This window comes from Hyalella azteca, unplaced genomic scaffold (genome assembly GCF_000764305.2).
Source record: "Hyalella azteca isolate HAZT.00-mixed unplaced genomic scaffold, Hazt_2.0.2 contig4447, whole genome shotgun sequence".
Taxonomy (NCBI): Eukaryota; Metazoa; Arthropoda; class Malacostraca; order Amphipoda; family Hyalellidae; genus Hyalella; species Hyalella azteca.
Window position 1 is genome coordinate 247,014 of NW_025934661.1, and position 72,089 is coordinate 319,102.

The window sequence follows — 72,089 nt, forward strand, 5'->3', positions numbered from 1 at the left end:
TGAAATAAATCCGTCCACAAATTACTGATATTATCTACTTATTTTACAAATTCTAATGATATCCGTTCATTATTAATGGATTTATGGCTGGTTGAGCTGAAAGTGAAGTTAGGTTTTGTAATCGAGTGCGCAGGCCAGTTTGCATGCAAGCTCGCTAAAGTGTCGATTCGGTGGATACCAACACGGCAGCACCCAATGGTCCATTCTCCGACACAGAGCAGGTTATTGAGGTACTGACCCATTTATTCAGTTTAAGTTAAGAAATAAATTAATTAGAAGTAGAGAATGTAACATCATATCTAAAGCCAAATAATTGCTAAAATAGAAAGAGAGCATTTACATGCTAAAGAGAGCATTTACACAGTTTATGCGAGTAAATAGCAAAGTCAATCCTCAAATAAAATTTTCTCTATCTTGATAAAGAAAATTCCGATTGATCGATGGGTATCTAAAATTGTAATATAAAAATTTTAATCTTGTCTAGAAAGTTTGCAAGGTTCAGTACTCGGTAGTCAAATTTATTGCCGTTGCTCATAAAATTTACATAAGCAATCTACGGTTAGGGCAATATTATCTGAATTTCCATGAGGCTAACCGGAAATACCGACAAGTTTGCGCTTCAACAAAATTTTCACTTTGCCCCGCGCTAAGCAACTCAACTTGACATATGAAAGATATATACTGCAATTTTGTTGGTAAGTGGCACGGGTACTTGAATATCGAGAAACAAATAGCAATGACTGTACATTATATTCTTCCAAAATATTATGCCGCTAGTTACATACCATAAATTAATATTATTGATCAAAGTTATTTGTAAATGAGTTACAACAATTGCTGATTAATAGGCAGAGCTGGGCAGCGCTACTTGGAAATGTAGCGGCGCTACCGCTACCGCTACATGCTCTAAATGTAGCGGGCGCTACCGCTACCGCTACACCCACTAGATTGTAACGGGCGCTACCGCTACCGCTACAGTAAANGCTACTTAAATATGTAGCGGGCGCTACCGCTACCGCTACATTGCCTTAAATGTAGAGCCGCTACCGCTACTGAAAATGTAGCGGCCGCTAGTAGCGGCCGCTACATGTAGCGCGCTACTGCCCACCTCTGTTAATAGGCCAACTTTATTGTGTCATAAGGTTCTGATGTTATTAGTAAATTTTGGTAGACTGTTCTATGGGTGAAGACTAACAAAAATTAGAATATACAATGCAGATCAGGGACCTAAGATTTCCAAACCAAAGCAAAAGGGCAAGAAAGTTTATTTCTTGTCAAAGTTCTAGAACTTGAAAAATACAATAAACTGCTTTCGTAAACTATAGATGAGAATAATATTCTAAAACCAATTGTTGGAGAAAATAGATCAGCCTGAATTTATTACCCATGGTCCATGGAGAATTTTTCCAACAAAAATAAGTGAATTATTTATCGAGTGCTGTCAGAATATATTATTTTGGACATAAAATTCGTACACGCCTAGAATTCCATAAAATATGAAGAAAGATGATTCAAAGAAGCATTCCTGATTTAAAATAAAACTAAACGTATAACATTGATTACGCTCGGCGGAAAGGAATAGATATTGAATTGTGGGCAAGAGATGTGTTGGCCTCTAGCATGCATCCCGTAAGTCGTTAGAGCGATGGCGATGACCGATTTCGTACGCATACCTCAGCACCAGCAAGACTGACCGCACAAACTTCAATCGAGCCAAAAATTGAGTGGGGTAAATTTCACAATTTTGCTTGTATTTTAAGATTAGGATGCAAAATTATGATGCTTAGAAAAGTAAGAATGAACTGTGAGAATGACACCCACCGATTCATGCTCGAAGTAGGTAACTGAAAGCGAAAGGTTAGGTTATGAAATAAAAAAAGTATATTCTACATAAAACGAGGTATTGTTACTTTACCTGAATTTTATCATTACATATAAAATCTAGCATAAATCATAAATATCACAAACACCAACGTGTGACCTAACTTAACGAAGGGGACACCAGCAAAGACGCAAAAGTTCGAGATGAACAGATTTGAAAATAACTAGTTAGATTCAAATGGTCTCTGTGAATAAGATTTTTCTTTTGCGAAAAATGCTAGTAAGACCAGAAAGATTAACCTTATACATGAAATTGTATGTAGATTGGAGAAGTAACTGCTTAATGACTACCAAAAATAACTAGGAAACTACGGTACAAATTAAAGAGGCTGCTTAAATTTTACTTATCAACAGATAACGAGCGTTGATATCGCAGTGGGAATTAAATTATCTAGTGACAATACCATAGCCTTAAAGATATACATACAGAAATATGACCACCATCTTTCAGAAGGCTACCGTTGTGACTTGAAAAATAATATGCGTTTAAAAATTACTTTTTACAGACAACACTTCTGAAGTATACAGGATCTCCGATATTACACATCTACAATGAATTTCTAATTTCATTTCCATACATTAAAAAAATATAACTCAGTACTCACTGCAGTGAGTGACAGAGAGCGCATTTTCTCGTCGACGAAAACTTGAGGTCACGGACACACGGACGGACGGACAGACAGACGGACATGGCGAGCACAATAGTGCATTTTTTCCATAAATGAGAAAATGCGCTATAAATGAATTTTAAAATTTTTATTAAATGTAAAAATTTATATTTTCAAAATTATTTATTGTGACAATTGATACATGCATTGTCTCCAATTTTACGCAAGTGTGCAAAATTTTAGAGCGATTGGAGCGGTAGAAGTGTGTTGAATATCGTTTATAATATTTGCAGCAGACAATATTATTTTTTCAAAATTTTTTAATTCATTTTTTTAATGATATATTCTGTCAATTGATTCATGCATTATCTCCAACTTTATGCAAGTGTGCACAATTTCAGATCGATTGGATAGGTAGAAGTTGTTAAAATCGATTATGAGATTTGTATCAGACAGACAAACAAATAAACATGAAGTGAAGTTAAAGAGAAGTGTTGTAATTACTTACTACGCGTGGTCGTATCTATTAAAACATTATATCAGTTCAACGTAATGAAGGATGAACCTTCAACAACCTTTTATCATAACCTAATTTGTGGAGAAATATAATTTCTCCAAAATAAGGGAAATATCAAAATGGTTGCATTAATTATGCAACCCTTTTCTCAGTCACATATGCAAATTAATAAAGCAATTAATCACCGGACTTGATGGGAATGCATGAACTGTAGTGCGGCTGTGGCAGGTCTGTAAGGAGTGTCTCCAAGGCTTCATTACACTAAGTGATAAAGAAGATGTTAACTCAATTAGAAGCCAGGCAGAACCCTCGTCTGGGAGCAAAAGATCGCGTATTGTAGGGGCGGTGCAGCGATCCGGTGTAGGTCATTCAGTGGTGCTCGTAAAAATATCGTCTTTATATGTTCATTGTTCAGCTTGGTGATCCATTGTGCGATTTTCTCGTCCATGCGTTGACACCCTTTTTCCGTAAAATATAATGATGTTTCATGGACGATTCTTGATGATTTTGACGTTAACTGTGCATATTTAAGATTAAAAACAAAATAAGTAGAAAGTTTATTCCTCAAATTATACACAGAATCAAAATCGGATTTAAAAAGATAAAAATTATTGTCAGTCCTGAAAAGATCCGGTTAAATGACATGATTTTAGATCTCCTGTGAACAAGTCACGAAAAGTAAAAGAATCGGCGACAGGCCACATCAGGCCTAATCTTTAGCGCCGACATCACTATGTTATGTTATGTTATGAACATTTGCTATAGGATACGAAAATGTTCTTTCCGACGTGTTTACTTGGGGATCCGAATTCTAATCCTGGCTTGACCTCAACAAAGTTTCAGATTGAAAGTATTAAAATTAAAATTTGATTAGATCGTTTATTGAAGTTACCTCTAAGAAGCTTCCAGCCCTGATACTGCTTTCCTACTATCGTTACTCGTTTATTTAGAAGAAAAATAGGTTGGAAAAAACGCGTGAAAATGTGTATCGGGACTGTATTCATAAGTCTCACTATGATGATCATTCATAAATAACCGACTATTATTAGCTTCTTAGCAAGACCTTTAAATTGATTTCAAATGAATTAAATTTAAGGTCTTGCTCAAAGACTGACAAAGTTGCTAATTTTTCATCTCATTGCCACACAAATGAGATGAAACTCGCGGGCGGATGAGCTGTTAACAGAGATGAAGTTAGTTGGAATTAGCGATGCATAATTAATGCATATGCAAATGTGGACACACTTGAACAAAATTGGAACACAAAGGTAAATACAATAGTTAAATGCAGTTAATTTATTTTGGAGCGTAAACGGTAAAATTGATTTTCTTGCGATTAAACGTCAATTGTTGAGTGGCATAAAATTAGAGTAGACTTGAATGTTGAGTTAATCGGTGCTTCGAAGCCTGAATACAGCCTTCATGAATGAACATAAATGAAAAAGTATATGTATTGCCTACAGTTTTTTTTTTGTTCAAATAAATCATGACCGAAAGTTGATAGTCACGAAAAATTGTAGCAGGCCCAATAAAATGCAGCTACACTTTTGATCAAAAAACAAGGGACAAAACATCAACAGTTTACTTGCGGCAAAAATCACTGAAACGGTTTTTTATTACGTAATTTATGTAGAGAAGATCCGAGCGTGTGGAAGTGAGAAAATTATTCCAACTTCATGATAAAAATAATTGTTCTATTTTAATTTCATTCAAAGTTCTTCATGAAATTGTTTTAGTTAAAATGCTTCAAAAATGATAATGAGGCGCTTACAATTTCTGACCTATTTTTACAAAAGTCAGACTCTTAAAATGTCAGGGCTTTCTTTCCTTATCTTCAATCAAAATACATGTCAGTATTTAATTGCGCCGAAAAAAACTTTCTTATTAAAGAATTGATGTCACTTGTTAACTTAAATGGCAAATTAACTATAAATTCAAAAGTAAAGAATAGTCCACAAAAATTCATTTCTGTCTGTCCAACGTCTGTCCAACGTTTTCCATAAAGATATAAATTTTTGTGGACTGTTCATTTCTTTTTAAATTTTTAGTAAAACTTTCTTATACACAGTTTTCAAACGAGTTCTCCAAGAATGAGGCTGTCTAGAAACGCTGAACGTTCCTCTTGAACGAAGAATAACGATGTTCTCAAAACTAATTTTATACTCATTCGAGTTGATGCGGTCTGTATGATCTTTCAAAGGGCCCTAATCTCCTAGACTATCATTATAAGTTCCAGGCAAAAATTGGTGCCTAATTTAGGGGGAGGACTGCTGTTCATCTTCTAATTTTTGGTTCTTCTAATTTTTGGTTCATCTTCTAATTTTTGGTTTGGGGAGTCGCGCAGCAGCTCTAAAAACCTGAACTGAATTTTTTTATCTGTTTTGGCTTCAGCCGTTTTTCTTTCACGTGCAGACCACTGACATTTTCGCACATGATTGAACCAGATTATCGTTTCGGACGGATTTGGTGCATACTTTCCGAAAGATTGCGTAGGTTTCACAGGATTTAAAAATTTTCTTGTAAAACACGCATCTTTTTTTCTCAAAATTTATTTCCATAGAATTCTAATGACTCTACATAATACGAATTCATTATTCGACCCCATTATCTATGCAGAGCAAAGCCATTATTCTTGCTCCCCTCAAGTCCAGCTAATGGTATAACTGCTGTGAACTCTTTCGGAAGTTCAGCTTTTGATCAGAGGCTGAAAGTTAGGCGGCCACACCTGGTTTGATTTCCGAAGAGAAAGCATTAAAGAAAACCGTTTGATCGATCAATCCTGGTTATGCCAATTAAGCAAACGATACATCAAGTAATTTATAATAGAATATTTTCAGAATAAATGTTCACGAATTGCTATGATAGCGGTTATAACGTTGTTCAATATATTTAGGTTCTGTCCCAATTTCCAGAAGCTGATAACCGGGATCTTGAGCTATAATGATACCTACCATCAATGCCAGAAATTTTGTATATTGCAATCACAATATTGACATTCGACAATGATCAAAATTCGGTCTTGCTTCCCTGGGGAGTCGGTGAAGTCGTTCCAGCTCATGTGACCATGACTGCGTTATAATACAGCCTCGGTGATCATGACTGCGGTATAATATGAGTATATGACTAGGATCGCCGTGGGGGGTTAAGGTCTAATTTCCTGGCCCCTCAATGCCCAAAACTCCGCTTTCTGTCCACACTGAATGTCCCAAACCCTCGGCTCAATCCATCCTTTGCACCGCCGCTTTTTCATCACGAGAATTCTCTTGAGAAACCGTTCCTCAGACTAGCCGAATGAGGTATTCCTACAGAGAACGAAATTTACCCAGAACAAAAAATAAATAATATTTAAATATCGTGTTTAAAGAAAGTTCACAACCGAGACGTTGTGCTCTTGCAAGACCTCCCGATAAAATCAAGAATATTTTTTTAATGTTCGAAACAAGTGGCAAATTTGATTCCGCTAACGCAAATTATTGTCATTCCATGCTAGACAATTTGTGATCGAAAACGAGTTCTTACGAGCCAGTTGATTCACTAAATGAATATTGAATGCTTTATCGCGAAACAGGTTGTGTGTTCTAAAACATATCAGTTTCTAAACAGCTGCGCGACCAAGAGCGAAATCTTCATTTGCTTTTAACTGTAATTATCGATGTTACACCAAGTTAACTTTGCTAGTTGAGACTCAATAAAAACATAATGGCTTTGAATATCAAGCATCAGAGAGATTCTAATAATCTTATAGCATTTGAATTTTCCGCAACAAATGAGGAGTCTTTGCAAGACAAAAAAAAAATTCTAGAATCTTTGAGCCTATCACTGCCCTTGCTCTCGGCATCGAGGTCTGGTCCAGTCAGCAAATCTACGGAAGTTAAGTTGCAATTATCGGCCAGACTCCGAGCAAAATATTAACAAAGAGACTGATCAACTTAGATGCCCTGCAGACACAAGGCCGGCATCACAGGATACGAAGCAATTATGGAACTGGCAAATGAGTTGCACGCTGCTATCATTTCGTTAAAACAGATTTCTATTTTCTTGTTGGAATGAGGAAGGTGGACATGCGTGGTATAATAATAAAAGCTGATATCTTTTGTTTGAGAGAAGTTTCTTGTCGGATTTCATAGTTATCAAATCTGCATTTAAATCTATGGAAATGTTTAATTGCTTAAAGTTTTAATATATGTTTAACGGATGTTCAAATAAGCGAAACATTTTAAAATGTCGGCTCCAAAAATTTTGTATTTCCTAGCTGTAAATTTAGGTAACTTTTGTGAATTGATACGTGAAAAAATGGGAAAATTTTGTATATTGTAAAACACCAATTGTGTTTTTTAAAGTTTTCACTATTTATAAATTAGTCAGAAATTCAATAAAGTAATATAGTCAATGTTATTGTCACGATAGGTCATCATTCTGGAGACCATTTAATTGTCCCATTTGCCTACACCTGACATGTATAAGCTTAAAATTATTACTGCTCTATTTAATAACTCTCACCGCAGCTTTATCTGACGTTATTCTTATTATATTCGAAAATATCGTTTAACGGTTAACACAACTAAAGCCAAATTTTAGACATAACTTTCAACCGCTTCAACATTTTGCGAAACCAAAACACATTCTGCCTATATCCATCAGTGATATCATTGCTGTTTCATCACCATGTCTACCTGTTTCATCACCATGTCTACTCCACTCGCGTTTCCAATTACTCCTATTTAAATTCATACCTACATTAAACCAACTAATTTAAAAAATGATTTTAAAATACTTTTTCTAGAAACTCACCAGTATTTTCTTCGTATTTTCCGGTCAAACTCCATCCTGCCTTTCACCCACCCCTGCACATTCCCCTCCCTCTTCCCTAACGCGCCGCTGAGCCTCCTAACAAAAGCCGCTTCCGATGGCCTTCTGATGAGAGCAAGAAACTCCTGACCTGTTCCTTTACAACGAATGTATTTATAAATGTTTCAAACATGCGAACATGCGACATTTTTTGCTTCTAGCAAAATATTTATTTAAATGTTTTAAACACTTATATGTTCTATAATATAAATTATAACACTTTTATATTATATATTATAAATTATAACTCTTTTATTTTATATTTATTGTAAATGCCTCACTTTTTGCTTCTAGCAAAATATTTATTTTAATGTTTCAAACACTTTTATATTATATATTATAAATTATAACACTTTTATTTTATATTTATTGTAAATGCCTCACTTTTTGCTTCTATCAAAATATTTATTTATATGTTTTAAACACTTTTACAATATATATTATAAATTATAACACATTTATAATATATTTATTTTAAATGCTTCACTTTTTGCTTCTAGCCCAACATGAAATTTTTCTACTTCATTTCGGCACTCACGATTATTACCTATACGTTAAGCTTGTGTGAAATGATACAAATATCTTAATGATGCTCAATTAGTTTACATCATGGTATCGAATTTTATTTTATTTATTAAAAACACTTTACTTCGTGATTGTTTTCGTCGTGGGATGCATCAACTTCAAATATTTTCTTCGCTCTCTACTTGAACATTTTTTCTTTTTGTTTTTAGAGCTTGAATTTGGATTTCATAGATAAAATCATTGGTATAAATCAAAGAAAAAACCTATAATGTTTCTGCACGAACTGCTAGTTCATGTTAAATTATTATCAAAAAACTAAATTTAGTAAATCGAATAACTAATCTCTGCACGTAAAGTAAAAATTTGTCTCGATCATATAATGAATACGGCTCATCATCAAGAAATCCTGGCGGATAATTAATCCATTACTGGCAAGTAATGTTCACTCAAGCAGACACTTAGTTTTCGGATGAATTATTGTTCTTTTATGTAAATAAAGTAAGACAAATGGACCCTATGAGTGAGCCTAATTGAGAACGTTTACAAACACCAAATAAGGAATTTTATTGTTGGAACGCGTACGAGGAATGACCAGAGAATGCATTAAATTATACCATTAAATGTACATCCTTGCTGAGACCCGCCTTTTGATCTCTTAACGTCATCTGAAGAATTTTGATTCCTTGCAAATTGGAATATAATGCATTCTCTGGTCATTTTTTGTGCGCGTTCCAACAAATACCAAATAAAGTGACTTTTAGTGACCCGTCTGTACATGCCAAGGTGTTTATGACAATCTTTTTTAAGTTTTTGGGGTCGTCATCAAACGGACTAACTAAATGCCCAACTTTTAATTTTTTTTTTCACTCCTATTCAAATTCAGGGTGAAGCAATAAATTCTTTTTAATTCAGGGTGAAGCAAAACTTGACACACCTCTAACGAAAGGTATAAAAATGACTAAAGTTCGGCCGCCATAAAAATATATTTAAAGCCTTGTGAAATAAGAGGTATTCAGCCCTATAGACAGACACATTCATTCGTTATGGCACAATTAAAAACAAGCAAATTAAAACACTGTCGTAAAGTCAAAAAGAATGCCACTTCATTTCAACCTATATAAATGAATCTACCGTAACAATGAGGCTGATTTTTAAATTTTTGCTGCACTTATCCAATTCTTATACTCATACCTCACCTATAGTAAAAAGTTATATATGAATGATTTCAACCACAATCGGTTGATACTACATACGACAATACAAGCAACTAATGCATTATAGGCAGTAAATAGTGCCTGTAGGAATTTCCATCATAATAATCATGCGTAACCGTGATAGTTCTTTAAAATCCCACTCAAAGAATTGTATTCAAAGATTTAAATACGCCAAGACAGCCTCTGGGTCAGACTTTCTGGGACTGCTACAGAGATGACGGTAAAGTTAATATCTCGTAATAGTTCTTTAAAAATCTCAATGAAAGAATTGTATTCAAAGATTTAAATACGCCAAGACAGTCTCTGGGTCAGACTTTCTGGGACTGCTACAGAGATGACGGTAAAGTTAATATCTCGTAATAGTTGTTAAAAAATCTCAATGAAAGAATTGTATTCAAAGATTTAAATACACCAAGACAGTCTCTGGGTCAGACTTTCTGGGACTGCTACAGAGATGACGGTAAAGTTAATATCTCTAATGGATGAACATGCGTCATGTGATGCATGGCGATCAAGCGAGAATTACCGGCCGTGAACAAACACAAAGCAGAGCGAGGGGAGACTCCGCTAGACAATGCGTGACTCGACCACCACAGTCACGCAGTCCCTGTGTGTGTGTGTGGGTTATTGTGTCTATACCTGTGTGCGCATGTGAATAATTGTGGGTATTCCTGTGTGTACGTGAAGATTGTGTCCATACCTGTGTGTGTGGGGGGGGGGTTTGTGACTATACCTGTAAGCGCATGTGAATAATTGTGGGTATTCCTGTGTGTACGTAAAGATTGTGTCCATACCTGTGTATGTGTTTGTGGGGGGAGGGTTATTGTGTCCATACCTGTGTGTGCGTGTGGATAATTGTGTTAATTTTTTTGTTTACGTTTGGGTTGTTATGGCGATTCCTGTATGTGCGTTTGGATAATTGTGTAAATACGCGTGTGTGCGTGTGGATAATTGTGTAAATACGCGTGTGTGCGTGTGGATAATTGTGTAAATACGCATGTGTGCGTGTGGATAATTGTGTAAATACGCGTGTGTGCGTGAATACCAGGAAACCGTCACTGTCCAGTTCGTTCTTACGCTTCACTTTTGTTACGTACATTTTGTGCATGTTTGTAAGCAAAAAAATAAATGAATGTCACCCCATGAAACATGTATTCGCGGTCATGACCAGATCATCGTACCAAAAATTTAGACCTGCGACGCACGATGACACGAATATTTTGTTGAGAAAGTTTATTATTTTTGTTTATTTTTGTAGGCAAATTAAATGGGAATTTCTTCATTCGAAGGCTCGAAATGATGGATAACTGTGATGCTAACGCTCGAAGAACAACTAAAAATATTTCTTCTACTTCTTTGCTGGGACTATGTGGATATTGACTAAATATATACATATATATTTTGTCAATATATAGCCACCATGTTTTATGAATAAAAAGTGGTGGAAAGAAGCATCTGTTCTGCTCCTGTAAACTTTGATTTATGTCATATAATTTAGAGAGAGACGTTCAGTGCAAATGCTCGGAAAAATTATTTTAACACTCTCAGCTTATTTAAACTAATGGAATCAGTTTCAGAATAAATTTAAATAATTTTTCGCATGTTTTATGCAAATTAATAGTCATCCAGAAATTTATATTTAGACGAGGCCAGTTATTATAACTCTTTTCATAACGACGAAACAAAACAAATTCTTCGCAACGTATAGAAAGTTTTAAATTTAAATATTCTCATTTCTGCTGGACGCTTTTCTTGGAATATGAAAATTCCCCAGAATAGTATATAACATATTAACTAGCTCCTCCCTCCTGTGAGTTAGATCATGTGATTGAATTAATTAAACAAATATTTATAGTTCCTTTCAAATTAAAAGCAAGTCGTTCTGAAAACTAGTCATTCAAATAATTAGTTATTCTACCAAAAATCACAAGAAACGATAGAAAGTTATTATTCTAGTTCTTCATTTCAATTGACTAAAAAATCACTGATTAATTTCGAGAGGTAATCGAAAATTCGCAAGAGCAGCGAGCTTCTCGTAATTGCATTTGATTTCACATGCTAGCGCGATATGTCGGCTCCGCATTGCCATGTCCACGCGAGGTGTCCACTGCGTGACGCTATCACCGACAGCCCCTGAAATTGGCGTGTCCGTCGTTCAATTTTCTTTTGTCCTCTCGTAATTGCAACAAGTCCTCGTCCAGCGATCTTTGAATGTCGCATCATCACCCGACTAGACATCGCAGTCGCTGTTGATTTGCCTTCGTTCCAGATTGTGTCGTCGAGATGCATCGAATTATTGATAATGGTCGGTCATTGGTTCGTTATTATCATTGAAGATATCGCCCTATCCATCACTTGAGTCTTCGGTAATTGTAATCGTAATAAATTCATCGAATCATAATGAATTAGAAAATTTTTATGTTGAGGCTCTATAATTTTTCCTTTTGTCAAAATTACACCGCAGACTAACTGAATGTAATAATTTTCTGCAGTATTTTCGAGCTTGCAACGTTTAGCGAGCATTTATTCATTTATTTGATTTTGTAATGACTTAGAGATTTAGCTAGACATTAACGGAGACATTGTCGGAATTTGGGACAGTGAAGCAGAACTTTTATTAAATGAAATTGATTTTAGTTACTGTGCTCAATACCATTCGAAAATTCGTAATGAATTGTGCCTGAAATTTGTTATTATGCAATTTAAATTGAATACCGTCACTGTGGGCACAAATGAATTTTGATGAATTATATATGTACAATGTGAGGGCAAAAATAACCGTGTTTATTTTCCTTGTGTTTTTGTCGAAATTTACTTCTAAACTGTAAAAATATTTTTTTTTTACAATTTGGAAGTCGATTCGTTTCTAAAATCGTACCTCTTGAAGATGTTCAATACATTAATATGCTCATTGGAATAAAATTTTATCAGGTTTTTCGACTTATCCATAATACCTACTGACATTGACTGAGAGGACTCGAATGTGAATGAAAAATTCGATTAGAGTTTTGACCGGCCACTATGATTTCGTTACCCCGCGTAGTGATGCCGGAGGCAAGATTCAAGTAGTTTGATAATGGATTCTCACAATATATTGCATTTATTATCGCGGAAATCATAGCCTTGATTGCAAACGCTCTTCAGCGGCAGAGAGCTCACAGGCCAGGCATCGTTGAGAAGAGGTCTTGTGTCCAATAGCCAGCAGAGGTAGAAGACGGATATTGGATAACAACATGCCTGATATCACGTCCAGCGTCTTGAGTTACCAATTACTGGGTGAAGCCGAGGCTTCAGCCTCTGATGAATTTGGCTTGAGAATCTTGTTCGATGAGCACGAGGCTCGAATCGCGTCATCCACTTCTTCGCGGACGTCACGAAAGAAGGCCTCATTTTAGAAGCTTCCTAAGAATTCAATGGACCCAATCATGAAAGACGTTGAAATTTCAAGAGAAAATATACGTTTTGAATGTGATTTTAAATAAATAAACATTTCTCAAATTTCCAAAATTGGAAGTTTCTGCTAATGTTGTTTCGAACGTTCGTTTACAACCATGTTGCAAAATCCTTTGTTATATATCCCAAGAAATCTTTGATGTCTTCAATAAAAAATCCGTTTGATGTGTAATGTTTTTAAAACGAAATTTTTACTGTTTAACTTTCTAAATAATGCTAGGCTGAGAGGAGCATGTATTTTGTTCTCTATATATAATTCCACGAGTGCGAGTTGATCTCTTTTCATTTTTTTACATTAGCTCTGAACGAACATTGTTGTGCGAGAGCTACAAACACATTCGGCCCGTCAACGTCGACTGTTGACGCGATAGTGAGATATGAACTTAATGGTAAACCTGGGTATAAAGTTTTATTCATGCAGAGCTAGAACCTAGCTATTCTCAAGAATCGTTGATCCCTATGGAAAATATATGTTAAAATGTGTCATATGCACAAATCTCCCCATGGTCAAACAAGACTTAGTCATAATTAATACTCGTACAACGCTTGAATAACTATTTGCGATAAATACTTATTTTTGTCGTTGAAACTTCAAAAGGTGTTTTCTGCAGTCTTCCCTCTTAGAAATGTTTTTTTTTTTTTTTTGCTTATACTCTAATTAGAATCGAAAGGCGTATTCTCGCAAAGTGAGACTTCTTAATTGGTGTCAACTATATTTTGGTTCCTTCTCATATGAAGTTATTCTTCCTGAAACCTTCCGCATCAGTGTTAACTTCAAATAATCTTATTCGAAGTGCAATAAACTACGAGAGAGAAGTTAAAGCTGGTGAACACGTCCGCCCGGTGTAATCACTAAATATACAAAAAGCTTAATTAAAACCTGACCCTAAACAAACTAAAGTTGCAAAGCAAATATGAATCGGGCAGTTTACGAGCATTTATCCCAACTTTATCACGAAGAATGTGTTACAAATTGACCGAAATCAAGTCTTACCTATTGATAATGGGCACTTCATTCCTAATTCCATCGGTGACCTGAGGTTAACAAATCATGGATACTTCAACCACTCGAATCAAAGTCAATCACGGAAGCTATAAGCTAGAATTACCGGCTCACTCGTCACCTAAAAAGTGGAACTAGCTGAACCCAACAAATGACTGCTGAGCAGCGCAGCCACAAAATGAGTGTGAAAATGTTAAATTTATTTTCATTAGCGTAAAACATGATTTGAAGCTTCCAAAAATGGCTATAATCTCATGCGTAATAGTGTAGTTTGGTATGTGTTCATTATTGGCGTCTCAAAAAGTGTTGATTTGTTTGGTCATCAAACTGCATTGTAGGAAATATTGCAAAAACTCTTTTTTAGCTTGCCTCACGCGAATGAAAAATTTTGTCCCCTACAATTAAGTGTTTTTTCCGTGATCATTCATTTTCAAATTCAAAAATTCATTTTCAAATTCACTATATACTAAAAATATTCTACAAATTTTAGGCTATAATCCCACAAGACTCATTTTGATCATGCTGCGGATCTGAGATCCTGTCATGCATAGTATACATGATACCTTTGCATAGCGTGTCACTGATCCGTCAGTATAAAAATCTGAAACGCTCGTGGCCCCTGGCCGTGTTGACCAGGCTGGAGATAATCGCTGAACACGATCGCTCTGTATTTATAGGATGATTGCACCATCTGCTAATTTATGGTATGGTCCTCGACACGCTATTAGGCAGATCAGATAGCGTGGTGGTCTCCGCTGCTCGTGATTAGTATTAAGAAGCGGGTATCATGCATGTATCATGCAGCCAAGGAACTGTGAGGAACATGGTCATCTGAGGATATTAAACAATGATGGGGATTAATTAGGAGCTAATTTTGGATTAATAAGAGCAAGCACAGGAATGATGGAGCGAGAGCAGGCATAAAAGTTATACAGAATGGAAAAGTTGGAATTAAATTATATGAAGCAACAAAATATTGTATGGAGGCAGACGATCCACTGATAAATGTTTAATGAAGCTTATGTGTATTTAACAAGCTAAGGAAAAGATCGCAAAGAAATCAAGTGTTGTCGTATAAGTCGGTAGAATGTGACAAGGTTGAAAACGGTTGGAAAATGACGAGGGAAATGAATTATTAGATTGAGACTGATAAGAGATTGTGATGCGAAAAAATTTAATAATTCATATTCGCTCTGGATCAAACAATGTTAATCACGTGCAACAACACTCCCAAATAATAGAAGTTGGAGGACAAAATATTCATAAGATTTTAAGATATTGTATATGTATTTCGAAGTAGAATATATCAAGGCTTTAAATTATCTTATTTAATTGCATGGGACATGTTTATGCACCGTAGATGCATAGATTTATAGCCACAACATGTCTTCAAATTTATACCATAGTTTACGACCAATCGCGTGTCATTTGCGACCAAACCACCCGAGGGGTTTCTTCTCAGCAACTAAAACTTGACCGAGCGTTATTTTTTCCAAGCTAATAAAACGCAAGCGAGCGTCATTTGTTTGGTCAGTACGGGACGATGTCACGCAAGCGACGAGTTTCAACGCCACAACGCAGCATGAAAGCAAAGGTAATCTGTCCAATTAGAATTATTGCCTCCGCACTGCGGTCGTATGCACGATGCAGGTTAAATAAAACCGCGATGAGCGACAGATGGAAGGAAAAGTTGAGGTATTTTCCTGCAGTTCCAGTGAGGGTGATCGACTGTGAGGATCGGGGATATTTTGACAAGGACGATTAATGGAAGAGCTTTGAATGTCTGGTAAAATACTTCTTACGATGTAGGCTATGAGCAAGCTACAAAATATTTGTGAATATAGTGGTCATATCCTAGTGTTTCATGTCTATCCGCAATGTGCATGCCAAATAAATAATATACATTTAATATTCGAAACTTTTTTACACAGATTTACATCCAAAAGTAGATTTTACTATCATGACCAACTGCAGGAAAATAGCAAATTAGATAAAGCATCTTTATCATCGTTTGGTACGGAATACAAATTTAAAAACTATCGTTAACATAAACAACTTTCATTCTTTAATGTAATAAAGTTGATGTTACTGTGGTGTATGTTCAAGGGACTTCGCGTATAATGAAATTCTTTTGAATTTTTAGCTTGAAAACTTTTTCAAACCTTAACACTTTCGACTAGATCTCGCTCTCAAATAAAACTTGAAATTCTGAAGTTACATTACGATTAACACTACTAATCATTGCATGTAACGTTGAATGACTCAAAGCCAATGTGTTTTACCCACCAGACTGAGCTAGATTAAGGGACACAAAAAAGCTCATGGTTTTATCCTAGTTATCCTATAGATTATTGTTCACCAAAATATTACATGGTTTTTTTAACATACACGGGACGCATGCAAGGCGTTCTTCACAAAAATTGTTAGCTAGATATAATTACCTACAGGAAGAGTAAAATCAATTAATCATTAACAATTAAATTTGATCTAATTGTTTAATTCATATTTTATTATTTGCTTGTTAAGAGAGAAATTGAAGCGAGAATAAGTTCACGCACGAATCTATCATAGGAATTTTGTAATTGAAACATTAACTGAAGTTAACTCGCGATATCATGTTCCAAAAAATCTTCAATCGCATCTTATTACGTACTCTAACTTTGATAATGTTATCAACAATGTTATCAATAGTAATTAGCACTAATAATATTTTCATGATTTATAGAACTGTGCCCTAATGCTACATTAATCGCGGTCTCATCTTATATTTTGATCTTTTTTCCTACCTTTGTGCTTAAACGCTCATGGCTGCTGCAGGCGGTGAAGGCAAAAATGTTTGAATTGTCAAATCTTAAAACGACGGCTGCTGTTCAAAACTTTTTCTTGGTATGTAGTCCAGAATTCTTTATTCGTTTAGTTTTAGAGAGGTTATTATATAAGCTGGTCTTTGCCCTTCCCTCTCCCTTGCCGCGGGTTCCCTTCAAAGTGGCGTAATGGAAAGGTCTGCTCGGTCCCACCCCTTCACAATGGACGGTAATACAATGGAAATAATACCCTCACCTGCACACCCTTTGTCTCCTCCGTCACAAGCGGCTGGAGAAATAATCTTCGAGGTCATGCATGCAACCTCACCAAGAAATACGCGAATAAAAATGTACAAGAACTTTTCAGCTGCTTGTATGACCGAATCTTACGCAGTATGTCTAGAAATTGATAATATTTAATTCACGAATCACAAATTCCGTTGCTCTCTAAACGTATAAGGAAACCAATTGGACAAATTCAGGAAATATCTCTATAGCATTTTTTATATCTCTAATAAAAAACTATTAATTAAATTAATTTTAAGTAAAAATTTAAACGCATTTGTCTAAACTCATTACTGTTTCCGAAAACATTATGAGCTCTTGTTTTGGTTGATGAATTCAAGAGATGTGCAGATAAATAAACAAATTAAAGAATATGAGATAGAGAAGTACGAGCATGGACTTAGATTGAAGTTTTGTATGTTGCCATCGCCGAAGAGCTATTATGTTAAGAAACGCCATTAGAACAAGTTTTTGAGACACTGGTGGAATTTCAAGCTATCGAGACCATGACTGTCCGACAGTCGCCGGACCATGGAAAATCCTGGTAAAATTTAATGTCAATTTTGAATGTCATTCATTAAAATTCATTGTTATTCAAGTATATCATGAATTCTCCCCTTGTTGGTTTGCTGGTACAGGAGGTCATGTATAGTATCTGAAAGTTATAATATTTCGCTTTCTTTTAAAGCATTACTTTCATCAGATGAGCTTTAATAAAGCTATACGATACTTCAGATGACAATTTTTTTTAATTTACTTCCTTATGGTAGAAAAAAAACTAGAGTGATATGTGGTCACAATGCAATATAGATTAAATGAAGCGGAGTTTTGAAACTGGAATAATATTAACAACATTAATTAGCGTTAATTAATGTTGTTAACATTATTAACATTAATACTTAGCTACACGACACCAAACCAAGTCGACATTTATATTAACATACAAATATAACTCTTCCGCTCGGAAACTAAGATATTTCTTTGACTCGTGAATTTTTGTCGCTAGAATTTTTTGTAAGGAAGTGCGTTACTTTTTAACAACTAATGCTAATAATCACCGCACTTAATTATCTGAAAGCCCATCTTCACGTAATCTTTAGTCAGTTTTTTAAAATATTTAATTGAAAATGAAATTTATTATGGAACTACAAAGTTTCTCTCGATAATCTTAATCAATATTATTTGTCATATTAATTCGTCAATTGTAAAGGTCAAACCATAAAAAAACTTTATGTAACGTAATAGTTGCTTCTAAACATTGAGAATACTTTTATTTTAGATCGAATTTCTCGCAGATATCCAAGTAATTCATTTGTTTCGTGAAATAAAGGTTTAAATTTTGTGGATCATAGCATTTTAATCTCATTGTAAATTAGGGCTTCTGAAAGATTAAGTCTACGGAGACGAGTAATAAGATTTAACTATCTCAGAATTGTCACTTTTTCATATGTGATTAGCAATAGCCAACAAATAATGACGATAATTGCTCATTTAAACAAGGAATAACACTGAAATTAAATGTCAGTTTACTCAGTAGTAAATTAAATTTGGAAGTTATTAAATCTTATTGTTACTTTAATAAAAATCTGTTCGTAGATTCTTCATTTCCCCTAAGGACAGTAATCGGAAACTCGATTTCCGATTACCGTCCTTAGAAAAATGTTAAAATTGACAGGTTTTTGGAAATATATGTTTTTAAATAAAAAATTTACAGGCTTCTATAAATATAATAAACATATATTGAGAAAAATCGTGAATTTTTTTTCAATGCTTCCATACATAAATGTAAAATAAGTATCTTTGAAAAAGATTGCGTACATTCAATACTCACCATATTACAGAGGTAATACTATCTTAGCTGTCAAATATTCACGAAATCGCTTGCACAAATGAACTCTGACGCTCTAGAACGTCTTTTTGGAAGTGATGTTGAAAGTTCGTTTAACGGCTATTATTAATTAAGTTTCCGCCCACTTAAGTAACTGGCAAAACAATAGCGATCAAACAAAACTAACAATATTTTATGAAAATATGAGGATAGAAGAATATTACTGGCTGTCAGCTTTGCATTAAGTCCTGATCGTCGATTCGCAAACAATCTTCAACAATCATGTCCAGTATTCGGAAGAACGTAAGTTGGACAAGTTTTCACCTTCATCCCAAGTATTATTTCTTATGCTGGCTTAATATTACGGGAGTAAACTTTATAAAATGATATGTAAACTTTATCAATGTTCCAAACTAGTAAGATCGGCAAGAATAATTCTAATCTTCAAAGGGAAGTCTCCGCCGTACAATGTCTTGTTTGTCAAATAACAGCTTTCCCGACACATTCTCGATAGGCCGATCCCCCTCAGTACGACATTATTGTAGCTCACATTCATTCCATCAGTCAAGCATAGGCATCCCCAAATTTGATTTATTAGGACCCCAATTTTTGGCGAAATGTTCAGAATAAATCTTTAGTTCACAAGTCAAGCTTCTGAATTCTTGACACGTTTTCGACGAGCGGATGATCGAGGTCTTGCTACGTCGCTCAGTCCGGCCGGCAACTTGTCTTCGGACTTGTTCACTCTGTAAACAATGGCCGAGAGTAAGACTTAGCGAGTCGCGACGACGTGGCTCACATTCATAATAAGTTCTCCGACATCGTTTTCTTGTTTCTACTGGAAGTTTATTCCATTCATTTTTAGACCAAATACTGAGATCTAATATAGTAATTTTTAAGAAAAAACTGTAGTTATTAGAACATTTATGCTGGAGTTATAGACAACGATTCAAGTCTCGACTAAGTGGAATCCGGAATTTAATTCAAAAGAAATGTTATGGAAATGCATACAGTTTTATAGCCACAGCTCCTAATTTCTATGTATTCTATGAAAATTTTAATTCTAAAATTATATTTTATAACTTCATAGAGTTTTATTTTCATCTTATGACCCGCTTCTTCATACATTTTTTTTCGGAAAATGCTGTTTTCGGAAAATCTACGGTAGACTCAAGCCCAGCCAAAGTTTTTCGTGGGGTCCGGAGCGTTACTGATCCAACGGTTACTCCAACAAACTTGAGGCAATGAGCCAGCTCCGTTCTTTACATACTGATGCCAGCAGAAGCTCGTTCTTTTCTCTGTCGAGGTGATCTGAAAGTGAGGATGAATGCTTGGCTTTGCGGGATGATGATGTTAATCTGAAGGAATGGGTACATCGGATATTTGGGAAGAATTTGTTGATGGAGATAACCAGCCAAACTTGACATGAGATAATCATCTTGGTGATGATGGAGTTTTCCATAGAATTAGATTTATTTTCCCAGTATTTTCCTTCATAGTCGCACATATATGGTGGTAAATTTTGTATCTAAGAATTTAATTTTTATTTCTATATTACGTTCATCCCACAGCAAATTATATTCTTTCCTTTCTCATCCTGTACGGAAAATTGTAATGTACCCATTTCACACGAATAAACATATGACAGCGGAGAAGGTGAAATAACAGATTATGTATTAGATGAACTTCACTCCGCAATTCTCGGTATCGGCAGCATACATCACTTTAATAGTCCGGATTGGTCCTCTTGTCACGCCCACCCAAAAAGTTCAGAGGCTAGTAGTATGAAGTTCCTTTTGACAATTTAAGGAACACTTGATAATAGCCGAGATGTTAAGTATTAATAAACGACTAAAGGCCGATATATTTATAACATGAACACTTTAAAAATACGAAAATTTGAATGATAACTTAATTAATAACAATGCACTAACACTGGAATGAGAGAGAAGGAGAAAGAGAGAGAGAGAGAGAGCTACAACCAAGAATTAGAACAAGATCTGAATCCTAAAACTTAAAACACCAATAAATGGCCAAGCAAGACACTTATTGTTCAAACCAGCTCTGTGGACATGAAATATTAAAAATCAATGTACGCTCCTATTATTGAAATAAGATACAACACAACCTGGCACCAATACTCAAATCAGGTCTCCAGTTTGCCAGTCGGGATAAATGAACTTTTAGTGGCGCCTAGTAAGATGTTACCCGATATCAGAGCTTGTAAAGCTTTATTTTATGTGCCGGAATGCAACTAGAAAATTCACACTCATTTAATACGTCATGGATCTGAAGAAAAAAAAATTAAAAACAATCCGTGATCAGGATGATAGTCTCCTGGGCTTTAAGTTACAGTATCGTTTCAGTTAACGATTTTTATGACGGCTCTATGATAAAAAAAAATAAATAATTAACTATTTATTCGACAAATTGTGCATACATGCTTAGAGGATTTTCCTGTTGTAAACCTTGTAGTTTACCTTCAGTTGAAAGCGTCTTCATTTTGCCGAGCTGTTAATTCATGTGCAATGAAGAGACCATTAAGAAAGTCTTAACGTAAAAATCCTCTTTATGTTCCTTAAAGTGAGCTCAGTGGGGCGCAGTGAGAAGTCTGATAGGATTAACGCGTGGGATCATATCCATCTCTGGGATCTCCTGAATTTGGAAGCGATCTCGCTGCTTAGGCGTGAACTACATCGATTCAATATTTATCGATATGAGCCTGAAGTTTTTGAAAGGAAAATGTTATATCTCAATTGTATATACCTAATATCATCTTGATAGAGTGAATGTTTTACAAAATTTAAATTTACTTCCATCCAGAGAATTACTGAATTAAATTTTTAAAATGTATGTAACTGTATGTATGCAACTGTCACATGCATGCAACTGTCACATTTGCAGCAGCATTATCAGCTCGAATTCACTCTTAGTCTATTTATATCGTTTATTCACTTGTTGCTTGCCCCTTCACTAAATTATATTGCATCTTCACAATCCTATTTAACATCCCGCTTTAACACTTCTCACGAATTTCTCTTATTTTGCCCTCACCTTTCCCGTATCCCAACCCCTGTACAACCCCTTGCCCCGCACGCGTCATGTGTCGGAATTAGCGTCAGTGCGGAGTGAGCGGCCACGGTCTTATCACTGCTACACAGGCCATCATAACATCACCGCATCATTGGCTAACATGACATCTGCTTCTCTCATATCATGAACACCGGCGTAATGAGCAGGCTTCCTGCTAACTTTGTTTGACAAACTCGATGAAAGTAACCTCTGAGATGGAGGATCTTTATCGTAGCAATGAAAGTCGAATTCCGGCTAATTGTATTATAGTAAAATAATTTCCATAATGAAAAAGGCTTCGGATGACAAACAATTTAAACATTTTTTCCACATTTGGAGATTCCCAGTTTTCCAATCGTTGCAGAGAAGACCTGCAAAGAAGAGTCACACGGTAATCACTCGTATTGAAAATATTACGAATGTATAAACTATTTTTTTTCATTTTCGATTGTACAATAAATTTTCGTTCACCGTTTTTAAAGGTTCTTCTAGTTTCAGCCGGTATAATAATTCCTTGTGGAATTCTTAATAAAGTAAGATATTAAAGAAAAATATTCAAAATATCTTAAAGTATGTCTAAAACGATGCAACCCATGTGCATGTGACGTGACCATAAGCAGCGGCGTAAGCCGACTTCTGTCGGTCGCGCCTTAGTCTTCACTTGTGTTGTTGAAGTCGACCTAGCCGGTCACGGTTCCGGTCGCCGCCTTAGATTTAGAGAATTAGTTTAAGTGAATATATTTGAAATTTAGTGTGGAATTTAATGTGAAATTAAAGTGGAATATTAGTAAAATTGAAACTAAGTTAATTTGCATATAAATAGTTCTTTGATAGGATCAGCACGTTACGATTTGATCATGGGTCTGGTCGTGACAGTTCATGTGGTCTCCTTTCATTTACAGCCAAACAGATAGCAACCTATTCACGTATGTTAGATAATTCATGAATAGCCCTGTTGAAGTTTAACTATACGCCTTCGAGCATTGGACTTGGCAGCACTTTGTCCGACGTCTGTCATCCGACGTTGTGTCCTCCGACGTGTGCCGTCCGACCATCCGAAATAACTATAACGATAACTGATAACTATAACGATAACTGTATCTAACTTATAACTGAAATTGAATTCCTCTTGTGCACCCACAGCTTCACGATCGTCAGTGACTGGGAGCGTACGTTGTGAGGAGTTCCTACCAACCGGAGCCTGTGCTATAGGTTTCGCCTACTTTGTGCCAGTTACCTATTTCAATAAATATATTGAACTTGTGACATAGTCACTATATTTGTTTCCATACCTTCGTTTTTGTTAAAGTAAAATAATTTAGTAAAATATCTGAAAGTTGAATATTTTTCGCTCGCTGTGAAAGCGTTGTCTTTAATGATTGAATTTAAAATTTTTGGCCACAGATGTTTCGCCCAACGCGTTTGCGTTTGACCCAACTTTAGTTGCCTTTGGTGCGTATTTCCTCCGGCTGGGGCTAGAGCACTTGTCAGGAGAATCCCCACGGTCATGCCATAGATTTCATTCGGGCGCGATTGACTCGTCGCGCCTAAAAGTCGTAGCAAAGAAATGAAGCCATCAGGTGTCGCGACGTGGTGAAGCCCCAGCCGTCCGTCCCAATACCTCTCACCGTCCCAGACCTTGTGTCGCGGTCACAATTGTCACCCACAAGCTTGCGAGTCGGAAAGTAGAGAGTAAGTTTTATACTTTTCTTAATTTTTTTCTGAATTCGCAACTTGTATAGCAAAAATGTTGGCTTTATAGAGTGTTTTCTATAGTCAGTAATAGAACAAATGTCACATCTAAATTGTAGGTTATTCTGAATTCTATTAAATTTTTATATTTAAATTTATAAATGTGAATATTTCATAAAGATTAGATGATTCCATGTCGAAGTGTCAATTTGTTAGTTACAAGTCGGAATTGGATATAAATAGATGATCTATTTTTGGAATAACACACCTGGGTGATCAAAATTTAAATTTGTCATTAGTACATTTCCCACTTTCTTTTTTCCAAGTTTTTTCTTGCAAATTTGGAATTATTGAACCGGAGTAATCTTTCTTGCCCCAAAATGGGTAAATATAAGTAAAGTGCAGACTACAATTTAAATGTGAATATGTGAGTTGCACATACAGTTTTCAATGCCAATTTCGGTTCCAATGTTTTCAAAGATTGTATTGCATTCTATGTTGGCTCGGAGCTAGATTATTGCTTAATTTCCATTTTAAATTTCAAAAGAATGCTTCGTAGTTTTCACTGTCAGAGGAACGGACGCCCACAAAGCACCTCATTTCGAGCTCTATCAAGTAGGCGTCGCAGTGCCTGTCTCTCGTGCAGTGAATGCCATTCCTGAGCAAAAATTTGCATCTTTAAAACTTCATCGGTATAAATAACGACCAAATGCATTAATTACAATAGATATTAAAGCCTTCATTAAAATAATGGAAGTACGAAAATAATTTCAGGTATACAATAAAAAATCGAAGCGATCAATATCGCCTTGATGCGATCTCACATGTCGTCTGAATCAGATCTCGGAAGATATCTATGAATTCAGAATGGAGTTCAGTTGATAGAAGCTAAGATATCATTTAACATCATGTTAAACATCGTCTTATCCGGGCTCGTACGTTGGATTGTATTATAATGTTTTCAATCTAACCGACACAACTAAAAGATATCACTTGAAAAAATTTGCAAAATAGTTGCAATAGAAACATTGTTTTGTAATTCAATGTCTCAAGTTGTATTAATAAATACAAAAATAGAGGCATACTGCTTTTTGGAGCAAATTTTGAAGAAAAATGATTGCGCTGAACAATGTTAATATTTGTAATTTAATGAAATATTTATTTATTTAAACACTCATTTATGGTTTAGAAACGTGACAGAAGTTCTAGAAGTGTCAGCAATGCCTCAATGAATAGCTTTCATAGCAGAACTTCGCACCCAGCTTCGGCGCAGGTCGAACAAAAGCTCTTAAGTCCCACCAAGTGACTGAAAGCTTGGCGCGTCTGGCGCAAGTTTCTTCGGCAACGAAAGAAGCTGTAGGCTGAGATCAAGGCTGGGTCATAGATGCTTTTCGCTCACTTAACTTCTTCAGGAGGTTATTGGAAGCTATGCATGTAATTGTAGAAAATCATAATGATTATATGATGTAGTAACTACAAGAAGTTTTAGGCTTGGCAGATTTTGAGATAATATATTTTTAAAAACGATTGATGTTGCAAAGTACATATTAGCTTACAGGAAAATAATTACAGTTCAATATATTTCGGGACAAAGAACTATCAGGAACGGTTGCACAAAGTCAGTCGAGGTTATTCTTTGTTTGACTCGAAATTCTCATAAATTAGATTTCATCTTCCACAATATTTTCTGCACTGGCTGAATCTTGCATTTCCTTAAGCCCATTGTATAGCTTCGTGTCTAAAATAAGAAGTGAGACATCACAACCACAGAAACCTTGCCACTCAAAACAATGTTTCCCCTGCTGACCTGAAGAGCTTTTAGCAGCCTCCCTGACTCTGATTTATATACGCCATTGGATTTATACGCCAATAGAACTCCGAAGCCCTCGATCGTGCCCTGGAGGCTCTCACTATATGATACAGTAATGGAGAATAAATTGCTCAGCTCTACCTCATCACAAGTGACGTACGCAACGGTAGCGCCATGCAAAGTGCGGCGGAGCTCCAGGGAACTATCAAGGAACCAAGAATGGCTTGTAAGACGACGATGTTTTTATGGGTGAAGATTTGCAAACTGGCATATACAGTGCATATCGTTTCAGGGTATCCTCGATGAATTAAAAGTTTCCTGCTTGGCAGGAAAAGTTATTTTAAAAAGATTGCTTGCTTTTAATTCTACAGATATTTTAATATTTCTACGGTCGGCTTCAAAATCCCACTTCTAGCATCCGTGTTTTCCCATTATTATTTAACATTCATTCTTCGAATTCACTAGTTGATTGCTTTTCATATGGAAACCATCCCATGAGTAGTTGAACTCAATTGACTATGTTTATGATATTGTATATGAGGCACTGATTTTTCACTAAGAACAATTATTACCTCTCAAAAGAAGTGAAGAAGAAGTCCAACAAGTAGTGACGCAGTTCCCAATAGACGTATATAATCTGACGCATAGTTCGAAATCGAAGACCATAAATATTTGTTCTTCGATACACATCGCTTGAAAAAAATTGTTCCTAATAATTTTGAATAATGCATTTCAGGCTTGTTTCTGCTTTAAACTAAAAAATAAATCAGTACTCAATGCAGTGAGTGACAGAGAGGGTATACTTACGCATTTGCGTGAAGTCACGGACGGACGGACGGACATGACGAGGACAATAGCGCCTTTTTTTCCATAAACGAGAAAATGTGCTAAAAATTAATATCTTGCATCAGATAATTAATGCGCCAACCTATACTGAAGCAGCTCTGCAGTTTACTTAAGGATAATTCTGTAACTTGAGCTCTGTGTGCAACAATAGGTCTAACATTAATGATGCGGACTTACAGAAAGAATATGTCTTGTCCTAGATTTTTCGAAGGCTGCAATGAAAATCCGACTGTTTACAAAAAACGGTTTTCCGGAACCAAATCTTTCAACTAATCCTCGTTTGGCTCCGTATGCCCAGTTTCCCTGATTGTGAAGTAATTTTGACACTAAATAAATATTGTTATTTGTCGGCAACGATTTTATAATGTAAATAATGAAATTCAAGCTTGTGCTTGATAAAAGAGTAAATTTGAAATTTATCGCCAAGTTATTTTCTTGAAAATATTTACAGATTATTCGTTCATTTCCAAAGAGAAATTACAAAATACGATCTAAGCTCATGTCCTTTTCCATAAGTGTTTCGATAATATAATAAACTTATGATTATTGAAAATATGAATAGTTGTGCAGTTCATGAATCCCTCATCAGTGTATGAAATTTATTTGAACAAATAAATATTTCTAGAATCTCTTCGTTACTTGAACGATTTAAGTCAACTTACGATGGCAAACAGGTTCACTTGTCAGGTTGAACGTAAATCACTTCAGCGTAATTTACGCAAAGACCCAATGCATGGAATATAATGCATTACTTATTTAGAAGTTCTTGAAAGACCTTTGAAGAAAAGTTAACATGTCAAGATTTTGCCCAAACGTATCGGCCTTTCATCGAACAGCAGTGACTTCTTTGTGTGAACAAATGTTCGAATCCGTGCTCCAGTCAGCAGGTTGCGGCAGCCACACTGCAGAGCAGGATACGTGTCAAGCAGTAATCCTGGGAACAGCAAAGCAGGAAGCTCCGGATTTGCAGCTAGTCGGATTAAAGGCCGGACTTTACCGAGAGCTTGCAGCATTCACTTACAGCGGTGCCACTGTCGCACACTGCCCTGGTTACATTTCTTTGGAATAAAAAAGTATTTGCAGTTCGATTGTAGTATAGTTTTGCAGGTGTCTAAACAACCATAATTATCAACTTGTAGCAACGTATTATCAGAATTTTATTGTCTTCCACAAATTACGGTGGCAAAGGTTTAAAACCATCCACTCTCAAATATATTTTAATTTAGTTTAGTTGAGGGCCTTCATGAATACTCCAGCATTTAAGAGGTAGATACCAAGATTAAGGATCGAGAAACTTTCATCTTGAGACTCAATGAGTTTTCTTTTAATGGTCGAGGCTATGGAAAAATAAATACAGGCGAGAAAACTAAACCTGCGCTTGACATAATTTCGTCTATTTGTGAAGGTTGATGATTGAATTTTTTGAGGATAAAGAAATCGCTAAGACAACCACTATTTGCTGTCATTTATATTTTAAGGCTTTTATAATTCTTACAATTATATATCAAATGATAAACAAATGAAACAACTATCAACTTGCTAAAAAAAAGTTAATTAGATTTATATATATGTACTGTAGAAATTTTCCACACTCCTATTTCTTTATTAAAATTTTCTCAGGTCAACTGTCATACTTATGTTTTTATAACTTATACTGTTGTAAAACGTAACTGTTATATACTTTCACAGTTTGAACTTATGTTTTTATAATCTTAGTTTTGAATTTAGCCGTAGGACCGCAGCATGAAAGATTTTTTGACAGAAAAACTAAACATAAACAGAAATTCCTGGACGTCGTTAATCATAGTCCATTTATTCACTTTAGTTCATCGTTTCTACCTATGTAGCACCATAAGTATTCCTACAATTCTTTTTCGAGACTTGATATTTGCATTATTACTATCGTTGTTTCGGCAAGCGTTCTGCTGCTGCAAAATACAGCGCTGAGCTTTTGGCATCGACTGAAGCAAATGTCGCGTAAATATCACACAGTTCATAAAACATCAAAAGATACAAATTTAAGGGAAAGCTACAATTTATTAAATGAACAGCGAGGCAATTAGATTTTAATTCAACTGTATTAGCTTTTACCTGTTATCAAATTTTTCCTTTAGCGGACAATATTAAACTGATTGCAAGTAATAATTATTCGTAAACATATTTAGAAAGTGTTTACAGGATCAAAAAGCTGTAACCGTATTCCGGGTCTCGGCCACAATTCATGACGAAAGTTCTGATTATAAACTGTGACAAATTAATAAAATATTATTTTATCACAGAAGAAACACTGTTTGAAGATTAATCCGTTCATAAGCAACAGTGGTAACCAAAATTGAACAAATAAGTAGCAAGTTTAATGTTACGCAAAAAATTATTGAAATACTCAACGTGAAACTTCCTACGATTACAAATGGGCTCAGAGTAAAGAATCCAATAAAAAAATCATCTCTGACAATGAATTATTCTACTCTAAAAGCGAGGCATACAGTGTATGGAACGGAAGACAAGCAAAAGCTAAAGATCAGAACAATTTGAAGTATAAATTTGTTCTTTCACTCGTGATTTTTCATTGATTGCTTCTGAAAGTAATTCAATCAAATGCGAAGTATCATCTTTAAGTAAATTTCATGACTTGGCAATGAAATTCTTTGATGGTGAAATTAAAAAAAAGGTTTTTCTTTAATTGCGTCTATTTTACTTCCATACTTTGTCTGCCCATGAACAAGTATTCTGCCATTTGGAGCACATTCCATGTTTAGTGTTAATTGAAATTTCTGGCATGCAATCTCAATGACATTCGCAAATCGGGGAAAGTAACCAACTGCCGAAAATAAAAATGTATTTGGGTATTTTTAGTTCACGTTTCTGATGCCGTGAGTCCTACTGACGGTTGTCGACGATGCAAATGCTTAAGATGTACAATTAGTTGAAAATAAGATTTACGAACATTGTATTGTACGTATTCAAGATCAATTTACTGATACAGTGAGATGAATAAACTATTAGCTTATAATTTCACTAAACTATATTTCAATTTCACTTTACAATTAGCGTGATTTAAACTTTAATTCCATTTTATTGTTGGCGAGTTGGCGTCCGCATTGCAAAGCAATCAAGGCTGTTCGGATAGAGGCGTGGTTCAAGGGGATGCTGAGAATTAATGGACCCGTCCAACCCCAGTCAATTAAATGGGGAAGAACAGAGGCGCCTGCACCCCGTGATTGTTGCCCGCCATCGCTTAGCGAGTTGGTCTTTGTGCTAATTTTATCATGAATTTCCTCATTTTATCATGAATTTCCTCATTTTATCATGAATTTCCTTATTTTTTCATGAATTTCCTCATGCATGAATCCTCGAAATTCAATGGAAATTGCCTCGTCCGATATTCACTCGCTTGATAAGTATTCCTACCTACGCATTTCTGTTGGCCACTGCGTGAAATTTTCCAAAAAATGTCATTTGTGCAAAATTTCGCGTGAATTTTCAACTGAAGTTATTTCGTGAGCATGGACTTTGGTTGATAATTTATTATGAATTATATCCTCTAAACTCGTTCAATTAAATCTTTCATGTGCCGTGCAGCCCGACATTCATTAATTCTTCTTTCCATTTTGCAAATGAATTCAATACTAATAACAGTTGAGACATTATTTATGGGTTGATAATGACATAAAATGCTTTGCAAGCCCAAGTATTGGAAAAAATAGGCATTCGAGCAATTGTTCTACGGCAAATTTTGAACAAGAAGACTTAGAGAATTTTTATTTTCAGTTCTTAAATATAAGGGCCGTTAATTCGCTGATTTAATTAAATAATATCATCTGAAGCAACAAACTATACTTACTCTATCAAAATTTGGTAATTTTTCTCATTTATATCAATGAATCGGAAAAACAGAATTACCTATATCTGGGCGCCTGTCAGCTGAGCATATTCTTAACCACAAACTTTCAGTTACTTTACTGAAAACCTCGCAAATAAAATAGATAAATTTCTATTGTATTGCTCAATATGGTATCTGATAGCAGAAATGGTAAGATCTATTCATTGTATTCTATCTGATGCAATAGACAAGAATTCAAGCACTCAATTGGAGAACATAAAGCAAATGAACCCAGAGATTATTGCTCTCCTAATCCGTTTTTAAAAATTCCTGCCGCAATCTGATTGAACTCATCTACCGCATAAATGTTCAGATGCTTGCTTCATTTGAAGACCTCCAGCCACGGATCAATTACACTTGACTTATAAAAAACAGTGGAGGTCCATTTGTCGTCATGCAATCCCGAGGCTCCATCTGGATCATCCTCAGGGTTTTTAATGCAATTTTCTTCGGCGTGGAGATGGAAAGAAGACTTTTCTACACTATTACATTAGCGCCTGCTTCTACCTCGGCGTTCTAATTTGTTGAAGGGAAGAACAATAAACGATGTTTTTCCACTAGTCAGTTTGCAATTACAAATATAATAAATTAGTTAAAGAAACTTTGCTTCCTGATATTACGATATATATATAATTTTCATTTATTTTACAGTCTCACTTAAAACTTAATTTGTGATTACATCAACTCTCGTTTTTATGCATGAATATTTTCTCTTGACCCTTTTATGCATGGAATTATACTTTTTATAGGGTTTCATAAACATTTTATGACCATATTTGATGAAAATTTTTCACCATTCTATTAATCTGGAGGCAATATTTATAATGGATATTATTTCGTAGTTCAAACATCACAATTTTTTGTTCGTCTTCTTGATATTTTAAGTCATTTAAATTTCATTCTCTACTCCGGGACCAAACCACTCTTAGTTCAAAGCTCGAGACCATTGGCTCCCATGAGAGACTCTTAAGCAAGGTATTTCCTTCTAGCTTTCTTTTATCTTCTGGATAAAAGGATGCCTGCAAGTACGAAAAACGTAACGCATCAACTAAAAATATCTTGAAGAACCAAATTGCTACTTGTCTATCCTAGTTGTCCCCATTTATCTCCTTATAATTTTATATTTGGTTAACACAAAATAGCTTTGAATACTTACAATAGTTCCATGTGGTAGTCATATTGATGCACTATATCTGGCTGCCGTCGGGATAGTCTTAAAGAATTGTTTTAATTGTTGACGATTCATACAGAAACACTTTTATCATTTAACGTTCTATAATTCGTTCATTTACGCCTTGAATCCAATTCTAGCGTTAAGTATATTCCTTTAGAGAAACAGCAACCAAATCGTTATTATTTATTTCTCGTGTTCGTAGAACTTATAACACTGCTAAACACATATATACTGACGATTGTACTATATTATAACATAAAACCCAATGGTTAATTTGCTCAGCGTAATTTTAAATCAATAATGCATGTTGATCAAGTTTTAAATGTTCATAGAACTTTGATCTCGATTATTCGTCTCGGCTGGATGGCGCTGCGTGTCTCGTCTACGCTTCGCACCGTCGGTTTCGGTGTCAGAAGCTAATAGCTTTCAGGCGGTGTCATCAATCGGCGCGCGCGGGACAGGCAGATGCCGACCCAGTCTTGGAGCTCTGAAGGATGCACACGGGACAGTTGTTGCAATTTTTATTTAATGACAGATATTTATATTTCTAATTGATACATAAGGCATTAATAGTGTTACCCAGTTTGTTAATGAGTTTATTGTTTACTGGTAGGTAATGTTAATATTGCTTCCATAAGTTTGCATCTCTGTATATGAGGAATATTGTCGACAGGACTGTGTGATGACAGCGTTGCATGATGAGGTGATACCGTTTGTGATGACATAGTTGCAGGTGAATTGTGGCTCATTTAAATTAAAGCCTTTATTTGTTATTATCGCGTGAAATTTCAACTTTAATATTGCTTATTGTGTCACATTATCATCTCATCCTCGCTTGCGCGAGATACTATTTTGCACTTTCAAAAATACATTAATAAGACTGATTACAAGTAAAACTGTCGATTGACAAAAATTTACGTGTACAAAAATTTCCACCTCTAACATTTTTAATTCCATCAAACACAAAATTTTGTGGGCATAGAATAATTTTCAATCAACGTACTTTTGTGTTAATTATCAAAATCAATTGAAAATTTTTTTTACCAATGATATACCAAAAAAGTATTTTATCAATCTGATCTCAAGTCTATAGGTAATTAGTTATACCGTAATGATAAGAAATATGGTATAGTTTATTTCATAAAGATTCCTGTCGCTCAAATTACAAGCAATCATTAACCCTCAAAATATATATATAGCTGAAATATGAATGATTTATGCCATAACGCTTGTTGATTGACAGCGATCACCGTGCTGCTGCCTCTGACTTTCCCCTCACGTCCTCGACGAAGATGAGAAGGATTCCACAAACGCTGCCCTCCATACACCACACAACCATAATCACTTCCACACCTCCATGGCACGTAGTATTGTGAGAGAAACTGGCGTCTGTGAACACTGGCAACTATTCAAAAATTATTAATATAGTTAGTTATCACAAATTATTAGTTATCACAAACTTTTTCATAATTGTATCAAAAATTATCATTATATTATTACAAATTTTGTTATGATTGAATTAAAATTATTATTATTGCAGATTTCATTATGATTGTATTGAAGAATAGATTTTAATGTTCTTTTGGAATACCTCTGTAGGAATAAAGAAATTAATTAATTATGCAACCGTAACAGCTTGTCGAGAAAGTTATCCTTGTGACGCTATAATGGGAATCTCATAAATGTAACATACATTCGATCAGAAAAACAATTAATGAACAAAAATAAACAAATTAAATTATATCAATATTAATTAATATGCTGTATAGAAACTCGCCTTTTACTGTTTCATTTTTACATCCTTTCCTTTTGTTCTTTACTGCGTTGGACAGTGAAGCAGTCAGTAGCCTATCAATGTACGAAACAAAACAGGAAATCAGAAGAATTTTCTCCAGATACATTTTCCAACGAAACAAACAGCGCTGTCCACAATGATGAATAAAAAATTGCGAAACGGAGGCGCAACTCTACCTTAAGTACGATTAATCATTTATAGATGCTCCTCAGAAACACGTGGTTCAAAATAGAAATTAATATAATATTTCCCAATTTAAATTGAGTTCGTTGCCATTACAACGTATTTTAATAATAATAATTATTTTTAAGTATAGTATATTTTTGTATATTCTAAAATTAAACAAAGTTTAAAAGCTAAATTAAGTAAATAGAATGAGCAACCTTTTAACTAGTAAGTTGACAAAAAGAATAGCGTTGTGATTACAATGCTAAAACCGATAATATGGAAAAATGCCGAAGAGAGCATGGGATCAACTGAAGTTAATTCTCTCCCATTAACTCCTTTGACTCAATTGAGGACATAGAAAGCTCTAGAAACCTAGACTTGACCTGAAGACACCGACCTGATCTTGTTCCCCGTGTGCGTATTAATTTTATGTCAAAAAACAAGAACTGGATCCTGATTAGAATCTGATACATATTTTTATTTACGAAAGTTTAATATGAAAATAAAATATGGTATGAGACTCAAATGAACATCATTAACAGTGGATAGCGAAAAACGAAGCTGTTTGATGCAATTTTAATATATTTCCGAAAATATTCCTGCCTATAAAGCGGTCGCTTATGAAGCCATGTGATTCTATACACAACCTGTCTTGAGCCGAGTTTGGGTCGCGCTAGGCGAGGGGCTTTTAAAAAGGAACTTTTTTCATTAATGCGTTTTAGTGTCTATGAAGATGGGACATCATAGGCGTCACCCGAGAGCGTGACTGACATGGGAAAAAGACTCCTGAGTCTAGGGATTTTACCCGCCCCACGTGAAACTGGAGGCCGTGAAATGTGCAACGATGCTGGCACGACACCATTTGAGGCTGGAAAGGCAAGTTCCCCTCTTATATCTTATAAAAATCATTAGAAAATCAGGGAAGGCCAGCCATCAGCATAAAATGGCCTCCCAAAAACGTTGTTGATGTTAAGTATAATATGGTTATGGGCCACATTTTAGCTGGATCGGAGAATATATATGAAGTATAGAAGTGTTATCGAAAATCTTTGATCAGAATCTGCGTTTATTTAGTAGTATGAAAGTTAAGACACGCGTCTAGTTTAGTATCCCCTTCTAATTTGAAAATTGTATTACCTGCTACACGCCTGAAAATTCTGATCGATTGTTACAGAATGCGACTCATTAACCATTATGAGCATGAGACATTAGTCATAATGAGTCACATATTCCATTGTATTAATGGCATCTTTGTCCTTTCGACCTTTAAAACATCAAATAAATATTTGTCAAAGAGTTTAGTCCTCCGACACGGAACAAATGCAAGCGCCTTAAAAAAAATCCTACAACAGTAAAATTAACAATTTAACAGTATTGAAGAGAATGATTTAAGCTCAGAATTTTTTGGTTGGCTAAAAACGCTTTAGCTTCTCTGGAATTTTCTATGCAATCCTAATAGTATAATTTTCACGCAATGGAGTTGAAGTTATATTTAATAAGTTTCATTAGGTAGCAATTTTTCAAAATTAAGTGGAAAAAATCGGCACGAAAAGCTGCACGGTGTCTTGATAAATTGCAAAAACGAAAGCGACAAAGTTATTTTATCTTCAACGATTTTCCGCTGCATTCCAAGTTCTAAACTAAACCTTCGATCGCAAAAATTAAAATTTAAGTCAAAATCATTACAATCAGAGCTGAAAGTATAGAAATTGCACCCCTTATAGTCTCCGCAAAGTAGGGCCCATAATTCACTTGAGATGAAGTCCTAATTAGGCATCCGACGTGCGCCTATGGTCCGGGATCCGCGGCTGCGGTTGCCGGAACAAAACTTGCGTCTGATACATCATAAGTTGGACGCGGCCCAACTTATCGCTTTGATTAACATGCCCTCTCGGACCCAGACAACTGCGCCTATTATTGTAGCCTTGGGCTTTGCCTCGTGAACTGTAAACCTTAATTAAGGCATCCGCCGCTTGCTCTGATCAAAGTCCAGGTAGAAATGGCATTGTGTGTTGCAAGTATTGAAAAGCACGAATGGCTCGTTGATGGATGATTATTTATGGCTGATAAATGATTAAAAAAATCAGTAAAAATTTTCAATTTGTTGGCATGCTCATTGAATATCTAGCTAAATGATCGTATATATATATATGCTTTCGGCATTAAAAAATCTTGTTACAAATCAACGATTGCTCCATATGAAAGTTAATTTTGTTGTCTCTGTTAATTTTGTTGTCCTTCCCTTGTTGTCTTATGAACGATCCAAGCAATAATAAAACATTAATCGGAGTGTAGAAGTTGAATCACCGAAAAATAATTTTCAGCTAGGGACATGTTAGGGTTACCAACTTGTGAGATGTCTGGCTATAAAAATATTGTCATGTCGCCTGTAGAGGTCCAAGGTTTTGAATTATTTTCGAGTATCAGATTCGAACTTAATTTCTTTTGACAAATGAATTCGATTGAATTAATATAATACAATACTTTATTAAGTCGCACGTAAGTTTGATGCGTGAAAGTTTCTGATATAATCGAATATTAATCACATGAGAGGATAAATATATACCTATAACTCAGAAATACGAGTTATATATATTTAGGCTGGAATCATTTTGTGCGTATTTCATGCTTGTAGCAGAAAAAATTCGCAATTTAATGCATATCTCGAAACTTTTATCTCAAGTTTCTAGGTACGTGTTCTAGTGACAATAATTTTCTCTGTCGAAATTGGTCGTGTTTTATTCATTTGTGTTTTAGTGTTTGCTATTATTCTCATCGCTGCTCACAATTTCGTGTTATTTTTTATGCGATTAATTCATGTTCATAGAATATATCTCAATATTTTGCTGATTATTCCATGTCCGTATTCGCTTATAATGTCATATCCACGTATGCTTGTAAAACCAATACCATATTTGCCTGTCATACAATGTCAACGTCTTCTGTTTTATCATATCCATGTTTACTAATAATATCCTTCATGTTTGCCACATTGAGCCCTTTTTTCCAAGACATGCTATATTTTCACATGCTGGTCGTGTTTGCTTGTCGTGTTTGGTCCCTCATTACCATGTGTTGGGATTTTCGTCTTGTCGTGACGCAGGCAAACGTCGGTCATAAACTTAGGGCTGAGCCCCTTACTACTCTGCATTGAAGGCGACCCAAAGGTCCCGATCCTTTCACGATTTATGCGACAACCAAACGCGATTTAGGCTTGAAAATCTTGAATGCCAATTATTTCTGAACAAACTTTAAATAATAAGAACATTTTTGTCTAATACTGGTTAAAATAGTATTGTTGCTTGGACGTTTCGGATAAAGATGACGTGTTCAGTTAACGGTAAATACAGGGTGTTTCAGAATTAAGTAACCCTTTTAATTTGTTAATAAATAAAAAACTAAGAACGTTATGAAGTTGAAACTTGTTTTATTTAAAAGAAGAACATTTTCATGGTAATATTGTATCATAGTTACGTCATTATCCTGTATGGCTTGCTAAATTTGTGTTTAATTATCAAGCCTTAAATTTTCATCATGATTCGCTACAGCAAAGAAGAAAGAACAAAAATTATCGCTACAGTCAATAACGATGTCAATAACAGAAGTTCAACGTGATTACAGGATCCATTTCAAAACAAGGATCCTTCAAAAAACACATTTAAATATCTTTATCGAAAATTTGCGGATATCAAAAATTTGCACTCTCGTCAGAAACACTAATGAAGGTTATGAAAACAACAAAGAGAAGAGCCCTATTTTGTCAAACAATTGTGGTGGGCATTTAAAAGATATTATATTTAAAAACTAGGATACAATATTACCATAAAAATGTTCTTCTTTTAAATAAAACAAGTTTCAACTTCATAAAGTTCTTAGTTTTTTTTATTAACAAATTAAAAGGGTTACTTAATTCTGAAACACCCTGTATTTGATTCTAACAAAGTTGTATTTCTCAGTAAAGCTAAAAATTCTTTATCCTTTGGGTTGTCATCCACATGATTACTTTAGAAAATGTTCCTGGTGCACCAAATACCATGTCTGTTAGTTTCAAATTTATGATGATTCCATGAACTACTCGTGATTATATTTTCTCGGAAATAAAAAATAGGATTAGTATTGGATCTGCTTTCAGTGCTCTGCTGAAAAACTCCTAGCAATTATTTATGTCATGCATTAATTTTTGAACAAACGAAAAACTTCAAAACAATCAAAACAAAAATGGAAATTTGAAAGAAAACCCTAATCTCGGTTTAGGAAAATAATCTATAAAGCTATTTGCCTGACGCAATAAAATAGATTGGTGAGTTATACTTAAACTAAGACAACAGTATTTACAGAATTTAGATATTCAAATATTTTTAATGGGATTGACGTTTACTGGCTTTGAATAGGAAAATTTGGAGTACAATTTAATCCTCGACAAAAGGCGAATTCATATTTCATTCAGAAGATGACTATTTGCCTACCACAATTATGATCGAAAAATTAAATCTGTTTTTGTAATAGATTTTTACATTTGAATTCAACGGATCTCTCAAAATTGAACATCGGAACTCAGAATAAAAAATATTGTGCATTTTACAACTAACACCAAATCAATGCCATGTTTTAATTGACCTATTCCTCTTGTGTGCCGATTTTTATCTGTTATCATATGCTATCTGTTATGGTATGATAGTATGGTTGATTTGATTTCAAAACCCCTTCCAGTTAAAAAAAAATGCTTCTCATTATAAAAGTATAACTTTTTGAGATTATTCTGTTATCATATATTCACACTTTCCCGTGAATATGTACTGCAATTACTAGTGTGTGAATATTCTTGATACAAGAGCCCTCACTGTTTTAGCCAATCATTTTTTCAGGTAGTTAATATTTTAATTTCGTTTGGATATAATTTATCAAAAAGGCAGGTGACCAAATAGCTTGAAATATTCTGATCCAATGATTTGTATCTTCCACAGTTGAACCCTGTGCTATATTCCTATAAACTAAGATAACGTAATTGACATAATATCTTGACTCAAAATAAAATAACTCCTATGTACCAGGTTATTAAATTACCTTGCAGGATTTCCACAATATCCACGTGAATAAAATTACAGTTCTCTGCTCGTGAAGATTCTCGGTACAAGCTCCATCGTCACTCCGCATCAAAGAAAGTCTCGCGTAGCGCAAAGAAAGCTACAAATTACAGCTTCAGTAACTCAGAAAGTGAAGCTTGGCCTCCGTTCCTCGGGCTATTTGCTGATTGGAACAACCAAAGTCCTGTCCAACGCGGTCAGAAATTTTCGCTGAAAAATACCTTAAAAATCCGGTCCCTAAGAAACGTAACTTGGGGAACATTTTTCAACTTAGAATTTTGCTAGTGCCAGAAAATTTATCCACCATTCTGAAATGAGGTGAATTTTTAATCTGCTTTCTTCAAGGCCATTCAAAAAATTCTCGTTCTAATTCAGTCGTTTTGTCTCGGAATATATTCTATTGGAGCTTTTGACGACATGAGCATTAATACCAATAAATAATATATTTATTTTTAGCCACAAATATTTTTCATTTGCCATCTAGTACTAGTACCGGCTTCACATTGACACAGTCTCTGTTCTTGTATTTTCCTCATGTAAGTCATACACTGTTTTGTACGGGCATCCCGACCGCCTTATTGTTTCTGATGGATGACTGAAGGCAGTAATATTATCATTAGATGCATGACGAGGAGCTGTAATATTCTTATTAGATGTCATGAAATGATAAGGGGTCTGCGTACAGCACATCAGCCACCGTGACAAATTGCCGCTCCCTCACAAAAGGAAAATTGGGTTCACGGACTGGATAGTTGCGCTCTGTTCACAGGAAGACTTGCTGTGTGAAATTGCACTACCGAAACCTTCAGCAGAAATCCCAATTTCAATGCTGACTCTGCTTTTTTTCAATTGTATAGCAGATATGGGGATTTGGAAATAACTAACCGACATTAAAATAAGTATTTTTAATGGATTTTTGGTTTTCCTCTTGTTTAAGGCTAAGGTCCAGTTCCAATCTTGGTATGGAAAAAATATTCGTTATCACTAAGAAAATGTTTACTACTTAGTTGCCACCAAACAAAAATGTATGCAATTTCTTGAAACTTAATGATGGAGTTGGTGTATCGTTTTAACATCGATAAACATCAATTTAATTAAGTGAGTGATGGAAGGGCAAAGTTTTACCCTTGAAATCCAGCAACCGCTTGTAGAGCAAAACATTTATACAGTAGCATATTACCAAAATTTCACTATTATTCTTCCCTGCAAAAACTGTGGGTAAAGTAAGAGATCCTAGGCAATGGTGAGTCATATTTCTTACTGCGTATCGGTGCTGTCGCGACGCTGTACAATTGCAGGAGTAGCGGCTGGGCGCTCGTGATAGGCTATTATACGGCGCTATGAGATCATGCATCATCGCAGCTCCCGTTCTCGTCGCCGCTTACTAAAATGAACTTGGTGCAATGTTATAAGAATATATAATGTATAAAGTGTATGAATGCGTTGCTGGACTTCGAAATTAACTTTAAATTGGCAAATTAAAGACGGTCAGATGCTATGAAGTATCGTTTGGTTCGTCCTCAACTGAAGAGTGTGAACACTCGAAGAAAATCATTGAAGGGTATGAAATAGTCATATATGTTTGTCAAGTCGTATTTATCGATCTTTTGAATTTTTATCAATAGTATAATTAAGCAACTGTCAAACTGGCTGTTGAATGAGACAATTACCCTTCACTGTAGAGCATAAAATACATGCGAGCACCAAGTTTTAAATAGAGTTCATCACAGTATCTTAACGAGGCTCGAGAACTGTCTCAAGTTTAACCCTCAATTCATATATTTTCAAACTCCTTGTGATGGACGGCAAAGTTGAATTTTTGCACACAAAAGTGTAATTCGTTCTCTAATATCCTGGATAAAACAGGGAAACGTGAGATGCAAACTAATTCAATTTTTTTCTAGACCCAACAATTTTTATGTTCCGCAATTCTTGAAGGACGTTCTACTTTTTGAGTCATTTTTGGGCAAGTGTTTCAGAATTGAGTGAGCGCAGCTAATTGTAGGTGTTCCCAAGTTGAGCCGAAGTGGAGAAGAAGATCAGCGTTGTAAGTTTGCAAGCCTAATTACACTTCCAGTTTGGAAATTTTTTATGCCATTGTAATTGGGTGGGAACACGAAAGTCTGTCCGACCGTACCTCAAAAGAGGCGTTGTAAGAATGCCGACACCGGCAGGCTTCCGTAGCGCCAATTATTGTGGATTACCTTCTGGTGCGATCAAGCAGAAGGAGATAAAAAAGAGCTCTTTGCAAAGTAATTTTCATATTCATAGGATAGAGGGTTCATCATATGACGTTATTCCGACTTTGGGCGACTGTGATCGATCTTAACCATTATTGGCAACTATTAACATAGTATAAGTAAATTTTACTTTTGTAGTTCTGAATTTAATGAGTACGCCTATCTTAACGGTATGGTTTTACTTGATAAATGTCGGTTCGAAACCACTATTTAACTCATTATTTCTTAGATAAAAAATAAAATTGGCGGCTTATTTCTACTTAGAAGTGTTAGTTTTAGTTCATATAGCTAGCAAACTATTTAACTCTTGCAGGCTTTTTAATTTGTGCCACTTTGACGAACAAAGCGGGAGCAAACTTTATGGCTAAATTCGCAAAATTTATACCCAGATATAAATTTGTTTATATTATACTTGAAAATTAGGGATATAACAGAATATCTCTCAAACTTTTTCTAATTTCATGTGACATTAAAGCTTCAACTTCAAATCAATTAGAATTGTGATGCCAAAGGAGGAGAAATGAAATAATTACGTGTGTGCTCCATTTTGAGTCGTCATTTATTATAAACAACCGTTCATTTTGTACACTTCACTTACTTAACATTTACAACTACACAACACACTGTATAAATTCGCTGCCGGGTTATGATGTTTTTTTTTAATTTGACAACCCTTGTGCAGACCATGATTTATGTAATGGCTCAAGCAGTCTAAAATTATTAAGCAATATTTATATAACCTATATGCATATTATTTTGAAGTTGAATAACAGAAATGATATTCGCTTCGGAAATTCTAACTGAAAATATTTTCCGTTACGGAAATTTAAAAACACCATTTAAATTAATTTTTGAGATTTGTGAGTATATTAATTACATACTTTTCGACATATACAGTGACACAGCCGCTTAAGTCTGTTCAAATTTCAAATGTTGTCAGTCTTAATCGCATGATTAAAAATATTAACAAGCAAATGCCGAACCCAAATTGAAAGTTATCAAAATATATTATTGTAAAAAATGCTGTTAATATTTTCCCACTGGCATTCAGTAGGCAAGCCTCAATAACGCTCTTGTACGTAAGATGTACGCCTTTTGTAGAACTGGGCCTATACTTTCAAAAAAAGTTAAGAGATCGAAAGTTCATCAGCCAATCATTGACGGCCTTTCAAGCAAAATCCACCAATCATAGACAAGTAAATAGAGCGTAAGTACTTACGTTCACTTAGTGAGTTTTGAAAGTAGGGGCGTAAGTTCATATTACCCAGAACCTCCTGCAAAAACATATTTGCATAGAAAAAGTATCAAAAGCATAGTAAAGCTATGAAGAACATTTTATATTTGTTAACTAGTATATTTATGTGAGCTCATGAATGGAGAAGTTTCATGACAAGCATTTAACTTCTTTACTGCGAATATATTTATAAAAATGGGACGATTTCGTTATCTAGAGACTGTGGTCGATTTTTTTTAGTTAGGAGCAAGTCTGTATATGACATGGTGGCCTCTTCATTGACCGCTGAATATTAATTGTTCAGCACTTTCAAGGGCATTCTTACCTTGATAGTTTCTTGGCAATGAAGAAAAATATGTACTTGGGCCAATTTGGTACAAGGAAACGGAACGGAAAAAGCTAATGTGACATAATATTTTAATAGATGATGTACAATTTTTGGCTGTTAAACCCAAAATTAATTTAATGAAAAGGTGTTTCTTGAAATACCTTTTCCACCTTATCTATTCAATTTTGTCTAGAACGTTAGAGAAGTCATAATTGTTCAATATGAAATCTTACTATTTTAGTAATTATTAAGGAAAAAATTAATATATCAGACACGTGGAAGATATTATTTTACTTAAAGTATTTTTTCTTGCAGATTTACATGTTGAAGCAAATGCCTGTTATCTTCTCAATAGTCAGAACTGTTCAATTTGATTCGTCATATTTCTCATCTGAAACCAACAAGAAGAAAAATTTCATTTTTTCACATAAAAAATTATTCACATTCAAAGGAGAAAGTTTTAAAGCTACGAATCGAGAGTTATTCTGGTTTCCAATACTTTTCTTTGATCATTTCTACCAATAATTAATATTATTCAAATCTCTTTGCCATATGTTTCTAAAATATTCTTTCGCTGCGCCTTCATTTGTACATAAAAAACATAATTATTGAAAAGATTTTTTTAGATATTTATAAATGGCTTTGGAATATTTACTACATTCCATTTTAGTGCCTATTTGCACATAAAACAATCTATTTAACAATATATATCCTAAATTGTATCTAACATGTATTAATTAGAGACCTAGAAACTCGGTCATTTACAAAAATTGTGGTCCGCTGCACAAACGCCCCCTGGAGAGGCGAGAAAAATTCGACCTCCGCTGCATACGCAAACCTGTACGAAAAAAAATATTTCGTGATTCCGCTGCTAAAAACATAGCATTAATTTATTTATTTATTCAAAAAATTCACAAGCAAAATTTCTTACACCAAGGAAAAAGTTTGGCGAGTATTTTCACATGTTCGGACGAACTGTCGGCCGTTTTTCCATTCGCAAAAATAATGTTGATAAAAAAATTTGCGGAATTGCTATGAACAACGCATAAAATATCGAAAAAAATTTCTGCGAAATTATTTAATTCAGAATTTTAATCAATAAAGTTTATTGATACCACTAAGTAAAGCGACATTGCGACTGGAGATTTCTAGACATGGAATAAATCCCACATCGGAGTATTGTAGATGTTCAGGCTTAAACTGTATTTATTCTTCGAATGAATGGGCTTTCTCTGAATATATGTGTCGTGAATGCATTATCAATTAGAATTTGAATTGTAAAAATGTTTTGAGAGTTTTAGAATCGAGATTAGAGACTGCGAATAGGAAAGGGGGATTACGAACGTAGACTTGAATGCGACATTACGTATCTCATGAAGCGTATTCTAGTAGGCAAAAGATAAATTGTTGTCCGTTTGCCAAGTTCAACTGAAGTTATTTGCCTTAATCCCGTTTTCAAGTTTAAAAAGCGTCAATGTGATTTTTGGGCAACGAAGGTTTTAAAGTGTCTCTTGATTTTCTAAATCACATAATTTTAACCTGTACGTGGGCTGCCTCCGTACTCTAGACAGTATAAATTAACATAGCCAATACGAAAATAAATAACTTGACCATTTGTTATTGTAAGCCAACGGATTATAGCCAGAAATAATGAACAAAGTAAGTACTATACTAAAAAGCTCGCAGATATGAACTCTGGAGATGTGTTTTTTTAGACGAAACTGAATTAAATTAAGGAGTATTTAAAGATTTGTCGGTTTTGGGCTTAATAAATATATTCTGTTTAGTTTTGATGGCACATTCAAATCCAAAGTCTGATTATTGCCATTGGCAGGAATAGGTTTCTTGAAATGAGATAGCAACCCAACTCTCCGCAACTAACGTGAACCTCTTGCCTGGGTGTTGGGTTTTCTTTCAATCTGTCAGATATGAATACATACATGTGTTCAATACCTATTGTGAGTGATCGGCACACTCACTTGGTACACATCTGGTCCCACCAGATCTGGGTCGAAATTTTGAACAGTACTTGTCGGTAGGCCGCGTACCACCACTTTGCTGGTTGCAAGTTTGATCTGAAGACAAGGAAGTAAAACATCTTTAACTTTTTAGCGCATTTTTTCGTTTATGGAAAAAATGCCCTATTATACTCGTCATGTCCGTCTGTCCGTCCGCCTGTCCGTGACTTCACGTTTTCGTCGATTTTGAGAAAATGCGCTCGCTGTCACTCACTGCAGTGAGTACTGAGTTATATTTTTTATTTTTTCTAGTCAACTAATTATAGTTCAACCCTCGGCTAGCAGCATTTTCACAAGTCGACTCCAATTTTCCTGTCAGGTCATCCGACTACTCCTGTTCAACCCATTCTACTTATACTATTCCGGTCATATCACTTCCACAGGTCACCTCATATCGAGTGCCAACAGCGAACGCTAGATGCAAGTCTAAAAATATATAGTACTTATGAAACCTCACGTACCTATTTATCTAGAATGCAGGCAGCTACAATATGTTTGATCCGATATCAGGCATAGACCTCAATTAAGGAAAATCTTGACCAACCAACCTGTGAGATTTATCATAATTAAATATAGAAATTACGAATAATTGTCTGACTTTAAAAGTTTCTTGCACGCACATATGATAAGACTCGTTTTCGACTCACCATGCACACACATGATATGATAGGACTCGTTTTCGACTTACCATGCACACACATGATGTGATAGGACTCGTTTTCAACTTACCATGCACTCACATGATGTGATAGGACTCGTTTTCGACTTACCATGCACACACATGATATGATAGGACTCTTTTTCGACTTACCACCCCACCAGTAGACTGCAGGGTAAGGTCCCCCAAGCAGTGGGCGGAGATGCCCCCAGCGCGACTCTCGACCGTGACGCCCTGAGGAGCCGCCACCTCCAGCGCCCGCGTCGTGGACTCCAGCAGCAGCGACTTGCCCACCGGCGCCGACACGTGGCTGGTCTGCACCGAGCCGCTGAACGCTGCGCCGCCTTCGCCTTGTGCCATGAAAAATATGAAGAATGATGGATTTTTAGCGCATTTTCTCATTTATAGAAAAAATGCCATATTGTGCTCGTCATGTCCGTCCGTCCGTCCGTCCGTCTGTCTGTCCGTCTGTCTGTCCGTCTGTCCATGACTTCACGTTTTCGTCGACGAGAAATTGCGCTCTCTGTCACTCACTGCAGTGAGTACTGAGTTATATTTTCTATTTATTTAATGATTCAGCAGTAAAGCATAGAATTCATAAATATTCCGTAATAGCTCAGATGTGAGGTGTCGATACTTCAGTCAATTGATCTGAACCTGACCGCTGAATTCTGCGTTGCTTTCTTCTTATGACATGGAACATATGGAAATTTTTATATTTTATAAATGATTCAGCAGTAAAACATATAATTCAGGAAAATTCTGCATAAGCTTTAAGAGAAGCTCACCGATACATGACCCAATTGATCTATACTGTTGAACGAGGCAACACTTCCACCTTATTGCATGGAAAATATGGAGAATTTTACCTTTTACGAATGATTCAGCAACAAAAAATGAAATTGCCGGGAAATTTGCAAAAACTACGAGATAAATTCGCCTATTCATGATGCAATTGCTCTTACGCAGAACGCAGAACTTCGCGTCACCCTAGCCTCATGCTAGAACATTTAAAGAATTTATAAGAATTCTGGGATAATAATTGCATGGCGATCCGTTGAAGTCATTAATTTTCAGCAAAAGGTCTTGATGGATCGGAAGTGCTGTGCGCCGCCTAAATTTTGTGGAACGGAAAAATTATCATTATTTTTTTCATAAAGATGATATCTGTTTTACCAGGAAATACAAATTTGTCAATTTGTGCAAAAAATCATAAGAAAGTGAATTTCAATATAAGCATACGAAAACGTGACTTTCCATGAAAACACATACACAAGCCAACCGTGATAATATCAATATCAATAAAATCTCTACACCGGATAATATCAATAAATTAATATACTTAAAATTATTATAAATATATACTATATACATACATTTGAATATCTATACTATAAACATAAATATATATACAAATTTATACTATATAGTTATTTTTCGGCACTAACGCTCACAAATATGTAAATATGACTAGATTCAGGGCTAATAATGTCAATTAATAAGAAGCCAGAACACTTCAATACTGAATTTGAACGATCTAACATAAAAAATTGACGCTCGACCCCTTCTTTAAAAAAACATTTCGTATTTAATTGAAACAATAGAGAAAACATGCTGATGAAAGGTAGTTAAATCAATATAATTAATTTTAGTTTAGCGACCAAATGGAAGAAAGAGCAAGAGCGAGGCCGTTTGGCCGTAATGGCCTCCAGGACCCTCGGCCAGCTTACGAGTCTTGAGCGAAAGCCCCACTCAAAGGCGCGATGTTCTCGCATTTTTCACAGCGAAGCGACGATGAAGCGATAGTGAAGCGCCAAAACATCCTTTAAAGAAGACCTCGACCCTACAGGACCTCTAGCTTAACTTTTAATCGGAAAACTAAAGATTAAACCTTAAGAAAATAAGGGAACGTTCGACATTTGTATTTAGCGTGAAGTGGTTTGACAACAGTTCAGATAAGATGAAAGTGTTTATGTAGCTCACGCTACCATACTTTCTGCGCGACAACCACTCGAAGGGCCGAAGAACAAGAAACTTTTGCTATGAATAATAAATATTTAAGCTCTTAACCTAAACTTTTGCTAAGTTTTTAACCAAGCATATAAGTAAGTTATTAACCTAAACTATTACTAAGTTATTAACCTAAATTATTACTAAGTAAGTTCTTAACCTTAACTATTATTATATTTTAGATTACATAATTCAACCATTCTGGAGGCCACTGACATTCTAGAGGTGAGGAGATCACGATTCAGGCGATAATTTATTTGCTATAATTTGGTCATTTTAGAGTTGTACACAATTAACTGTCAGGTCACATTTACATATTCGAGTTCTAGCGATGATAATAACGTTGACCAGTTCAACATGCCACCTTTCTGGTGAATGCGTTAAGGCCATTTTTGCACATTGCTTGGCATTAATTAACGGATCAAATTTAATTAATCTTATGATTACTGTCGTGCAGTTTCATTGTTTTGAACTATGAATAACATTCAAAGCTCATTTACTTTCCATTTTGGTCTCAGGGAGTTAGCATTGTTAAATCGCTGGAATATTTTTTTATGTCGTGAAGGTATATAACACAACGCTTCAACGATCGCAATACAATGAAGAATAAATAGCAACCAGTCGGAAATTATTAGCTTAATTGTTAAATGTGGAATGTTTTGAACTTATTGTGTTTTTTACTTTTACTTTTAATTGCCTGATAGACTTTATCTTGTATCAAGTCGTTTCGGAAGCGCCCAAACCATAGTTGTATGTTTTTTTATGGTTTTATGTTCGTTTTTTAGCACTTTTTATATAGTTTTGCACATTTCTTTATTCTGTGACCTGAATCTCGTTCTCATTTGACGCTAAATTGAAAAGCTCATTTCAACCGATGCAGAAATTTTAACCTACAAGAACTAATTTTGCTCGCAAAAAATCAAGCTTCACATAATTTAGCAGCTGACTGACGAATAAGGTTCTTAATATACTTCTACGAAAGTGAACTTCTTTCTGTCAATATCGCATCGATTGCTAAGTTTCTTTTAGACACCATTGTGGAAAAAATCATATTCGATCCTGGATATAATTCACAATTGAATCACTCTTCTTCATTTCAATAAAAGCAAATCACTTGTGAAAAAAATTAACTGGAATTAAAGTGATATATTTCAGAGAAGTAATGTTTCCTTTGGCAAACGGAATAGTTTTATTTTGAAATTTCCATAAGAAAACTAATTTAATAACAAACGTACTGGAAAGGGTTCAAATTTTTCAATATAAACACGCGTAAACAGTCTACTAATGCATCTTCTAGGACATCTGCATACGTACCTTATACTATCTGCGATTATGCACGTTTTACCAATAATTCATTTATGAAAATATGGTGAACTGTTCACGAACTCAAGGCACATACATTTGCATGCAATGTAGGGGCTTCTTGAAGTGTATTATTGTCAGGCGACGACAACATGTTTGTCTCACCCAAACAATTCGATTAAAAATCCGACGAGGCATTGCAAGGCTGCCTTTGAATTGCCATAATATTGGAGTCCTCATAATGCATTGGAGGAAATCCGCCTTATGGGGTTAATTGTGGCTACAATGTCTTGTTTACTGTGTTGTTACTCTGAAATTGGGATCGTGAGGTACTATTGGATTAATTAATTATGTCTAGGACGTCAATTACCATGAAGGAAATCATAAAATACGGCAATCCAGAAAATAAATTCCTGACCGATCATGTACTTTTTTTCTCTATGAATGACTAAACGTAGATTTAATAGTGAAATCCAGTATCCATTCGAATATATGGTTTAAAATGAATATATGACTTAAAATGCAATCAGTAGCTAATAATTGGTAGTAACTTTTAGAATTGGAATGTTATACAATGAAGGTGCTTTCAAAGGCGATACGGAATAAATGCTAATTTGTACCTTTCACATCAAAATTTTAAACGTTTTTCAAACTTCACGCTTAAAACGAATGGAATGTTTGAAAGGAAAATTGAATGCCTGATAAGCTCATTTGCATAAATATAACTATATTCCAACGCTCGACATAAAATTTTTCGTAACTAGATTTTAATCTTGAAAAAAAAATCTATCGCAAAATGATTTGAAGAAGCGCTTACTTGAAGTTATAGATGCAGTATGACCACGTCAAAAGTATAAAAAAAAAATAAGTAAAAATATAAATATCCCACCTATTTGAGTGAGATTATCGCTCAGTAATGGAATCGAACTAATGTTTATAAATAGGTGATTTCCATATTTGAATTATTCCATTTTATGATAAGAGTTTTCCACACTTAAGTTTTCATCATTTCTTGGGTTATTTCATTCCATGTTAAGATTCTATTGAGTGAGGACAGCGACACTGCACAACGCAAATGTAAACAACCAAATTGTAAAATACGTATGTAAAACACCAGTGCACGTTCCATGAGCCTCAACACCATGCATGACAACACTATATTTATTTAAGCGAGTGAAAGAGACGTTGTTCCCCAAGCAGTTTCTTAATAAATTTTTCGTCCTGGTATGATCCCTACAAACTCGTCCATCGGCCAACTAAGGGGAATATTTTTCCGTCATAATACCAGAATAAGACATTTTGTCGCGATATTTCAATTGATCTCCAAAATCTCAACTCAATATACTCATACCAATTTTACACACTATGAACATATAATATAGTATATAAAATTATTTTTAGTACATACTAGTAAATATAATTATACTGTATTTAATTATACACTCCTAGAATATTTATACGAGTATATACCCAGTAGAAATTTACAGACGCGGCAGCTTCTGATTTGGATTACCAGAAGCTGGGGCGACTCTAAATTTTGTAAGAGTATCACCCGTGACTCACCGGCGACCACCAGCCTGCGGGCCCCCACCACCACTTCGTCTCTGGACGCCGAGAAGAGAAGGTGTCCGCGCGGGTCTCTCACGACCAAGGCGTCCGTGATGCACGACAATTTGTCCGCTCCTGCCGCATGTGAAGAATTCCATCAGGAATAATCTCTAAAGTCTCTTCTGTGTATAATACTAGAAATTATTCAACTGATATTTCGGTTGTTATGGTACATTTAACTAGACACTAGAAATTATTCAATTGATATTTTGGTTGTTATGGTATATTTGACTAGACACTAGAAATTATTCAATTAATATTTCGGTTGTTATGGTACATTTAACTAGACACTAGAAATTATTCAATTGATATTTCGGTTGTTATGGTATATTTAACTAGACACTAGAAATTATTCAATTTATATTTCGGTTGTTATGATATGCTCAACTAGAGACTTATTCAAACTTATTTTCTTATCAAATCAGAGACTTATCAAATTATTCAATTGATATTTTGGTTGTTATGGGATATGTAACTCAATTGGTTGAAAATTTAAGCGATCTACATGAGGAAAGCTACATAGATAACTTTCAATTATGTTTATTTGTATAAGTTCCCAAATTTTCATAAAGTCTAAATATTACTAAATATTACTAAATACTAAATAAATATATTTAGTCTATTCTGGTACGGCATGCCCTTAACCACAGACTCCGAAGCTTCAAACATAAACATTTGTTTTAAAATAATTTCATCTGCGTAACATCACAGCATTTTCGTATAATTGTTTTCTAGACAACTTCAATTTTCACGAATGTAAATCTGTCTCGATCAATCCAAATAAGTAATGGGGCCATCGCACATCGTTCATTATTCATGTACACAGCAGTATCCATCATAGGTCAGTGAATCATCATAAGCATGAGCAGCAACAGCCTGAGCACAAGCATGAGCAGCAACAGCCTGAGCACATGCATGAGCAGCAACAGCCTGAGCACAAGCATGAGCAGCAACAGCCCGAGCACAAGCATGAGCAGCAACAGCCCGAGCACATGCATGAGCAGCAACAGCCTGAGCACATGCATGAGCAGCAACATGAGTAGTAGACTCAATGATGGAATAAGCATGCATAGCAGCATAATTTAGAAGCAACATGAGCTGCATCAAGACAGCAAAATGAGTATTAGAATCATGAGTAAAACCTGCACAAAAAACAGCAGCATGAACAGAAGCAGGAAGAAGAGCAGCTACTGCAGCAGTATAAGCAACAAGAAAAGCAGTAGCAGCATGAGTAGAAGCCGGAAGAAAAGCAGCAACTGCAGCAGTATAAGCAACAAGAAAAGCAGCAGCACGAGCATAAGCAGCAACAGGAGCGGCGCGTCTTAGTCTTGTTAGTCAGGAATATATTGGAAGCGGCGGGTAATGAAGTGCCTGTTAGCGGCGCCACCCTGCGTTGCATGTGGGGAACACGTCGAGCTTGCCAAGCACCAAAAATTGAAAATCAAAAATATGCAAGTAAATACATTAGTGTACTTTTGAATTTAAAATTTGTAATATAATATATGCCTAACGAATTGTGTCATGAAAATCGAACAAAGTATGTTTCTTATTAAACAGTAAGTTCTTTGAATAATGCACCACTGAAGGCTTTGGATGAAACATTTCTACTATCGAAACATCAGATATCTAGCGGGTAATAATAAGTTGAGTCGCGTATAATGACAGATTTCATTTTATGACTAACAAACGCTTTTATATTCGAATTCTGATTCTGATTCTAATTAAAATTCAGATATAATTCTGAGAAGGAACTTCTTAAATGAGATTTTATATACCAATCAAATTGCTTGTCTCAGTCCTTTAAATAATATTTTCTAATTATCGACGCTATTTAAACGCTTACTCTTCCTTTTTTTTCAGCACAGACAAGCAGGCAAAACACTCGCTAAATTCTGCTTATGCAATAAACTTATATTGATTTTTATCAATAGAAAACTTTTTTTGCTCGCATGTGATACTTATAAATGACGGATACTTGAGGCATGTGATACTTATGCGACGGATTTGAACTTTAATTTCTCCAATGACAACTGCAGCTCAGAGGTCACGGTTGTAAAGAAATTAACGAGAAAACCTTGAATTTCATAGATTTAGTCAACCTTAAATTACAGCATGATCAGTCCACAAAGAGCATGTAACATAGGAGCTGCAATTTATCTTTTGAATGAAATTCGGTAATAGTTCGCGCTCTCTAATTTCATGCACGGGATATTTTTGTCAAGCTAAACTGAATAGCACTCCCCAGGTCCAGATAAGTCTTTTCTCGCAGCTTGGTCAAAAATCGACATTAAATGCACTTTAAACGTCAACAATTAATGAATCTTATTTAATGATGTATTAATGATGAATCTGACTCACCCAGCATCATAGAGCTACGAACGTTGCTGTTCTCGTCCAGCGCTGCTATGGTCACGTTATCGGCGGCCAGTAACGTTAGTGGCAGGTGGCGTCTGGAGGACAGATGCGTGGCTACAAGAGTGTCCATCATGTGGACGGGAGACGTGGCCACTAGACCGCCTTTCACTATTTGAAGTGCACCTAAACCTGTCTGCAAATAAAGTGAGCATAAAAGTTCAAACATTCACAACTAAACTCAATTTTTTCGACGATTGTTTCATAAATATTTTTTCCTGACTAATGGATTTAATTAGCAAATACTGATATCTCAAATAATTGTCGTCTTCCTTCTAGCTTCTTTCATTTTAATTTTAACATTTCATGCTCGTAGAAAACAAACTTTCGGAGCCTGTTCCATTAAACTTTCCAGGTATAATATAACTCATTAAATAATATTGCGTGTTAAAGTTAGCATCCAAATGTAAGTTAGTGACGCAATTTTCATGAAACTCTTTAGATAACTGGAATTGAATCATCTGTGTTCTATTCCATTTTGGTTTTGGAACTTCGGCTTTACATTTGTTAAATTCCGAAGAATGGGCATCAGGTCGATGAATGGAAACATAATGCAACATCCTAATGTAATCCTAAATGGCAAATCATCGATGTCTAATCCCCACCAGATAAAATTCTTCGTTAAAAGTCGGCTGTCTATTAAACTGATACTCATAAAACCTCAATTTCCATAAGGGGTCTCTTTGCTAAGCGCTGCGACAATCCAAATGAAAACAAATTGGCAGAACAAATTTGTAGACTCGCTCCGTAGTCCGGCAGTGGCCCTGGCAGTAACCTATTGAGTCAATTGTTGTCCATGTCTATTGCAAAATACATGCACCCTTAATCCGATTAAGTGAATATTTTGGCGGCTACAGCTTTGTCGGATTTGCCTTTAGGTGCCAGCGGGGCCGTGACACAAACAATGGGTATTGTCAGTGGGAGGTCACAGCACGTGAAATCTAGGATCAAATAAAGAGATCTGGGATCAGTTAAAGGATCTGGATGGGGTCCTGCACCTACATGGTGATGGTTGAACCGCTCGAGTCGCGAAGAGAATTATTAAAAGTGAGGCGATGAGTCGTGTACAGATTTGGGATTGTGGTTGTAAATTAAATTGGCCTGGGAACCTGCGCAGTTGATGTAAACCACGAACGATTTAGAAACAAGGGGTGTGAATCTATAAAGTTTCTAATAGCTTATCATTGTTGATTTCAAAAACGAATACTTATAAGACACAAGCTAGCACTTGAAATGTTTCCCAAAAAAGTTCTATATAAATGTAATTTAATTACTCTGTACTCAGTAGACAATTTTATAGGCTCCGAAATCAAGAAAGTTTCTAAATTATCAGTGATTCTACAATGAAACTAATGAATAAAATCTTGTAATATTTCAACACCATGACCTAAATTCTCAATTTTTAAATGACAGTTTCACGAGATTAAATTCAGTAATTTTTTCTCTTACGAATCACGAAAACGATGAGAAAGCTATTTTTAGGCTTGAATTATTCAAGATTTGATTCAAACATAATCAGAATAGATCTGACGCCCTAGATAAAAATTTCAGATATACGTAAAGAAACTGTTTCCAATAATGTCAAATGCTTTTTGAATAGTAGTTACCGCGCTAAATGAAAATTGGTAACAAATAAATAAATTAGTCTTAATGCATAAATTTAAATAACAATTTATCATTCAACTTCTATGCTCATTGAATACAATGTAAAATTCAAACTGGATTGTCTAACTGTGTTTGTTTAATCTTCTAACTTGCAGCACAAAATCGACCCGAACGCGGAACAATTTCACAGTCAACATCAATGTTCCTTGAATACAATGTAAAATTTAAACTGGATTGTCTAACTGTGTTTGTCTAATCTTCTAACTTGCTGCACAAAATCGTGAAAATCAATTAACTCACCGTAGAAAAATCCAAGACCCTCATGAAGAAGAGCGTGAGTGCAAGGTTAAGAGTAACTGTCGCTGTCAGGAACAACAGCAGCGCGTAGAGACATCTTCTTCTCCAGCCCCTCAATCCTAATCTACATCCTCCTCCATCTTGTACTCTTTGATGATTATTGTTCGTTGTTGTGCTTGATTTTTCGGTGTTGATGACGTCATTTCTTTCTCTCCCTCTCTCACCGCTTCGTCTGTCCGTGCCTCTTTCTTCAACTTTTCGTCGTCGGTGTGGAGTGTTGATAACCGAGTCTATTTCGTCTCCAACAACGGCTTCTTCCATGATATTCAGTTATTTAGTTGACTCCCAAGTACACCTTTAATTTTGAAACGTACCTAAACTTTTTCACATTCGCTTTCTAGGGGCACAAATTCATTAGATGCATACAAATTTGCATGAACTATATTTTTTTCACTAATGTGTCAATAAAAAACTTCTGAAATGTGAAGGAAAAGATTTCATTCCTTTGCAGGCATAAGATCCATATGAATACAGCTTGAAATTTTTTCCGGTGCGTATAGTTCCTCTAAATTTCAAACAATTCAATTATAATAAATGGTAATTGGATTGCGGCATACCCCTATGATTGAAAATTTCTTCAAAATGAATAGTTGAACGACAACTTCTAATCGTTTCAGGATAGCATCTATCAGTCTGCACACATTTTCCAAATAATTATATCCATGTGACGCTGCTAGAGTGCGATCGTTTTTTCTGTTAAAGGATTTGTGCGGGTGAAATCTACATGTAAAGCTATTTTTTCGTTTAACGAATATGATAATCATCATTCGTAACTTTCGAAACCACGACGGCCATATCAATCATTGTTCTAGGAAGATGTGTTTGAACGTTTTTGTTTGATTTAAGTTTGATTCCTTTTTGTAAATACCAATTCATGGAGAAAGAACTTACATGAACTCAAACTCAATCGCAGAAATATGAGGATTTACTAATAATGTAGCTCAATACTTACACTCAACATAGTTTGTTTATTACTGCGTCCTACGTCAGGGCATTTACCTGTTATATAATGATAATAAAAAAATGATAAAAAATGATAAATAATAAAAAAAAATGATAATATAATAATGATAATAATTCTATGCAAGGAGAAATTACAATTCCATGAGGGAATTTAGAAATAGCTTGAAGGCATATTGAATATTTTCAATTTGTAAATATTAATATAAATCGTAATATTTTAGCAATAATGGTATTCATTTTATTTGGAATTAAATATAATTAAATATATAAATACAATATATTTCAAAATTTTCTAATAACCGTTAAAACGAGAATAATTATTATTATGAACCGTGGTTTTTGGTTTGGCATTCCAGCAAGACTGTGACATCATAATTCTGCTATATAAAACCTACGAAAGTTATTTCACCCGATAATCAGGCATTCCAGGCAAAAAAAATTCACCTTCCTAAATTTCTCCGAAAAAAATAAATTGCGTAAGAATTTTTTTACATATTTACCTCCGATAAAAAGTATAAATTACGTGAGGAATATCTTATATTTCACTTATATTATTCAATGAATTTGAGGAAAAAACCATTTGCTTTTCAGTCAGTTCCCAGAAGCTGCTGTTATTGTGTGCAACTTTTCAAATCATCAGGAGATTTTGTTTTCTTAAAGCTTACTTGGAATTATATTAGAAACTGAATATCAAACTATGTTTGATATCTCAAATTGCACTTCTTGCGATTTGAATGTTATTTTGTAACCCCTGTGCTATAAAATTCAATTTTTCAGTTGTGTAATTCATATTAAATATAATATGAAGATAATATAATATGAATATCTCTATATAATGTTCTTCATTATATAATTATTGATCCTAATTTTAGAGCAAAAATTTTGCGGAGCCCAATGCAATAGGCCGAAATTCAACCAGCCACCATCTTTTGGTTGAGAACGTTGTGAGCTAATGATGGTCTTAAAGATCTTCGTGGATTGGTTAATGAACATTAATGGATGTAAATGATCGAAGTGGACTCATGCCATTCATTGGTCTTTCTTTCTAGCAGTAATGAAGTAAAAAATTAGGAAGGGACCGAGAAATTGCCCATAAATAAAATCACAACATTTAAAAACTTGTCCATTATATGAAATGACAAAGTTATAGGGATTTATTGTTATCGGAAACCTTAATATTTTCAAGACTGAGATGCCATTTAACATATTTAAAAGATTAGAATAGTCCTAGAAAAATAAAATGCTCGGAAATTTTTAATTACAGAACTGGTTTCATTTTTAAGAAACAAGTAGAGAATATTTAGTTCTTTATTGCTTCGAAATCCTGGCAAAATATAGTTGTATCTAATTATATGATATTGAAACTAATTCATTTTGGTCGCAATTGAGACAAATTAAAAAATTTATGCTTAGTTTGCCTAATGGCCTCAATTACAATTTTAATTCGTGTATATATTTATATTTAATGAGTATGATCACGCAAACTGGTTCTCCTTCGCTTGAGTTTTTCGCTCCAAACCAGAGCAGTCGTAAATTAAGAAAAAACTCATCATCGTCTGTGATTCTTTATTTCTATATGTTAAATTCATTTGTATTTTCTTTAGTAAATGTGCTGTAAATTTTTAAATAAGTTTATATTCAGCGAGAGATCAAATTAACGGCTCGTTATTTACGTCCTGTGAATCTTTTTTGGGGATTTTTCTATACTTCCCTGAAGTCTTGCTATGAGACTTTTTTCCACCATCCGAAAAGGTCGGCAACAAAACGCCAATAAGCGCAGAAAAAAGCGACCCGATCAGGAATTTCCAATTGAGATGAAAGCCATCGGATCACCTCCAACCTGGGCTCTAAATATACCGGAACCTGCACCTGCGATCCAAATATCGGCGACGAACTCATTTCCGGCCACTCCAACGGACCCAAAACGGCAAAAATTTGGATACAAAACTTTGCGCTTGCAAGCTGCGTACTCCAAGAATCTGCCAAGTCATTTATGTATTTTGGGTTTCTCTGGCTACTTTGGAACGATTCTTGCTTCTTGGAATTCTAATCTTCTCTGCTTCAGTAGGATTTTTGTTTTGATGACTTTTGAAAAGACGATAAATGCAGTTTCATCACATACAACATATTTTGAGCCTAGGTTATTTCACGAACAGATTAATCATTTTTCACTTATGTAGTTTATGAGAATCAACCAAAGTGAACGAAGTAATTTCGTAATTTTCATGTTATTCTAACCTGTAATTTAAATTTAGATTAATTAGATTAAATGTAAATTTTATTCAGTTCCGATGAATTGGGATCACAGATTACTTAGGTATACAATCGATTTAAAATTCTACGTACTATGCAGATGGGTTCATAGTTATGAAGAATACAGTATATATTTGGGTGATTTCACAGAATTTTCTATTCTTCACTGTCATCTTTCCTTAAGATTCGGTTCATTACCTTACTCTTTTAATGAATTCAATTTCAATTCGACTTGTAAATCCGTTAAATTTTTAAATTGATGTATACATGAATATTTTTACGGTGCTTTCCGATAACAGCAGAAATAAGTATTTTAATATTTTCAACTTCTAACAAATTCTTTAATTTTAATTATACCTATAGAAATAATTGAAAATTAGTTTTCTCCCCATTAGGTTTTCTATCCTGTAGAGTGAGCGCCAAATGCACATAAGCGCTGTGTTCTCAATAAAAAAATAACAAGCTATTGTTTTACGAAAGCAAGTTGGAACAATTAACGTACAGTTGTGTAAAATACAAAATGCATTTATAAAACACCCAGTGCATGTTCCATGAGCTAAATGACAGCACTAAATTTATTTACACGAGTGAAAGAGAAACGTTGTCCCCCAGCAGCTCGTTAAGGATTTTGTATTCCTGTAATTACCATTACTAAGTCATCCATTGGTCAACTTAGGGGGAATGATTGGCCACTGAGCCCACTTCTATCAGTTGCTGAAAAATGTTATTCACAGTCAGTACGTTGTTCAAGAACTCGCCTTTGATCACTTGATTGCATTGTTATTTAAGCTGTTTGTCATTTGTTAATGTTTGAGGAAGAAGGAAAATAATTACTTCAAGATCAAACCTCCACATCAGCCTTGTTTTGATTTCATCGAAACGACTAATGTTTCGCCAACTAAATTTGAGCGTGAAGTCTAAACTGCATAACTTGGGGGAAGATTCGATAATTCAGTTCGCCAACGGCCGGAAAGTAAACGAGGAATAGCAATTTGACAAAAAATTAAAACCATTGTTCAATTAAATAATGAGATCGAGACAATCGAAAATTTTTAAATTTAAATTCTTGTACATGTATCAATGCCCACTACTTTAGGATTACCATATCTGTTTCGAGACCTTTCTTCAAGTTTCTTCCTTTGATCGCAGTTTACACACAATTTCTCTGAACGAAATAATTGAAGATTTTGAAGTTCTCCCTCTGTCCATCTGGCAGACTCACCTCAGGAGCGCAAGTTACCTGCGGTATTCGGGCACGTGTGAGGGATTTCGACTCGCCGTCGCTCACAAGTCTGACGAAAACTCCTTTTATTTTCAAGAAAACACTTCATGCTTATATAATTACTGCTAGGAATAACATAGATATTTCATAATTCGTTCAATCTTGATGAAATATTCAAAATAAATTTACAACTATGCGTAGCATCGTGGTTATTTGTACTCCGATAGTTTGCCGCGACTTGTAACTGAGCGGTCCTGAGTTCCCGAAGGAATTTCTAACGAACTGTGCCCAGCTCCACGGCCGACGCTACACTGGAAAATCTATCGTCGTAGGATGCCTTTTATATGTCAGCGGAGAGGCTGCTCGACAAGCTCATCCAGCAGCTACGCATGAGGAAACTTCTTGGCCATCATTGAAAACTTTGCGCATTTCAGGCCAAGTAAATGGAACATTTTCTTCACGAAGATCATATCGAGTTAAGGACTTTTGGGTGGCCTGGGTCTATGAATTCCTTGTTCATCTTTGAATAAGAAGTAAAACTTATGAATATTACAATGGACTAGATTTAAACGATGGATTATTCAGCGACCGTAGAATGTAAATTGAATTCTCGTAGTGATTTTGTATTTTCCTTGGACTTTCTGGTTCGTCTGTTTGACCGTTATTTGCGTCATTTATGTGTATTTTTAAGCAATTTGTTTTTATTAAAGGTAAATCTATTGAATCTATTAATTGGTTTAATTTATTTTCGGTAATGATTCTCCTTCGAAAGTTAAATAACGAGTTATGATGTCGTATCATCACATTTGCAGTCAAAGAAATGAGCGTACAACACTCGACGTTAAATTGCAACTATACAACGAATTACCACGATTTGGCATAGGAATTAAAGAGAAACCACATGAATAAATATTAAAGAAATACACTAGAATAATATTGACTTTTGAATTAACTGCATCTCTGCAAGGGAAATTATTTCGTTCTGCATCCGTTACTCGTAAATTGAATTGTTTTCTCATATTTACAATCTACACTCTGCAATTTTGAGGTGACTAAAATTAAAATTAAAATAAAATTTCCTGGGTGACTAAAATTAAAATTTTTCGCTGATTTGGTGAATCAATTTTTTCTATGAAGCTTTGCGTTCAGTGGGAACAATAAACGTTAAATGTCATTCAAGTAGCAGAGCATTTCAATGGCTTTACGACAGCACAAAAATGTTTGAACTGAACTATGATAAAAAAATCTTTCGTTAAAAATTGAATGAAATGTTATTTTTTCCGCTCGGGGTTTGGGTTCCTAACTTAAAAAAAATGCTTACTAGACGCATGTCTAACTATTACTAGATGCGATTGCTTCAAAACCCACAAAATTTTTCCCATAATTTTCTTTCTCTTCCTTTTATTTTATCATAAAAATTGTATTTCTAAGTTATTTCAGAAAGAATTTTCAGGAAGCTCTTAGATCAAGACAGGGCTAGGCTGGCACAAACAAGAGCGCGGGGAGTGTCGTTCACACACACGGCCTCTCACGCGTGTAAACAATTACGAGAGATCGCCCCAGCCCAACAGCGCGGGCAAAATTTGTACATTTTTGTGTAGAAATATGAGTAATGATGTAAAAAATTGTCAAATATTAGAGAAATTACGTTATTTGTTGACATTCATGAATAAAAATATTGGTAATTTAAATAAAATTGTCAATTATTAGAGACATGACGTCATTTGCTACCATTTATGAATAAAAATATCGGCAATTCTGAAAAAAAGTATCTATTATTAGAGAAAAGGCGCTGTTTGTTGTCAATCATGAAAAAAACATTGGTAATTCTGAAAAAAACTTGTCATTTATTAGAGAAATTACGCTACTTGTTGCAATTTATGAATACAAATATTGGTAATGTTGAAGAAAAAAATTGTCAATTATAAGAGAAATGAAGCTATTTGTTGACATTAATGAATAAATATATTGCTAAGTCTGCATAATACTGTAAATTTTAGGAAAGATTATATTGTATTCGTAAATAAAACTGTCTTGATTTGAAAAATGAGTCTTTGTCGAAAAAATACTGGGTATTTGTTTTTAGTGCAATAATTGTAATATTTATATGTATTTCTAATATCTTGTCATTATGAAAATTTGAATGCTCAATAATTCAATAATATAAGTATTCTGAGCTAATAGATCATGCATTTTCGTCCGTAATTGTAGGTTGTTTACTTTAGACTATTGTTATTGAAGCCTATTGCATTGAATCTTGTAGTCCGGGTACACTTTAATAATTCTGAATCAAAATATGTTTACTCAATACGAATGAAGATATTTCGTAAATATTTCATAACATAATATATTAATGCTTAGAAAATTTTTATTTCCTTATAAAACCAAACATACTAAATAACGGATAAATTAACAAATTGGACATTCACCTTCACACCCTTATCAGTTTTTTTCAAAATAAAACTACATAAAAATTACCCATTCATTCAGCAATGCCGTGAACAATTTCACAGTGCTAAATATAAATCATGCCATAAATTTTTGTAGACAAAAGTTTTAAAGACGTTTTCGCTATGCACTCAGCTTTGTATTTATCGAGTGGAAACCTTCATATAATTTGGAGCCTCCATCGTAAAAATTGATTCTCATACCAACAATCAAATTGCATACATTAAAAGTCCCTTCACTATAGTAAACACATGCCTGTATCGTTTATATTATGCGAAATAACTAAACTATTCAATGGAATTTTCGTAGCTTGACTTGAAAGTCATAGTTCTTCACCTACGTTACCAGTGCTAATTATTTACCTAAGTAAAATGAGTCAGCATATGCTAAAACGCACGATTCATTGCCAACCACATTAATTAGTTGAATGAATGGGAATTAATTAATTAATCAACCATAACAACACATGGTTGAACGAGCAGAAATTTCACAGCCGATACAGAACTGATTTGAAAGAAATAGCAAGAAAATTAACAACTGATGTTCACAAGAATGTTCTAAACATTTTTTCCACTAGTTACATATCAACTTGTTTTCATTTACTTAGAAGACATCCCTTGGCAATCTCTATTGTGCTGTCATCTATCAATTTGAGATCACCTTACAGGGCCAATAACCCTTTTATTTTAAGTCTACTTGAATTTCTGAATTGTACGCGGCATTTCATCATCAAAATCTCATTGATCGTCACACAGCACACAAGTAAGGCAACTCTCACAAGCGTGTCTTGTCTCACACAGATTCGTGTTCTGAGCTCACAACTGCTCACTGGGATCACGCAAGCGTTCGTGATCGATGTACTGACCCCTTATTTGTGCCACTGAAGCTCGGTCTCGTAACGTTATTCCTACCAAGAAAAGCTATGCATGCACTGGTTTATAAGAGAACATGCAGCACGTTTACGCTTGGCAATAGGCCACGAGCTGAGGCTGGTCATGCATTCTACCTTCGGACGCTCGAGCAAAAACTCTATTTAGGCCAATAGAAGCGGCGCTGTCTATGTAACCGTCATATTATTTCTGGATGAGAATCTACGCTGATTCACGTATCATTCAATATTAGTGATTTGCATAATTTTTTTTATGTATTCGAACCATTTAAGAAGTGACACATGGTTCAGTGAAGCATAAATTGAGAGGCTGAACTTCATGCACTTAATTGTAGTTTACCGGAAACATTTTTTTTGACGAGGATACTATCCTCTGAATTAAATCGTGCTCACAATAATTATATCTAAAAACCCTCATCATTCTTCTTTTTGAATAATCTCAACAAAGATTTTTCGTTTGAAATATCATTGCTGAATTGAAGTACAAAAGATAACTGTTCGCTCACTAAAATTTTATTACCAAGCTTCACCTATTTTCGTTATTTTTCCAGAAAATAAAATTTCAAATCATGGAAATCAAATGCACATTTTAAAAATATGTCAAAGTAATCTCTTGCAGGACAGTGGCATGTAAAGCCAAATTTCGTAAATGCTGATCAAACTTGAAACAACTTCTAAGACTAAGGTAAATACATATATGAAGTTAGTTGATACTAATGTGCAAGAGGATACGAAAAAAATTGAATTGCCGCGAAATATTAAAATAGTCTATTTCCTTCCGATTTATTTAAATTCCTCATAATTTCTAGCATTCAATTTTAAATGCTGGTATGTGGCTTAATAATCTTAACAAACACCCAGATGCAAATGATGTTGCTTTCATGTTGAATTACATACGTTCGTTCTGATCGCTTAGAGCTGTCCTCATTTCATTTAAAATAAAAGAATTGAAACTTTTCATAGAATTAACGTTCCTTTCAGTTTAAAAAAAGTGAAACAAATGCGTTGCTTTTTCGCGATCAACACTTTTCAAATTTACACAGCTTTTTTCAATATATAGTTCGCAGAGAAAGTAGTAAAAGAAGTACTGAAGAAATTTATTTATGAACATATAAATGGACTTGAAGTGTGGGCTTAGCACAGCATTAGAGTTTGTTTCCTGAGGTCAAAATGCATAACCTAGGGACCCGTTAAGCCGACAAAATACCCTGACAAATGAAGCGCTAATGGCGAAGCTGCTGCATGCATTACAGTGACTGCGCGCCTTACATGCGGAGACGCTCCTGTGCACTTTTTCTTCGTACTGTGGAGGTCTTTTTTATTATTGTTTTCTCATAAAAACAGTACTGGAACGTATAAATCAGTGCAATTAATTCATGTGTTTGACGAAAGAGTGTTAACTCGCCTTAAGGGGAGCGTCTGGGTCAAAAAATAAAATAATTTGGCTTACCCGTTTTTTGAGCTCATTTTGTAGCTCCAAAAAAGGCGCGTCTAGCGCAGCATACCGTATGCATATCCGTACTTCAGTTTTTACGTGAGGCAGTTCCAAATTTATATGAAGTGAACATTATTGAACGAAATTTACAAAATTGAAATTTGAAAAATTAAATTTATAGATCATTATTGGTTTTATAGATCATCGTTGATCACGATGTATTTGGACTCATTTTGAAGCTGCAAACGAGGCGCGTTCTACAAAGCAAAGGCATAGATTTGCTTGCAATACTTTTTTTCCGTGAAGCCGTTTTGAACTTTTATAAAATGATCATTTTATATCAAAATATATATACGTGAAAAATCGCATTTATAGGTCATTATTTGCGTAAAACTGACAAGAATATGTCTAAGGACGCATGATGGTATCCTCAATACTGGTAATTGACAATGAAAAAGCTGGGGGCTACATACTGTATCAAACAATTTTTTTAGCAATTTTTCCTTATTTCAGTCAATTCTTTTCAGTCGAAATACGCCATATTAAAAATTTATCTCGTCTTATGATTTTCAAGCTACAACATTGATAGATATGCCATTCGATTTAAAAAAATATCTAGCGATCATCCGGTCATTTTTCTTTATTTCGTTATAGTTCGGATTATATAATGAAAAAAATAGGGGTAGGGGGTGAAAAGAAATCGATATATCCCCCCCTTCATCCCCCCCCCAAAAAAAAATAATTTGGAAAAAGTGATCGGGCAATCCCTAGAAAAGGTCTTTAAGAATCGAATAATATGTCTCTCGATGTTTTTGCACGTTAAGTGAATGAAAATACATTATCCCTTTTTCCGTTCAGCTTTTTATCAATTTCACGTTTTCTTTCGTGTTTTTGAAAAATTTACACGAACAAAAAAGTCTACGATTTCTGCTTTACATATGTGTACCATGTTTCAATATGATCCATTCGTAAATAAAGGAGTTTTTTATTTTTTTTATTCAGGCGCTCCCTTTAAAACTATAAGAGATTCGGAAGTGTTACTGAGCTACGAATGTTTTTATTTATGAAAATCTTCTTTATTATTGACTATTATCATTTAAGAAATGGCTCATCAAACTAAAGATCCTAGAAAATAAACCTTTAATGTCACAAGAGAACGGATGAAGGTCTCCATTTAAACAAAATAATGGGTTTTATTTAGCTTTTCTAACATTTTCGAGTACGTTTATGTTTGATGCAGATTCATGGAAACGAAAATAATGTAAATTTTAGCTGCCCTTTTAATTTAATCGTCTTTAAACATCAACAATTATCTTTGCAAATAATATATGAACCCAAATGATTTTAAAAATGTATCGCAATATGTATTTGAAGTAATGTAATAAATTTTACATATTTCCCACAAGTCGGGTATAAAACTTCACAGTAAGTTTTCGCTATTTTAACCAAACCTCAAAGTGATTTTGGGACTGAGTTCTATCTGCGCCCCTTCCCTTCCCGCACCCAGCACGTCTCTCAGCAGCAATAAAACAACTTGTGAGTGGCCGACACGCCTTCAAAAAGACTCACACGACGAGATTCTAAAACAGATCTACATAAATCCATATGCTTTCTCAGCTCTACACGAGCAGCCCCGAAGGGACGTCTGTGACACAGCCGCACTGGAGTTACTGTGCATAAGTTAGCTTCCTAGTGAGTTTCATCGGGTGAGAGTAGATCTGGCGAATGGACTTGGGTGATATTCAAAAAGCACCTCGTGATGACCTGGACGAGGGACTTGTTCAATGTAATTATTTTATAGTCGGTAGATTTTTTTATAGACCTGAACTGGACGGGTTGCAAAAAGACTTTTTTATCGTAATTGCAAAGTTGAACGTCTGTATATATAATGTGTTCAAAAATTGACTAACATATCTCAGTTGGACAGCATGAACGCCAACTGGGATATGTAACTGGACGTCAAAACTTCAACTGGTCATCAAAACGAAACAGCTTCAAAATTGAAAACAAAATCTATTTATGTCTTTAATAAACGTTACCAGACCTTAGAAGACATAATAGGTATTGGCTTATTCTTTATTTGAAAAGTAGGTGATCTCACTCTTCCCTGTTTAAACAAATGAAATAATTAATTTTCAGTCACTATGTATGAAAAAACATTAAAAGGAACGTAGGAAACTTCATACACGGTCCTATAACTATGGTTTTTGCCTAAATCTCAACTTCTTGAGTTGGGATTTTAAAAAGTAAATAAATGCCTTGGGATATTAAAAAAAAAAGGAAAACAACTTCAATTGGAGAAGCATTATGGAGTGAATTCCTAACTAAAATGAAGGTATCTTCCACACCTGTAATGATTCCATGTACAAAATCGGTGAGAGATAAAATTCGTAATAATTTTTTTTAATAAAAAGAATCTTCAAAATTTAAATGTTCATCAAGCCTGCATATATTACCTGGATGGCTGGTCGGACGACACACGTCTCTGCTAAGTAATCCTGCTGTGTGCCACAATGTGTACGCGACACGAGAATAATGTGCAGCGTCATCACAGGAACTGATGACGTGCGTTTCTACGCTAGCGAACGTGCACATGCATAATTTAAACCGCACAGTTATGCACGGAAATATATACATTATGACTAATACAAATGTGCGATCTGTAGTAAAATTTTTTGTCATCAAGTGAGCTATGGACATGATTAGTGGTAATCAATCGTGAGCTAAAATCAACGCAATTGATAATAAATTTACACGACACAGCTAGTGTAGTTTGAAATATTATGGAGCACCAAAACAACATGGCGTACTGTGACGCGATGCCTCGTATCATGGAGTTGAGAACCTTTGTTTCCTGGAGTAACTTGAAGTACGTAACATTTGGATTATCTTGAAGCATCAACATGCCGAGACAAGGAGTAACCCAGAGCACCATCAAGGCAAGGCTTAAATGTTTGTGAATTGCTAACATGAACGCGCAAGGAGTAACGTGATGCGACAACATGTCTTGGCATGTTGTTCGAAGCACCAACACCGTAAAGCTTTAAGTAACGCGAAACACCAACATTCTAAAGCTTAAAGTAACCCGAAGCACCAACACAGCTCGGCCAAAGTATTGTAGCGAACGCATCAGCGTAACCAGATTTGGTCCACGAAAGACACGCCGTATTTTTCAATTCAATTTGCCGGCGGAGAACATCTTTGAGGTGATCACATTTGGTGCCGCTTGAGGGAGTCTTGGCGACATATACCATACAAGACACAGCGCCCTGAAGAAAATTATGCTCGTATTATTTGTGGTATTTCATCGATTTTTCGTCGGGCACCTTAAATCCGCCGGTAAATTTTATTGAAGAAGCAGATAAGAATATCCACCAGATCATGGAATTCAAAACCCAATATTATGAAATACCTAATTTCTGGATAAAAATTTGAGGGACGAGGCTAATAAATTGATTCGAACGAAGAAACGACACGATATAAGTGGCTTAGAGTAACGTTTTTGCGCATAAAAATCTCACGATAACAAAAAGTATCATCTCTACCTGATATAGAATTAGTTAAGTGCAGCTTCTGAATAAAGCGACTTCTATTCGTAACTGCGGGTGAAATAGCAAAGGAATAGCAAATCACACGTGCGTCTGCTGATTACGTAAATCCCAATGAATTACAAACGCACCAAAAATCGCTCGAAAATTAAAAATTTATCGATGCTGTAAAGTGAGACTAAAAGTGAAGTAAAAATTTCGCATTGAATCGGAAGTCCTTCGCGCTGGCGAAAGACACAAAACTACATATTTTAAATTGAAATTGCCAATGCTCCCGTCCTCAGTCCCGACCGTACTCAGGCCCGGCCTCCAAATAAATCGTTACTCAATTTTTTGGAAAGGTTCATTAACAATTGGTTCCCTTCCTTAGCATCCAATGTGTTCTTTATCTCGCTGGAGTCAATCAGATTCTCTCGCATTCTTTAGTAGCACCTGAACACATGAAGTCATATCTATTCGTTCTGTCAAGCTGCCTAATTCATCCGATGATTCAGTAAGAACCCTTGTTTTAATTTTTAATACAAATTTCCGTATTCTATGCTGATTTTACGCATATGTTGTAAATTTAGTTATTATGTAATCACGCTCTGATTTTGACCTCGTAATTTCATATTTCGGTGTAGAAACCTTATGAACTCTAATAAATGAAGTTTCTGTATCGGATCATTTGTTGACTCTCGCCCAAAGAAACCCGTGGTTTTTTTATATCCATGATCGGTCCATAAATAAATATGGGCTGGAGAAATTCCATGATTAGCCCCATTATTCACTCTCAATACGACGACAAGCATGAAGGAGCTTCAGTAAACCCAGGAGTGGCCGCTGACTCAGGAGCCAGCCAAAGAACTGTCAAAAATTTCTTGAAGTGGGTAAAGCAAATTACCAGGGCTGAGACAGCTAGGTTCTAATTTAAATGTTCTTCCAGGAGCAACTTCATACTTCACCCGAAATCAAATAGGACAAAGAGAAAGCTTTCGGATCTTGTTAAGAATACGCACCCCAGTAACGTCTGGAGTGATTATTCTTTACAAGAAAGGGATGATTGTCAAAGTTATTCTTCAAAGGTTTTTACTGTGGTGCGTTCCTAAAGGCAGGATTAATAAAGGTATTCTCCAAAGGTTTATACTGGGGTGCGTTTTATTAACAAGGATATACTTCAACTAGGGTGCTTATTCTTAACAATCTCCAAAAATTTATTAAAGATATGATCCAAAGTTTGATTGACATTAAAAACAAAATATCAGTTCTATTTACAGACCAAAATTTATAAACGAATACCGCCACCACAGCATCAAAATCAACACAAACAAGAAGCATTTTAGCCTCACTTACCAATCGCTTAAAGCAGGCTACTAGTCAAATTGAATCCAATCAAAAGAAGACATGAATGCTCGAGGCATACGAGTGTTGTTGAATATTCTAATTTACAGCCAGTGTATTCACACTGCATTCCAATGCTAACTTGTCTTTGTCTACAGCGTGCGCTGACCATCCAAAGACATGTAATTCGCTGCGACAGTCGCAGGGTGCTGCTAAAGGCCCGGCAACGAGCGGCCGATGCAGGCGTCACTGCTAGTCAATATCGTATCCTGGATACGCGTGCTGTGGGTGTTGTGAAATACCGGTTCCCTTCTAACCCTTGCTACAGCTTTTCAGTTTGGTAGTAAATTTAACCAATCAACAACGAATAATCTTTTCATACTTTAGCAGTAATATTAAAACAGTGTTAAAACAGTGTTTCCTAGATTATGCTGGTCATTTATATTTGTTAGAAAGTCAAAAGCTATTTAATGAATGGAAGTTATAGATCGAAGCATATTCAACCAGGAAGGGAAATAGCTTAATGTTTCATATATGGCCTCACACAAACATTTATTTTCAATACATTATTATGTACACTAAATGAGATCCATTAATTTCAAGTTTATGACCAAAAATCTCTCATTGACATGTAGGGATGAGCTATTTCGCATTTAGAATTTATAATGTTGGTCAACAAAAATTAATCATGGCTTTCCATCACTAAACTCTCAACGAACGCGCGAATTTTTGCAATGGAAAATTAAACCTCTTAGAATATATTATGCAACACAACAGCTGACCGTTCATTCTAAACTCCTAACAATAAACCGTGTAAAAACAATTTAAAGTTCCAAATACTTCTTTAGAAGCTGTAAATTTTTGCACAGCTCAGGAAACAATTTCATCCCGAAAAGTAATGCCCGAAAATACAAATTGAACATACCAATGACTTCATAGTAACATTGATCATCATTGTTGATCATCAGTGACCTCATAGTAACATTGATCATCATTGTTGATCATCAGTGACCTCATAGTAACATTGATCATCATTGTTGATCATCAGTGACCTCATAGTAACATTGATCATCATTGTTGATCATCAGTGAACGCACAGTAACATTGATCATTATTGTTGATCATCAGTGACCTCACAGTAACATTGATCATTATTGTTCATTTAGTCTGTGGAAAGTAAAACTGATGAGAAGAAAAATTCTGTTGCTATGTTAGAGCTCCGTATACCGTTGTATCTTTAGAATGTTCCTGGGTGAGCCGAGCATTCTGCTGTAATTCTCTTTTCATTGGATCCGGTGATAAAAGGCCTGCAAGAATAACTAAGTTCGTTTCGTTTCATGTGGCCTCTATGCCTTAAATTCCATTTGTTTCCGAACGAAATGATCAACAAGGATTGATATATCAAATACAATAGTCTAACATGGAAGAAACTTTCTACATCAAATTGTAAAAAATTGTTCATAGGATACTATATCATCCTGCAGCCGATGAGGAATGCTAACTGACAAATTGTTGATTACATTTAAATCTAATTGACAAATTTTTGGATTGAATTCAAATATTGTTTTTTAAGGCCTAATATCACAGAAGGTTTAAATGAATGTAATCAGTGTTTATGACAGCAAATTTTGGATCAAATTTTTCACAAAATTTGGATCACTAAATACCACAATTCCCGACGTTAACCGATATTCTTCCATGAGCAACAAGAAGCTTTGTTGGCTTTATATAAAGAAAAACTGATCGATTTAAGCAAGTTAAGCATGTACGTAATTTCACTTTTTATATCTGAAAAAGCTGAAGGTGTATAGTATGTGAGGGTATTATTGCCGCGATTTAGTAATTAGTCTTATGCGATTAATGTGATGATGTGCAAATTGTGAGGTTCGCACCAGCCTTTAACTTCCTCTGCTTGCCTAATGCAAGTTTTCTAAATACTTAAACTTTTTATGCCATAATTCACCGTCATTTAAAGTCTCTAACTCTCCTTTCACGCTTGAGACTTTCATACCCTCATTCGACATGTTGAATCGATTTTTCATCACTCCTCCATCCTCATGAATGATTAATCAATCTTCTTTTTCTCTCCTATTATTGAATACAAAATTCAAGCTACCGCTTTCTTAGTAGTTTAACTGGAATTCACTGATCTCGATCTGTAGAAGCCACATCCTTTGTCGTTGAACTGCAACCGACTAATCAGCGACCGAGGTTATGTAAGTCCACGGAATTTAATACCATTATTTACATATATTGTGGGTATCAAAGGAATATCGCAATTATGCTTATGTTTATGTGTTATGGATCCGAAAAGTATGCATAAAGGCAAGGTACATGAAGGCAAGAAGACATTTTCTCTGATAATTCAAAATGAGATGAATCATTGTTCAGTAAATGTAAACTGAATAATGATTCATCTATATAAATAGATTTGGTCAGAATTTTGCTAACAAATAATTGCTAACAGCTAACGGCTTCGAAGCCAACTAATCACGTTATCTCACCTCTGGAAAGTAATATTGAGAAATTATTTGACTTTAAATAAAATAATTCCACATCCACGATGAAAATTTTTTCTAAATTCTGCATTGAAATTTCATTATTGTATTTGCTTCAAGGATCGTGGATGAAAAACAGTTTAATGCTTTGCCTCCGTAATAATCTTAGTTTTTTAACGAGATTTAGCTTATGTTAAAAATACTTAGTTAATATAAAGAGCTTGCTTTTTTGGAAATAATAAAAAAATCATTTTAGTGTAAAAAATTACGAAAGATAAATATTAAAATTTGTTGAAATTGAAATACATGTACCATCATAATGCTTACGCCAAATTATCAATAGATAAGAATATGATTTTTCTTCAACAACATTGGTCCCTTCGCAAAATTAGATTAATATTAATATTCCGAAATTACTAGAATTTTATCAATATTATCAAAAAATTAACTTAACTAAATATTTTAGGCCTAAAACTTTCTCTGCAAAAATTGTTTACTGATATCAGTTTTAATGGGGAAAATTTGTTCGACTATTAAAAACTTATAAAAAAAGCACATGCTTGCATCCACTTTTAAACAATAACTCTATATATATATATATATCATTTGCTTAAATTTATTATTATTCATATTATCACAAATTGCTAAACTTTGTAAGCTTCTCACACGGATAAATATCCATTAGCACTACAGCAGTTATAAATGATGGGATGTTGTCTACAATAAATACATGAAGTTCATCCAGCTTATCTCGTGTGCATCATGCATTCGCTGTTACCTCAAACGAATTTTCATGCTGGCAATCCACACTAATTTTGCATCAAATCTTAAACCAAAATTAAATATGGCTAAGTATCGGATGTTAAAGTAACAATAATCACTAATCATGATAATGTAATTATAATAATCAGCATTTTGCAGCTCTATTAATGTCATTTGTGTTGTGACTTTTCTTGTATATGCTGTTTCTATTTTGCATCATTAATGATGTCTTTGCTTTTACTTCTTGTTTTGTTTAGGTTTTTACTTATTCCCGTTCTGTAATTATTTATTACATTTCCAATTAAAACTTGAGAGGGTCAAGAATGATTATTAAAGAGACTTCTAGTATTATTTTTTACGCAACCTGCAATTCTTTAGACAAATTCATATTAGCAACGTCCTAAGTGATAAATAACGATTATTCCAGATCTTCAGCCTCACATTTTAGGAATACTAATAAATGAGGAAAATTTCGTATCGTAAATGATA

The 72,089-nt window shown here is 34.9% G+C and overlaps 1 protein-coding gene across 1 annotated transcript; it reads right to left on the reverse strand.

The window, feature by feature from the left end:
• Window positions 1-42,892: 42,892 nt before the first annotated feature.
• Window positions 42,893-54,523, reverse strand: LOC108665472 (zeta-sarcoglycan). The gene is made up of 6 exons (XM_018152227.2): window positions 54,206-54,523; window positions 52,247-52,436; window positions 49,844-49,963; window positions 45,122-45,318; window positions 44,272-44,367; window positions 42,893-43,130 (listed from the first exon to the last, which is right to left on the reverse strand). Exons 1-6 carry the CDS (start codon window positions 54,521-54,523, stop codon window positions 43,050-43,052), a joined length of 1,002 nt encoding a protein of 333 aa, XP_018007716.1. The 3' UTR covers window positions 42,893-43,049.
• Between the last annotated feature and the right edge of the window lie 17,566 nt (window positions 54,524-72,089).

Bases quoted from the DNA above. Each gene is read 5' to 3' on its own strand.
- LOC108665472 (XM_018152227.2), bottom strand. From the start codon at position 54,523: ATGGAAGAAGCCGTTGTTGGAGACGAAATAGACTCGGTTATCAACACT. The intron at 52,437-54,205 runs GTGAGTTAATTG...CTTTATTTGCAG, and splicing joins GGGTCTTGGATTTTTCTACG to ACAGGTTTAGGTGCACTTCA. The intron at 45,319-49,843 runs GTGAGTCACGGG...TCATGGCACAAG, and splicing joins CCGCAGGCTGGTGGTCGCCG to GCGAAGGCGGCGCAGCGTTC.